The sequence below is a fragment of the Microcaecilia unicolor genome, chromosome 9 (genome assembly GCF_901765095.1).
Source record: "Microcaecilia unicolor chromosome 9, aMicUni1.1, whole genome shotgun sequence".
In the NCBI taxonomy this organism is placed as follows: Eukaryota; Metazoa; Chordata; class Amphibia; order Gymnophiona; family Siphonopidae; genus Microcaecilia; species Microcaecilia unicolor.
In genome coordinates, this window is record NC_044039.1 from 147110218 (window position 1) to 147182306 (window position 72089).

At 45.3% G+C, this 72089-nt stretch overlaps 1 protein-coding gene across 1 annotated transcript; it reads right to left on the reverse strand.

Annotated features, from left to right (window-relative positions):
• Nucleotides 1-34900: 34900 nt before the first annotated feature.
• On the reverse strand, nucleotides 34901-60024 carry VPS18 (VPS18 core subunit of CORVET and HOPS complexes). Its single transcript, XM_030214470.1, has 5 exons — nucleotides 59833-60024; nucleotides 50745-50886; nucleotides 46473-46564; nucleotides 43696-45566; nucleotides 34901-37677 (listed from the first exon to the last, which is right to left on the reverse strand). Exons 1-5 carry the CDS (start codon nucleotides 59921-59923, stop codon nucleotides 36949-36951), a joined length of 2925 nt encoding a protein of 974 aa, XP_030070330.1. The 5' UTR covers nucleotides 59924-60024; the 3' UTR covers nucleotides 34901-36948.
• Nucleotides 60025-72089: the final 12065 nt, after the last annotated feature.

The window sequence follows — 72089 nt, forward strand, 5'->3', positions numbered from 1 at the left end:
GGCACCGTCTGGCTTGTAGCCTGTGCATAGCTCTGCTAGTTCTCTGTGTTTGTTTCCAGTGCATGACTAGTTAGCTTAGGCACTGTCTGGCTTGTAGCCTGTGCATAGCTCTGCTAGTTCTCTGTGTTTGTTTCCAGTGCATGACTAGCTAGCTTAGGCACCGTCTGGCTTGTAACCTGTGCATAGCTCTGCTAGTTCTCTGTGTTTGTTTCCAGTGCATGACTAGTTAGCTTAGGCACCGTCTAGCTTGTAGCCTGTGCATAGCTCTGCTAGTTCTCTGCGTTTGTTCCTAGTGTTAGACTAGCCGCCCTTGCTAGCCACTTTCCCAAGACTGTGTTTGTTCCTAGTGTTAGACTAGCCGCCCTTGCTAGCCACTATCCCAAGACTGTGTTTGTTCCTAGTGTTAGACTAGCCACCCTTGCTAGCCACTATCCCAAGACTGTGTTTGTTCCTAGTGTTAGACTAGCCGCCCTTGCTAGCCACTATCCCAAGACTGTGATTGTTCCTAGTGTAGACTAGCCAGCTTAGGCACCGTCTGGCTTGTAGCCTGTGCATAGCTCTGTGTTTGTTCCTAGTGTTAGACTAGCCGCCCTTGCTAGCCACTATCCCAAGACTGTGATTGTTCCTAGTGTAGACTAGCCAGCTTAGGCACCGTCTGGCTTGTAGCCTGTGCATAGCTCTGCTAGTTCTCTGTGTTGGTTCCTAGTGACAGACTAGCCAGCTTAGGCACCGTCTGGCTTGTAGCCTGTGTAAAGCTTTGCTAGTGTTCTGCGTTTGTTTCCAGTGCATGACTTGTTAGCTTGGGCACAGCTTAGTTAGCTGGTGTATAGCCTTCCAAGTCTCCTGAGTTTGCTCTGTGTATGTTCCTGTGTATGACTGGTTTGCCTGGGTATAGCGTTCCTATTAGCCTGGGTACAGTTTACTAGTCATTGTGTTGAATCCTGCCGACTGCCAGAACCCGGACAGTCCCTGCTTGTCTGCCTTGCCTTCACCTAGGTGCCAGGGGGCACTCCTGGATCTTCATTCCTGCTGTTCCTGTAAGTCCTACCGGCTGCCAGAACCTTAGGGCTCAACCCTCGGGGAAAGGCAGTCAAGTGTAGGTGAAGCCTAGGTCCAGGGTGTTCCAGTTCCGCGGGTTCCGCTCCAGTGTGTTCCAGTCCAGCGGGTTTCACTCCTGTATGTTCCAGTCCAGTGGGGCCACTCCAGTGTGTCCAGTCCAGCGGGCCCCACTCCAGTGCGCACCCATCCGGTGCGTTCCAGTTCCGAGTGTTCCGGTGTAGCACTCCAGTCCGGAGTTCCGGTCCAGTCTTGTTTCCTCTCTACCTGGAAGGTGATTTTGCCTGCCACTGCCGCTCCACGGTAGTGGCCTATGGACTCACAAACCCCGCGCTCCCGGGGAAGAAGCCTGAAGGTATGCCAAGGTCCTCGAAAGCGCGGCAAGCGCGAGAGACGCGACAGGATGCAAAGGCCATGAGTTCGGCGAGATCATCAGTCCAGGTGGGCTTCATGCCCATAAGTTCGTGCCCTACGGACAATCCGAGGGGAACTTCTGATTTTTTTTTTTATTCCAAGGACAGCCTAGTTTCTTTTTTGGCTCCCTATTTAAGGCTGTGGGAGTACCGAGAGGAACTTCTGTCGAATCCAGCCTTTAAGGCTACTCCTGAAGCAGCAGCAGAAAGAAAGCGTGTCTACTGGAGTCTGGTCCACTATAACCCAGTTTCTGACATGGATTCGGCTATCACGCTCTGCGAGTACCGCCTCAGACTTCTGGAAAACCCAGCTCTGCGGGATACTCCGGAGGCTGAGATCAAAAGAGGACGCCGGGGACTTCCTCCGCTCGAGCCACCTCAGCCGAGCAGTCGGTCGTCCTATGGTGGGTTAGCTCTTCTCTACGACCCCAGTCCACCTGTGTCGAGTCCAGTTCGAGGAGGGAGTCCAGTGGAACCTCCAGCTAAGCCGCTGAGTTCGGGCCGAGGGACGGTCCTGACCATGTCTGTGAAGACGGGCCGAGTGAGGCGTCGGACCAAGCCCCTGACCCCAGTTCAAGTAGCGCTGCCTCCTAAGCCACTGAGTCCAGTCCAGGGGATGCTTCATACTGAACCTCCAATTCCAGTCCAAGTAACGAGGAAGCTTAAGTCTCCGAGGCCAGTCCGAGGAAGGCATTCGATGGAGCCTCGGATTCCTATGCAAGTGGCGCTCCAGGTCGAGCCTCCAGTCCTCGTTCAAGTGGCACGCCCTTTGAAGTCTCCGAGGCCAGTCCGAGGGGAGCTTTCGATGGAGCCTCGGATTCCTATGCAAGTGGCGCTCCAGGTCGAGCCTCCAGTCCTCGTCCAAGTGGCACGCCCTTTGAAGTCTCCGAGTCCAGTCCGAGGGAAGCTTTCGATGGAGCCTCAGATTCCTGTTCGAGCGGCGCTCCAGGGCGAGCTTCTGGTCCTTGTTCAAGTGGCACGCCCTCTGAAATCTCTGAGGCCAGTGCGAGGGGTGCTTCTGACGGAGTCTCCGAGACCTGTGCAAATGGCACTCCGGGTCGAGTCTCCGGTTCTTGTCCAAGTGACCCGTCTAGTCAAGCTCCGAAGGCCAGTTCGAGGGGCACTTCAGAGCGAGCCTCCGATCCCTGTCCAAAGGGTGTGTTCTGCCAAGCCTCAGTTAAAGTTCCGTCCCTGCCAGGAGGCAGAGGGCGTCGCGAGTTGCAAGTCCAGTCAAGAGGCTGAGTCTGGATCGAGTTGCAAGTCCAGTCAAGATGCTGAGTCTGGATCGAGTTGCAGTTCCAGTCAAGATGCTGAGTCTGGATCGAGTTGCAAGTCCAGTCAAGATGCTGAGTCTGGATCGAATTGTAGTTCCAGTCAAGATGCTGAGTCTGGATCGAGTTGCAAGTCCAGCCAAGATGCTGAGTCTGGACCGAGTTGCAGTTCCAGTCAAGATGCTGAGTCTGGATCGAGTTGCAAGTCCAGTCAAGATGCTGAGTCTGGATCGAGTTGTAGTTCCAGTCAAGATGCTGAGTCTGGATCGAGTTGCAAGTCCAGCCAAGATGCTGAGTCTGCACCGAGTGCAGAGGCCAGCCGAGATATTGAGTCTGCTTTTGAAGATGAGATGACGTTCCAAGGGCACCGTGATAAACTTTGTTCTGATCCTGCCCTGGGGAATATTCCTGAAGCTAAGGCGAGAGAGACGTCCCAGTCCGGGCAGAGGGGTGCGTCCAGCCTTGCAGCTGAATCTCTTCCTAGTTCCAGTTCCGACCAAAATGTTGAGGTCGTCCTAAGTTCCAGTGTCCGTCAGGAGGCTGACCTTCTGCTGAGTTCCCGTTTCAGTCAGGCTCCTGAATCCAGTTCCAGTCAAGGGGTTGAGGCCAGTCCGGGTTCCTATCCCGGCTCCGTGTTGGATGCCAACCCGGGTGCTAGTTCCAGATCCAGTTCTGTTCAGACGTCTAGCTCCTGTCAAGATGGGAATGCCACTTCGAGCCTCAGCCCAGCTTCTGATGTCAGCTGGGGTAGTGACTCCAGCCCTGTTCATGTCATTTCATGGATTTGCCAAGAGGTTCAGGACATTGTGGGTTCCCTCAGGGGAGGGTTACTTTTGAATTGTGTTCCTCTTGATGCATCCATGTTCCTGAGGTTGCCCCGTGGTGACTCAAAGGAGCTTCCTGGTCACAAGTTCTACTTTTGTCTGCCAGTTTTGAACTTCATTGTGACTTCCAGCCCAGTGATCTATGTCTGGCTTTTGAGACCTATCAGGAAGTTTCACCATAGTTACCCCTGGATACCTGACCGTCTCCGGGAGACCGAGAGGGGGGTCTTGAGGAGGGGATACTGTCCCGTCTGTGGCCGTGACAACCCTCAGACTTACCCTGTTTCTGGGAGTCAGTGTCTGTGCTGGCTTCTGCTTTTCTCCGTGTCTGTCTTAGGTTCTCTCTGGCTCTGTGTGCTGATTGCCCTACTGAACCTCACCTGTGTGGGCTTTGCCTCTTCCAAGATGGCTGCCGCCTCCTCCTCTTTGCCAGTATCCAAGATGGCTCCCGCTGTTCCTTCCTATGGGCTGACTGCTCTGAGTGTCAAGCCTCTGTTTGGTTGCAAGGTGATTGCTGCAGCTGTGGCTCTGGTGTTGATGGGCTTTATTAGTCACTTGGAGACTACAGTCCTGGCCTTTGCATCTCATCTAAAGGTCCTGGTGTATAGAGTGCTCTGTACACAGTTTCAGTGTTTGCTCTGTGTGAGTTTCTATGTTTGTTAGACTAGCTAGCTTAGGCACCGTCTGGCTTGTAGCCTGTGTATAGCTTTGCTAGTGTTCTATGTTTGTTTAGACTAGCTAGCTTAGGCACCGTCTGGCTTGTAGCCTGTGTATAGCTTTGCTAGTGTTCTATGTTTGTTTAGACTAGCTAGCTTAGGCACCGTCTGGCTTGTAGCCTGTGCATAGCTCTGCTAGTTCTCTGTGTTTGTTTCCAGTGCATGACTAGTTAGCTTAGGCACCGTCTGGCTTGTAGCCTGTGCATAGCTCTGCTAGTTCTCTGTGTTTGTTTCCAGTGCATGACTAGTTAGCTTAGGCACCGTCTGGCTTGTAGCCTGTGCATAGCTCTGCTAGTTCTCTGTGTTTGTTTCCAGTGCATGACTAGTTAGCTTAGGCACCATCTGGCTTGTAGCCTGTGCATAGCTCTGCTAGTTCTCTGTGTTTGTTTCCAGTGCATGACTAGTTAGCTTAGGCACCGTCTGGCTTGTAGCCTGTGCATAGCTCTGCTAGTTCTCTGCGTTTGTTCCTAGTGTTAGACTAGCCGCCCTTGCTAGCCACTTTCCCAAGACTGTGTTTGTTCCTAGTGTTAGACTAGCCGCCCTTGCTAGCCACTATCCCAAGACTGTGTTTGTTCCTAGTGTTAGACTAGCCACCCTTGCTAGCCACTATCCCAAGACTGTGTTTGTTCCTAGTGTTAGACTAGCCGCCCTTGCTAGCCACTATCCCAAGACTGTGATTGTTCCTAGTGTAGACTAGCCAGCTTAGGCACCGTCTGGCTTGTAGCCTGTGCATAGCTCTGCTAGTTCTCTGTGTTTGTTCCTAGTGCAGACTAGCCAGCTTAGGCACCGTCTGGCTTGTAGCCTGTGCATAGCTCTGCTAGTTCTCTGTGTTTGTTCCTGGTGCAGACTAGCCAGCTTAGGCACCGTCTGGCTTGTAGCCTGTGCATAGCTCTGCTAGTTCTCTGTGTTGGTTCCTAGTGACAGACTAGCCAGCTTAGGCACCGTCTGGCTTGTAGCCTGTGTAAAGCTTTGCTAGTGTTCTGCGTTTGTTTCCAGTGCATGACTTGTTAGCTTGGGCACAGCTTAGTTGTTAGCTGGTGTATAGCCTTCCAAGTCTCCTGAGTTTGCTCTGTGTATGTTCCTGTGTATGACTGGTTTGCCTGGGTATAGCATTCCTATTAGCCTGGGTACAGTTTACTAGTCATTGTGTTGAATCCTGCCGACTGCCAGAACCCGGACAGTCCCTGCTTGTCTGCCTTGCCTTCGCCTAGGTGCCAGGGGGCACTCCTGGATCTTCATTCCTGCTGTTCCTGTAAGTCCTACCGGCTGCCAGAACCTTAGGGCTCAACCCTCGGGGAAAGGCAGTCAAGTGTAGGTGAAGCCTAGGTCCAGGGTGTTCCAGTTCCGCGGGTTCCGCTCCAGTGTGTTCCAGTCCAGCGGGTTTCACTCCTGTATGTTCCAGTCCAGTGGGGCCACTCCAGTGTGTCCAGTCCAGCGGGCCCCACTCCAGTGCGCACCCGTCCGGTGCGTTCCAGTTCCGAGTGTTCCGGTGTAGCACTCCAGTCCGGAGTTCCGGTCCAGTCTTGTTTCCTCTCTACCTGGAAGGTGATTTTGCCTGCCACTGCCGCTCCACGGTAGTGGCCTATGGACTCACAAACCCCGCGCTCCCGGGGAAGAAGCCTGAAGGTATGCCAAGGTCCTCGAGAGCGCGGCAAGCGCGAGAGACGCGACAACTGAGGCCAGCACTGCTACTCCCATTGAAGTTATTGGGAGTGGGGTAGGTGTGCGGCAGGAGTAGGGGTGTGGGCAGGGCATATCAGGTGGCAAGTGTTTCTCTAGTGCCCATCCATCCAACCTGTTGGCCCACCCAAAAATTGCCTTCTGGCTACGCCACTGTGTCTGCCACTATTTCAAGTCCTGGCTGATAAAAAGTATGTAGCTACAGAGAGAACATTAATTTTGAGTTCTTTCACTACAATTTCAAAGAGACCTAAGATTATTCAGGTCCTTCTCCTTGACCACTGGTTACAGTATTATGATCAGAACAATGACAAGCCAGCAGGGCAGTGACCGGATGTACATGCTTTTTCTCTCTGCCCATTTGCAGTGGACATTTCCTTGGTATTTGGGAAACATGCGATGGAGAGTAAGTGCATCTGAAGAGACTGGGAATGTGTGCTTATTGTGTCCCCATGTGGCCAGCCTGCAGTCACTGCTGCTGCTCTGACTAAAAGAGAGGAAAGGAAGACATAGGAAGTTGGACCTTTTCAGTGTGGTAACAATTCAGGAAAGTTGACAGAGGTAGGTACCACCTTACAGACCAACACATGTATTGTGACATGAGCTTTTGAGGACTAGATGGATGATGCCAAAACCCACAATGGGGTAACACCCTGTAACATGCGGAAAACATGAAGAGGGATCTAGCAATGCCTGAGAAAGGTGGGAAGATTAGCATGTAAAATTTAGTGCTAAAAACAAACACAGGCTCATGCATCTGTTCTGCAAAATCCCAAGGGAATAGTACAGCATAAAGGATGAGCAGGACCTGGGGGGTGACTATATCTGACAGTCTTAAGGTGGTCGAAAAGGTATATAAAGTGATGGCGAAAGCCAGAGGGATGTTTTAATGCATTAGGAGAAAAATGACCAGTAGGAAAATGATTATTGTGTCTTCGTACAAGTCTCTGAGATGTCATTTAGAGTATTGTGTGAAATTCTGGAGACCACACCTTCCAAAGATATAAACAGTATGAGTAGCTACTAAAATTGATGATCTTTGTCATAAAATATATGGTGACGGAGTTAAAGATCTAAATATATTTACCCTAAGGGATCGGCAGAAAGGGAGATATGATAGAGATATTAATACCTTCAAAGTATCGTCTTTTTCGATGGAACTGGGGCTCTGATCATAAGAACAAGATAAAAGAGGGCAGACTCAGGAGGAGAGTAGTGGATGAGTGGAACACAGCCTTCCAGTGGAGGTGAGATGGTGGAAAGAAGGACAGCAACAGAATTTTAAAAAACATGGGACAAGCATCAAGCATCCCTAAGGGAGAGGAAGGGCTTTTAGAGGCTGGGTTGTTGGTCTGGATGGGCAAATTGGATAGCCGTATGGTCTTTTTCTGCCATCATTTTTATGTTTCTCTGATACAGCTTTTCTCAAGAATATGAATTATTTTAGTAGCCAGATGTTTGCATATCTCTCTGTTGATTGCCCAAGAAAACTTTGTAATAAAACAAATAAATAAAGTATTCACCAGATAAAATGAAACCTTTTTTTGACCCTAGAGTAGGGGTTCTCAACCCAGTCCTCAGGACACACTTAACTAGTCAGGTTTTTAGGATATCCACAATGAATATGAATGAGATAAATTTGCATGCACTGCCTCCATTCAATGCAAATCTATTTCATACATATTCATTGTGGGTATCCTGAAAACCTACCTGGTTGGGTGTGTCCCGAGGACTGGATTGAGGACCCCTGCCCTAGAATGATTGCCACAGCTGATAGCACAGGTTCTATCTCTTGCCAGGTTGAAGACATGGTGTAGACAAATGCAAAGAGCATTTGGATTGGTCCCAGACATTGAACACCTGCTATGAATATTTTATCCCTCTTGTGAGGAGTAGAAACATGATCCCATGGAGATCAGCTCTGAAGCTGGGACGGGAGGAAGTATGTTTACAGGTAGACAAAATCCTGGCTCCTTAAACAATAGTGCCTCCTGCTTGAAGTTTTCTGCACCAACTTTTCTTTTAGGCTTGAAGATTCATTTGGCTGAATGCATTTAACACCATGGTGCTAACTGAAGCTTTCAGAAATTGATGAAATCAGTCAGCACAAATAAAACAGAAAAATAGAGCACATTTAACTTTTAGTCAAGGATGGCTTCTTTATTTATAAATATTTCCAAATAATTTCAAACATTATATTTTATACTGAAAAATCATGATGAAATGAAAAAGAGTATTATCTGTGCCTAGGCCTAGACTGTGGAATTCTTGACCTTTGACCATTCTCTCCTGTGCTAAGAAAGTGACATTTCATCTTTTTAGTCATACATTTCCTGATTTATGTTTCCTGTTTGTGTGTTTCATTATTGGCTGTGAATTACTGTATATGTAATCTTGTGAACCACTCTGGACAAATAGAAATTTTGAATTTAGTGGGTTATACAAAATAAGAAATAAATAGGAAATTGAAAATCAAGAAATACAAATATTAATTCATACCATATCTCATTGGTAAGTTTCTAATTGAGGGATGGGGAAGAAGAAGATCAAGGCTAAACTAAATAAATAACATTTCAAAGACCAAAAACAAGACCTAAAGCTTGACATTTTTCAATCCCATTATAGACTATTTCCACTCGATATAGCGCAAAAAAGACAAAACATACTCCCCAAACTTCATAATACATTTTGAAGGATCGGCACCAGTCAAAATGGTCTGCTGACACAAAGGGAATTTGCTGATGGTGTTTCAGAAGTAGATGTGTTGGCACAGCTTCATGGGGGGAGGGGGATGTAGTCATGGAGCTTCAGAGGGTTGGCTGGTAGAACCATAGAAAGGGGTGACCTGGAACTGCACCAGAGTGTACCGCTACAACAGTGCCCAAAAATAACTTCCTCATTTTCAAAGCTAACAATATGCAAATGATATGCACACTATTAGCTTTGAGCATGAGGAAGTAAAGCGGATAGATTGTGCCTGGGCATGCACTCAAGAGCCTAGTCACAATCCTCCCATAGAAGAGGTTTGACAAGTCCGGGTTTTTGTATCCTGGACTTGTCAAACTGGTATGGTGGACCCCCAGACCCCTCACCCCCCGAGACACATCACCCCCCTATTGTAAATACATAAAACCCTGTTGGTCCAGTGGGACCCTTGCCAGGTCCACCCCAAAGGCTTGGTCTAGTGGTGGCATCTCCCCCAACCCAACCACCTTCAAGAAGGAGACGGGACTAGCACTCCCTCCTGTGGGCGCCTCCTCAAAATGGCAGCATCTTTCCCTGCCCAGTGCATCCTGGGATGCATTGGGCTGGGCTTAATCACCATATAAGGGTCTCTAGGACCTGCTTTGCTTTTGAGCTAGGGAAGGCTTCAGAAAGTGATGTACTGATGGAGTTTCAGAGAGAGCTTGCTGATGGAGTTACAGAGTAGCCTAATGGTTAGCGCAGCAGGCTTTGATCCTGGTGACTTGGTTTTCATTCCCACTGCAGCTTCTTGTGACCTTGGGCAAGTCACTTAACCCTCCATTGCCCTAAATACAAAAACTTAGATTGTGAGCCCTCTAGGGACAGAGAAAGTACCTGTAATGTGTACAGCAGTGCATACATTTAGTATGCTATAGTAGTACGCAATTGACCTTTTTGTACAGCTTGATAAGGGGGTAGATTAGTACAGTTTCAGAAAGGAGCTTACTAGCTGAGCTCCAGACTTTTCCATGGTTTTGAAAGCTTATTTGTATCCTTTGAAGGTATCACCATCTACTATAATTTCAGATTTTGTCATTAAAATATCCTATGCCTTGTGTGGAGAAGTACTCCTTTTTGTTTTAAACCTGCCATTTGAAAGCCGTCACATTCCCCTAAGGTTTAGTATTATGAAAGTTACTTCTTCGTGATTTGATAGGTTTCTTTGATATATCACCTTGGTTGTTACTTTTCCAAGCTTATGAGCTCTAGTTTGTGTCTTTTCTCATAAGAAAGTTGTTTATACTGCTAATCATCTGTGTATCTTTTGTAGGTGCATTATGTCCTCTTTAGATGGGCTGACCAGACCTGCACACAGTAATTAGTGCACCATGGGGTTTGTACAATGGTGTAATAGCACTTTCTGTTCTGTTCTTAAATCCTTTAATAATTCCTAACATTCTTTGAGACTTTCTAGCCACGGCTACACATTAGGCTGACATCTTTAGAGATGAGCCACTATGTGCAAGCCAAGACATGATGTCACCATAAAAATTCTTTTAGAATGGGATACGCTAAGATTACTTTTGTTAAATGGCATTCTTCCCACAATGACTATGAAACTGAGTTTTGGCCCTTTAAGCTCCCTTCAGTGTCTACTTAAACTTCCACATTTCCTAATCTTTTACTCTTGACAATATGACTTTCAACATGAGATAATCCATGCTTCTTTGACATGCACGGGTTTCTCTGCATGGGACTTGTCCTGAACTGCATGGTTACTCTTTGAACAGAGCAAAGTCAGTCCAATGTAAACACCCTTCCCCCCAGTGATGCTGGTATATTCAGCTAATGAGCTATTCCTGACTTTAATTCTCAGAGTCTGCTTACTAGGCTAATTAGATCTTGATGAAATGCCTCATTTCTTCTCCTGGGAATAATCACCTGCTTCCTTGAGATCCATCACCAGCTGTTTGCCAGTAGTCATAAACTGTTAACCAGGGTGCACCAACAATACCATCTTTAAACATAAGCCTTGAAACATGCCTTCTGTAACTGGAGTAGTGGTTTATTTATAAGGATAATTGTTAATAGGTGGACCATAAATTGCAGCATTCTTATTAAAGGATATAGAGACACAGACTCTGTTGATATTTTCTCTGTTTTAGGTCAGATTTTCTTGTAAAGAGGGGGCTTTCTTTCTTTTTACTGCAGGCATTATCAGGACAAATGACTGTCATCCTTTCTGGTTCACATTTCCACGAGTTTTCCATTCTCATTATATGTTATGTGTTATGTTTTTAGTTTTGTAAACCACTTCGATGATTTGATTGGTGGAACATTATCAGGCTTATTTTCGAAAGAGAAGGGCGTCCATCTTCTGACACAAATCAGGAGATGGGCATCCTTCTCTCAGGGTCGCCCATATCAGCATAATCGAAAGCCGATTTTGGGCGCCCTCAACTGCTTTCCGTCGCGGGGATGACCAAAGTTCAAGGGGGCGTGTCGGCAACATAGTGAAGGCGGGACTGGAGCATACTTAAGAGATGGGTGTCCTCGGCCGATAATGGAAAAAAGAAGGGCGTCCCTGATGAGCACTTGGCCGACTTTACTTGGTCCATTTTTTCTTGTGACCAAGCCTCAAAAATGTGACCAGATGACCACCGAAGGGAATCGGGGATGACCTCCCCTTACTTCTCCAGTGGTCACCAACCCCCTCCCACCCTAAAAAAAAAACTTTAAAAATTTTTTTTGCCAGCCTCAAATGTCATACCCAGCTCCATGACAGTAGTATGCAGGTCCCTGGAGCAGTTTTAGTGGATGCAGTGCACTTCAGGCAGGCGGACCCAGGCCCATCCCCACCCTACCTGTTACACTTGTGGTGGTAAATGTGAGCCCTTCAAAACCCACCAGAAACCCACTGTACCCACATCTAGGTGCCCCCCTTCACCCCTTAGGGCTATGGTAGTGGTGTACAGTTGTGGGGAGTGGGTTTTTTGGGGGGTTTGGCGTGCTCAGCACACAAGGTAAGGGAGCCATGTACCTGGGAGCAATTTGTGAAGTCCACTGCAGTGCCCCCTAGGGTGACCGGTTGGTGTCCTGGCATGTCAGGGGGACCAGTGCACTACGAATGCTGGCTCCTCCCACGACCAAATGGCTTGCATTTGGTCGTTTCTGAGATGGGCGTCCTCAGTTTCCATTATCGCCGAAAACCGAGGACGACCATCTCTAAGGACGACCTAAGAATGACCATCTCTAAGGTTGACCTAAATGTTGAGATTTGGGCGTCCCCGACCGTATTATCGAAACGAAAGATGGCCGCGAGGACAGCCCCAGGAAAACTTGGGCACCCTGTTCGATTATGCCCCTCCACATCAAATAAACTTGACACTTGATGATCAGTGGGAGATCAATACTAGTTTTGAATTAAATAAATGTAGCTAGACTCTGTGACAGTATTTGTTAATCTTTTTTGTGGCTGGAACCCCATGATCACAGCCAAATAAACCTGTGCGAACCCCAAGAGATGCAGAATAATCATGCACCTATGGTGCAAGCTCACCTGTTGGGTCAATGAGCTCCAGTCACCCACATTATTTTTGGTCCCTAAATAAAACAAACAGCAAATGTTGTAAAAGCGGATATTTGTCGTGGCCCAGATAAGGATAGTTGGAGGGTGCAGAATAAGCCATTGAAAGTGTTCCACTGAAACCTTTCACTCTGCCCATAGACCAGCCTTCAAAGGCCTATTTACCATGGTTGAGGTGTCAAATCTACAGGAGGCAGAAGAGGAGGGGTGCTATGGCAGAATCTTAGCAAGACTTGACCATAAATCAGTGCTGCAATAGAACATAGGTGAAGCATTGTGTTGACTGGATTTGATGTCGACAGCTAGCTGGTTTTGTATGAGAAATTGTGTGTGTGTGCAGTAGAGAAGGATGAAGAAGGCTGACATGCAGCAGTTTTCCTTCTCCACTTGTGCTGAAGAGTGCCAGGAAAGGGAGGGGTGAGAAGAGATGAACAGGGCAAGCTGTGGGTGCTGTATGGGGAGGTGCACACTGAGGAGAGAGCTTAGTGTGTGCCTAGTAGAGATGTGCACGGGGATGGGAACACTGGGAAACCCATGGAAATCCACAGAAACCTGTGGGAATCCATGGGGATGGGGACAAAAAAGTCATGGATCAAAAGTGATTGGGGATGGGAACCAGATTACATCCCCATGCACACCTCAACTTGGAAACTTGACGCCAACACCTCAGCAAAAAATAATAATAATCGAAAGATGAGCTTACCTTGATGAAAACTGTGTTCAGTAATTTTGTCAACAAGGGACACCACTAATAAACAAACTAGAATATTCATCAATTTGTTTTGAGCATTTTGGCAGAGTATAATCTCCACCAAGCTAGTCTCACCTATGTGAATGCAGCATTTCGAGATGAGGACTGGTTAGGCTGCACAGGTCATAATCTCAGTCTTGTACTCTCTCACAGACTCCAGTCATCAAAAACCAAAGTTGATCCGAATGACCTCCCCAATGAGATAAACAAGTTTATAACATTGTACAAGGAAATGTTTACACTCACGACACTAAGTGAACAAAAGTCCACTGTTTACTGAAGAAAATGCTCAAGCAGTGCGTGTCAACTTGATGGAACAGTATTTTACTGACAAATCTATAGGAAGTAAGACCAATGCTAGACAGACTTTTACAGTTTGGATCCCATAAATGGCAAAAATATATCAGCATCAAAGCTGGAGTGAGCTTCAATGGTAAGTCCAGTAGTTGGGAAGTGGAACCAGTGCCAGGCTGACTTTTATGGTCTATGCCCCAAAATTGGCAGGGAGAGCCAGAGATTAAGGGGCTCATAACCAAAAGAAAAAATGTCCAAAAAAAGTATAAGTGGCAGATAGATGTGTTTCTCACATGAAACTGTTAACCCATACAATCAAACATTTATTTTAAAACCGTTTAAGTTCAATATTTGCCAAAAACAAAACGTCTTAGGGGCGTTTTGGGGAGGGGGGGGGGTCAAGAGCATGAGATGGGCAGTCTTATGCATGTTTTGGGGGTTTTTTTTTGCAATAATGGATAGCAAAATGACTTCCTAGGGCTGGAAAGAAAAATGTCATGATTTAGACCTGCTTTAAAAGCATCTAGGTCAAGGCTAAACCCATCTTTGGACCCATTTGTGAATTTGCTGAGTTGGAGAGTGGAGAGGTGGAAATGGTCGTTTGTGTGAAAGAGTGGAGAGATGCTTGGTGCTTTGTTACCTTTATGTGTTTGCCCCAGTCTGAACCTTCTGACCTCGCATTTCCTGCCTTGCCTCCTCTGTGTCTCACCTTCACACATACCCATCCCTTGCTCTGTATCTGGTCCCAGTGGCGTACCAAGGGTGGTGCGGTCCACACTGGGTGCATGCAGAGCTGACAGCCACACGGCTGCTCACAGCACCCCCAGGAAGTAAGAGCAATGCACTGGGAGGAGAGGGGTGTTTGGAGGTGATGTACTGGGGGATGGAGGTGATGCGCTGGGGGAGGGGGTGCTGCACCCAGGGGGAGTGCGCAGTGACGATTTTGTCAACAAGGGACATCGGGTTGCAGTTGACCAAGGAACACCACTGTCTGGTCCCTTTCCCCTGCAAACCTTCATTGTCCCCAAACCTCCACACCTCCTATTCTACCTCTCTACCTGCTTGTCTTCTGTCTATCATTGTTGCTCTATTTGTCCAGTCCCAGTTTGTCACTGTGCTGTATGCTGCTGCTGTGTGTGTGAGGACTGTTTGCTGCTGCTGCTGGTGGTGCTGGGTCTCAATCAGTGCAGTAGGTGGAGTTGTGCACAGTGGTGTTACTGGGATTAGTGGGTTGCAGCTGTGGTGGTGGGACACCTGTATGTCAATCATGGATGCACTGAATGCATTTGTGGCTGATGCTTTGCTGGATGTGGATGAGTATTTGGAGGTGAGGCCCCAGAGACACCCCTATCGGAGAGTATTTAGGCCCAAGACCCACTTCCTGGACCTCACTGATCAGGAATGCCTTTTTATGTACCACTTTGATAGGGCTGCCATACAGCACCTCTGTGACCACCTCCTCCAGCCAAAGACATGCTGGAATAATCCAGTGCCTTAAGGTCACGGTCTCCCTCGCCTTTCTTGCCACTGGCACTTTTCAGTCAGTGCTAGCAATCAATGCAGGCCTCACCTAGCCCACCATCTCCAACTGTCTTGCCCAGTTCCTTGATGCCTTCTTCACCCACACCTCACAGTATATTACCGTCCCTACACTGCCCAGGCCCTCCAGAACAACATGGTTCAGTTCTATGCCACAGATTGCTTCCCCTTGGTCACAGGCGTCATCGAAGGCACACACATCGCACTCAGGACCCCCCCCCCCCCCCCCAAAATGAGGTGGAGGAGGAATACAATAAGAGCCATAAGAACTCACGCATCATTATCAAATGGCCCTTGGGCCAGCTCAAAAATAGATTCAGATGTCTCAACCATTCCAGAAGTGAGCTCCTCTACAGCCCAGAAAAGGTCATTAAGATCTTAATGGCCTGCTGAATGCTGCACAACTTGGCACAACAAAGAAGACAGCCCCTGCCAGAGGACACAGAAGCAGCAGCCAGACCAAGAGGATGATGATGACCATCCCCCCAACCCTCAGAGCTGATCAGGGACTACGCCAGCTGGGGGTCCATGCCAGATAAAGACTTATACAGAGAAACTTTCAGTAAGGTTAAGTTAATATTTATTTGTTCTTACCATATCTTTTATAGCACCTCACCCTCCTCCCTTCCCCCCTCCCACCCCTCCCACACAATCTCCCCTCCCCCCTCCCCCCACACACCCTTAGCCCCTACCCCCCCCCCCCCCACACACACACACACACACTCTCCCTCCAGCACACACCACCACAGCATGGTTAATAGGTCCTTCACAGCCCTACCTCATCTTTCCCCTCCCCTCTGGGCCACCTCTCCCACCCTTCCCCCTAGCTGCTGGGGATGGTCCGGGCCTTGCAGGAGCAAAGATAGTGTCAGAGTCCTGCCACTGCCCTCAGAGCTGTCATTAGATGCAGCTTCCGCTGCTGCCTCTTGAAAATCTGGCCACCTGGTTGGCTCTATGGCTGAGCTGCTGCTGAGCCTAGCACCCAGCAAAGCAGTATGTGATGGTTCTGAGGGACTTGGCCTGAAGGTTGACCCACCGGCCTGGGGTCCAGTGAGTCCCATCTGCAGCCGCTTGGATGGCAGTTGCTTTCCAAAAGCTGAGAGGGTTGCTGTGGAAGTTGAGCTGGGTGGTGTTGTGCCACTGGTGTGGAAAGTGGTGCCACAGGAATGGTGGCCTCACAAGTTCCACTGGGAGAATCAGGTGCCTGCTGGGTGGGTAGTGTGCTGGACAAGGCCTGAGTGTAATCATGAAGATCTTGCTGGATCCCCAGAAGCTGCTGCCATCATTGCAGCTCTCCTGCTACATGGTACACAGCCCCTGCAGGCAGTCCTTTTGGGTTTGGAACCTCTACCACTAAACTTCCACACCCTCACACAGCAGCAATAGCTTCTGGCACCAGTAGTCAGCCAGTTACACATTTTGCCTCATCAGTTTGATGGCCAGCTGCACCACCTGCAGCTTAAGGTCCCCTACAGGCTGGCTGTGGCTCCTCATCTGGCTCCTCAGCCTCTACAGGGGCATCTGGCAATTCCAGCTGGAGGGGTGTCCACCAGTAATTGTTCCTGCTATTCATACCCTGAAGGCGGTTCCTGGCTGGTGTGCTCAGTGTGCTGTCCTGCCACTGTGCCCTTCTGTGACCCCTCTACTGCTGGCTCCCCCTCTTCCTGCTGAGGCTCCTATGCTGGCTGCTGGTTCTGACTGTATCTTTCTACTGAACATTTCAGGATTTGTTTGGAAGAATCTAGTGACTCCTGATGAAGACTAAGCTGAAACTTGGCCAAGTTGGGGCCTTCTTCAATAAAATTGATTTTGGTGAACTGTCATCTGTTCTTCATTCCCTGGATCACCTTTGTTATCTGTGCTATTTGTGTGTTACTGCAGATGTTACTCTCCTGATTCTTTTGCTTGTGCTAAATTTTAACAAAGATATAGGGCACATTTTATGTTTTGTTTGAATTTACAAGATCTTTTAAACGTAGGTTGGGGATGGGAAAGAAAACTGTGAGCTTGGTGAGGGGACAGTACTAATATGATGGGGATGAATGTTGTACCAATATGATGGGGGTGGTGAGGGGATGGTACCAATATGATAGGGACAGGGTGGGGATGTTATAGAATTGACTGGGGATGGGTGGAGTTGGGAACCAGATTATGTCCCCATCCACAACTCTAGTGCTTGTGAGTGCAAGGTCTGACAGAGAGATAGTGGGATATATGCTAGGGAGTTGTGAAAGAGATCTATGGGGGCATGTTTAGGGGGAGGGGATTCTGCAAGAGTTATAGGAGTGTCTGCTGGGGGCAAGAGGAATTTAAGAAAGGCAGGGTGTGTGAATGCACCGAGGGGATGTATGAGAAAGAGCTCTGGGTCTCTTTACAGGGGGGAGAGTTGACAGAGAGGTATGGGATATGTGTGCTCTGGGAGGGGTTTGAGAGAGGGATGAACTGTGAGGAAAGGATCTTATTGGGGGTTGGGGATGAGAGAAAGAAATCTGGGAGAGGGCAGAAAAACTGGGGATTGAACATATTAGGGAGCAAGAGGGGGAGATTCAAGCTAATTGGGAAATGAGACTGCTGGGGGAGGGGGATCAATCCTGCGCTGGGAGACAGCTTAGGTGGTGTCAGTCCTGGAGCTTGGAAGAGCCAAGTGTAATATATCTATACCTATTGACATTTATATCCCACTTTATCCCAAGCAGTCTCGAGTTCAATGTGGCTTACAGTAAATTGTTACATCAAGTGTATAAAGCAATTCATGGTGCAATACCATCAATATGTGGAGTACAGTGTAGTTTTGAAAAACGTATGTATAGATTTCAGAAAATTAACAAGTAAAAGGATAAGGTACAAACAGAATTTATGTTTAGCATCAGGTTAAGTTAGACCTGAGTTTCGTTATCCATTGATAGGAACTTTTTGAAGAGGAAAGGTTTCAGACTTTTGTGAAATTTCAAATAATTTTGTTGACATTTAATTGTAAACAGCAGACAATTCCACCACTCGGTACCCTGGTAGGTAAAATCAGTGGAATGAACTGATTTGTATATTACTTTCTTGCAGTTTGGGAAATGGAATCTTAGGTAGTTCCTTGCTCCATGAGTGACATTGCATAGAGGAAACTTAATTAGAGGTTGCATGTACAATACCATGTAGTATTTGAAAGATAAAAGCACAGAGTTTAAAAAGTGATCCTAGCTTTTATGGGGAGCCGATGTAACTTAATTAACAATAGTGAGGCTCTCTCAAAATGTGATACTCGAAGGACGACTCTAGCTGCAGTATTTTGAGTAGTTTGTAGTCTTTTTAAAAAGCATTCCTTGCAGCCAGTGTAGATGGCATTACAATATGTTTGATCTTCAAGGCCCTTAAAGGAAATGGCCCAGAGTACTTGAAGAACTGGATCTCCGTCTACACACCTCCAAGGTCACTAAGGTGCTCCCAAGGAGTATCCCTAACCACACCCTCTGCCAAGGACATCACATAATGTGATACCTGCAAATGAGCCTTCTCCAGAGTAGCCCTGGCACTCTGGAATGCAGTCCCTGAAAGGCTTCACTTAACACAAGACTATCTCTACTTCAGGAAGCAAGTGAAAGCTTGGCTTTCAACCAAGCCTTTAATGGAAGAAGAAACTGCACACACACACAAGGAATGACACCGGCTGCACATACTATAGCAGAACATGTTTATCCACTTCTACCCTAGCTAAGATAACATTCAAGCACATTTCTGACCTCACTTGCAACTTTCCTTAAATTAGTACCTTATTTTCTTACTCCTCTCACTCTATCATATCTACCTCTATGTTCCATCTTTGCTTACACCCTATATTGTCTATTAAAATGTTTTATTGTACATTGTGTTGACACTGTAATGTAGTTGAATATTTTTACTGCTGTAATTGTCTGCTGCTTATGTTTGACTTATTCTTGCTGTCCACCACCTTGAGTAAATTCATTCATAAAGGGGGTAAATAATCCTAATAAATAAATAGTCAAATTGAGTTACGACTATGGACTGTTCAAGTAGTCTGAAGATATCAGATGAAAAGAAGGATCTTATTCGTTTCAGTTTCCAAAGAGATTTAGAAAATTTAGAGGCCCTGTTACAATGCCACAGTAGAGCTACCAGGAGGCCGGTGATAGTTCCCACCCCCCAGCATGCGCCATTTCAGGCACAACAAAAATATGTTTTATTTTTGTAATGCCAGGGCTTACCTGGCAGTAATCTGGCGGCACTGTGCGCTGACCAGTTGCCACCAGGTTAGCGCAGGAGCCCTTACCATCACCTAAATAGGTGGTGGCAAGGGTCCCGCCATAAATGGCTACACAGCAATCCCTGTGATTAGTGCAGGGTCATTTTTTTTTTTGCCCAATAACCTTTTAACTGCTGCAGTAAAAGGGGGCCTCGGCACACGGCAAATCCACACACTGATGCCACCGCAGGTCCCCTTTTCCCTTAGCTTGGTGAGCATATCTGGGATTCGAATGTGTCAGTCTATTACTACACCTAGTATTTTCAGAGTAGTTTCCAGGGGGTAAGAGGTATTGTCTGTAGTGAAACTATTGTAAGAACTGTGGTCAAGAGGATTAGTTATTACCAAGAATTGGTTGGGGGGGGGGGGGGGTTCTCTATTTAATTTCAATTTAAATTCAGAAGCCCAGGATTCCATTAAGTCAAGACCCAGCTTGATCTTGTGAAGAATTTTGAGAAGGTCATTTTTAAAAGGGACATCAACTGTGACATCATCAGCATAAATGAAAGAGTGGAGCCCTGCTGTCTCCAATCTGCCACCCAAAGGCACCATCATGACATTGAACAGAACCGGAGACAGAGGAGAACCCTGTGGTACACCATAAACAGGAGACCACGGTGGTGAAAGGGAGCCTGACATTTTTACCTGATAAGATTTTAATTTCAAAAAACCTTGGAACCATTATAGTCCAAAGTGGTCTAATAAGTTTAATAGCAGATCATGACCTACTACATCAAAGGCACTAGACATGTAAAGAATGTAGAATTTTACAAAACCATGGTCAGAATTTTCCAATTTTTGCACAGCGTTTTTAATTTTTTGCCACAATTCCCCAAGTAGTACATATAGTTTATATCAAAGGAATTATAAATAGAAGGCTACACTTCTATGCAGAAAATCTAGTTTTGTGGTATCACAAGGCCTCAATAAAAAATTGAAGTCTAGTTCACAGTAACGGTGTATACAGGAGAAAATAATGAAAAGCCCCATTCTATTCTTCCCTCTCCCCCCTCCCCCACCAGAAGAGAAGCAATTCTACAACTAGAGGCTGATTTGGATGTTCTCTAACTGTGCATTAGATGGTCATGCTTATTTGTAGTAGGATCATTTCTCTGCTGCTGATTTTCAACCTCTAATCCCCAATGCTAGAGCTTTTGTCTTCTTACTTCCTACCAAAAGTCAGGTTGCAGGTGTAACATGTTTTGGTGCAGACTCACAAACACCTTGGAACTGCGCGTACGTTCAACTACCCATGCCTACAGCAAGAAACAGAAGACTGGCATAACAACTGTATAAAATGGATTAACAAATGCATACAGGAGCCAAAAAGTAGGCTTATCTTTTGGGAACTGGCCTTTTGATGAAACATCCAACCCACTGTGATAAAGAATTTATTTTGTAGGATCGGTTATACACTTAGCTGTAACCTTAGAGCCCTCGTTCAGCTTTCTGGTTTCCAGGCAACTGTGGTCTTGTTCAAACAGTCCTCTTTGTCTCCACTGTTCCCTGACAATTAAAAAGATAAAAACCCACTACAACTTCTCCCCCTCCTCAGGATAAGGGTACAGAAGGAGGGGGGGACCTTTTCAGAGCTCTTAATCAGGAGAGCTGCAGTGTCAAGGCAGCTGGCAAGGGACGAAATGGAGTAGCATCAGAACTCAAGACTTGACCTTGTTATTGTCCTGTCTGTACCCTGTAATTTATTTTATTGTCATTATTGCTAAATTCTTTCTTTCCACTTTTATCTCAGTGTTTCACAGATCTTATTAACCATCCTTTGAAATAGGACATCATACAGCAATAATCACTATGGGACCCAATTTTCAAAAGCTCGCCATCCGCCAATATTCAGTGGCACTTCAATAGACTGCCTCAGCACTGTCCGATTACTGCTAAGATAGAGCTTGGGAAAAGCTGGCACTTAACTGGTTAGCGATATTATTCAGTCTAGTAGCTAGTTAAATAAGCAGATAGGATAGGCTTTTTGCTGTCCTATCTTTAACTTTATCCACCATGCCAGTGGATTAGCCACAGGTGGGCCTGGGTGGGCCAGGGCCCACCCACTTAGGGCTCAGGCCCACCCAACAGTAGCACATGTTTAGTGGTAGCTGGTAGGGATCCCAAGCTCCGCCTACTGAAGACTTCCCCTTGCTGGTAACAAAAACGCTACTTTCCACGATACTGGCACCTGCACATTCTCTGTTTTTAGCGCATGCTTGCTACAGACTGCCAAAGTGGAAAGAAGTGTTATTCCACCAGCTGAGATTTTGTTTGGTGGTGGGGGAGGGGGAGAACACTTGGTGCCCACCCACTTCTTGCCTAGGCCCACCCAAAATCTGTTGTCTGGCTACGCCCCTGCATCATGCTAACTGGGCACCAGTCTGAATATCAGCCAGTGCCCAGTTAATTTCCAGGAGACCATACTTACCCAGATATTCAATGCTGGAGCCCAAACACGGCCTAACATTGAATATCCATGCTCAATTCAGCCCACAGATGTCAGCAGCTTAAAAACATTGTCCGCCATAGACTGAATATTACCCCATAGATTACTTTGGCAACCCATGCAAAATTACTATGCCAATAAAGTTATGTGAATCTGAATCAATGCAGGTTGGAGTATTACAGAGGGTATTACAGACTGAGCTCTTTCTAGGGCAGTGATGGCGAACCTTTTAGAGACCGAGTGCCCAAACAGCAACCCAAAATCGAATTATTTATCGCAAAGTGCCGGTACTCATTATGGGCGGGGTCACCACATATGACTCCACCCCTATGATAGCCACACCCCTTACACCAGCCATGGCACTTATAAACAGACATCATTGAAAATATTATACTAGTATAGGAGAAAAAAATAACATGATTTTCTTCCATTATAAATCATTTCTGTAAGCTGTTACAGCTCCAGTATACCCAGTGCAAAATAAGACAGCAGATGTAAATTCTCCAATTCGACATATTCCAAACACTAAAATGAAAATAAAATGATTTTTCCTACCTTTGTTGTCTGGTGATTTTGTTTTTCTATCCATATTGGTTCTAGTTGCTGATTCTGCTGCTCTCTATCTGTTCTCTTAACTCCGTTTCCAGGGCTTCCTTTCCATTGATTTCTTTACTTTTCTCCTTTCTTCTTCATTTCTTGCCCTGCATCCATGTCCAGCAACCCTCCTCTCCCCTCCAGCCACAAATGTCCAGCCACCCTCCTCTCCCCCCTGCCCTCCCTCCCAGCACCTGGCAGCACCCAGCACCAGGCCTCCCTCCCACCCAGAACCCACCATCAGGCTTCCCTCCCACCCAGCACCCACCATCAGGCCTCCCTCCCACCCAGCACCCAACACCAGGCCTCCCTCCCTCCCAGCACCAGGAACCCCCCTCCTCCTAAAATTTAAAAAGCGTACCTCCTCGGCTCGGAGTCGGGGTTAAGGCGGCGTGCGTCTGTAGCGGCAGCGAAGCGCGTGTGCTTCGCTCGACGCGCCTTCGGCCTTCTCTGGGCAGGACCAGAGCTTAAGAGACAGGGAAGGCCGAAGGCGCGTCAAGCGAAGCACACGCGCTTCACTGCCGCTACAGACGCACGCCGCCTAAACCCTGACTCCGAGCCGAGGAGGTATGCTTTTAGGAGGAGGGGGGTTCCTGGTGCTGGGAGGGAGGGAGGACGGGCGGGCGGCCTGTTGCTCATTGGGTTGGAGGGAGGGCGGGAGGAAGGCCGAACTGGGAGGGAGAGTGGGCGGACCAGTGATGGCGACGGCGCGTGCCAAGGGAGAGGGCTCTGCGTGCCCTCTCTGGCACGCGTGCCATAGGTTCGCCATCACTGTTCTAGGGTCTGTGCTCTAAGCACCACGGACAGCAATCCTCCTTTGGGGGCAGTTTTCTAGAATTTGTCCTGAATTGTGAGATTTTAACAAGAAGTCTAGGACCATCCCAGCACAGATGCTGGGAGCTGAGATGTTCTTTGGGAGCTTATGGGAATGGCTACAGGCAGTGATTTGCTGCCTTTATACCTTCACAAAAATACAGCTTGAAGAATGGAATGTTAGCTTCCAAAAGCTTGTCAAGAAATGAATTAAGCTAGTCCAATTAAAAGATAATACCTTATATTTTTTAATCATCAATGTAACCTGCACTAGCAGAGTTACTGGAGTGCTGAATTCAATCAGTCTGGGGTTCATGTAATAAAGAGGGTCTCAGTGCAATGAAGATATACTAGTGCTGCTCAGTCAATCCAAGCCCACACAATGATTATACAGCACAGGTACAACCCAAGCTCAAATCGTATGCACCATGAGAAAGAAAGCACCACACCCTGGAGACCAATCACAGTTCTAATTCAGAGAGGAAGCAATTTAGTACCCAGCCACAATCTCTGCGATCATTGTTCCATCACTGCTTCCTCCATGCCTACATATTTAAAAAGCAACCTGGTTGCAGTTTGAATCAGTGATATCTGTGCCCTTTTCCAATCACAGCACATGCTGTTTGGAGTGGAGGACTGACATAATGATGTGAGCTGAGAACCAGGCAAGGCAAGAGTTCCAACTAATGGTTCCTGTCACCTTGGGCAAGCTCCTTTGCTGTCCATTATCCTGGGTATCAATTTAGATTATAAGCCCTCTCACAGGCTGGGAATTAGATACTGCATCTGAATTGTAATTTTTAAACAGAAGTTTGGGAATTAAATCCAATGAGTGTGTGCTTCCTGTAGATTACATGCACACACGCACCTGACTGGAATCAATTACCAAGCTGAAACCTGGGTTTCTGGGGCCTCCATCCCCTTCAACCATAGCACAGGACAAGTCAAGGTCCTGAGAGGCAGGAGCCATACTTATTCAATCCTGCTTTACCAGCACCAAATTCAAGCTAGTACCAACTGCTTCACAACTCACATTTGCCCGTCAGCTATGGGGGGCAAAAGAGGGGTGCAGCTCAGCTCACATCATATTGAATCTCAGTGCTGGCAAAGCAAGAGCAAATGGGCATCACACCTGCTCCTAAATAACTCTTCTGCTAGGGTATGGAGGGATGGCACCTAAATTTGTTCAACATTAGAAGGGAGAAGTATCAGCCTGCCTGTCTGACATTGCTGCCTGGATGTCTCAGCGCCATCTGAAACTAAACATGACCAAGACTGAGCTTCTTATCTTTCCCCCTAAACAAACCTCTCCTCCTCCCCAACGCGTAATTAAACTCTGGAATTCGTTGCCGGAGAACGTGGTGAAGGCAGTTAGCTTAGCAGAGTTTAAAAAGGGGCTAGACGGTTTCCTAAAGGACAAGTCCATAAATCGCTACTAAATGGACTTGAGAAAAATCCACAATTCCAGGAACAACATGTATAGAATGTTTGTACGTTTGGGAAGCTCGCCAGGTGCCCTTGGCCTGGATTGGCCACTGTCGTGGACAGGATGCTGGGCTCGATGGACCTTTGGTCTTTTCCCAGTGTGGCATTACTTATGTACTCTGTCCTCTGCTCTGGATACTCTCACTCCTCCCATTCCCCGTTCTGTAAAGTGTACCAAATCCCAGCCTTGGCTGACCTCTAGAATCCACTACCTCCATTCCTGTGCCCACTCTGCCGAACGCTTTTGGCTGAAATCCTGTGCCCATAGTGACATCATACATTTCAAATTCTTGCTGACTTCCTTCCAATCTGGTCTTTCACTTGCCAAACAGGACTACTACACCCAGTTGACAAATTCTCTTGGCTCAAACCCTCAATGTCTCTTTGCCACACTGAACATCCTCCTCAAAGTGCCTTCACTTCCACCCTAGACTCTGGCTATGTACTTCCATGATAAGGTTCACAAGATTAACTTGAATTCTCAACCAAGTCACCTTCACCTTTCCTTCCCTTAGTCCATTCTCTCAACCCTCCTTCAAATCCTGCCTCCTTTTGTTCCTTTTCTGAAATCACTGAAGAAGAAACTGCACATTTTCTTTCCTCCTCAAAACTAAACTACCTGTTCCTCTGATCCTATTCCCACACATCTACTTAGCACTCTCTCTCCTACTCTCATCCCTTTTATCTGTCATATCCTCTTTCACTTTCCACTGTGACTGTTACTGATGTCTTCAAACATGCCATAGTCATGCCACTCCTCAAAAACCTTCATTGGACCCTACCTGTCCTTCCAACTCTCACCCTATCTCCCTCCTCCCTTTCCTATCCAAGACACGAACATGCTGTTCACCGCCATTGTCTTGACATTCTTTCATCTCAAACTATTCTTGATCCACTTCAATCTGGCTTTCGCCCTTTTCATTCAACTGAAACAGCACTTACTAAAGTCTCCAATGACCTGTTCCTGGCCAGATCCAAAGGTCTCTAGTCTATCCTCATCCTTCTCGATCTATCTGCTGCTTTTGACACTGTTGATCACCACCTACTCCTTGATATGCTGTCCTCTCTTGGACTTAGGGCTCTGTTCTTTCCTGGTTTTCTTCTTCTCTCTCCCATCGTACTTTTAGTGTATACACTGGTGGATCCTCCTCCACTTCTATCCCACTATCAGTTGGTGTACCTCAGGGATCTGTTTTGAGACCTCTTCTTTTCTCCATCTATACTTCTTCCCTTGGTACTTTGATCTCATCTCATGGTTTTTAGTATCACCTTTATGCTGACTCCCAGATCTACCTCTCCACATCAGAAATTTCAGCAGGAATCCAGGCCAAAGTAGCAGCCTGCTTGTCTGACACTGCTGCCTGGATGTCTCACCGCCATCTGAAACTCAACATGATCAAGACTGAGCTTCTTATCTTTCCCCCTAAACCAACCTCTCCTCTTCCCCCATTCGCTCTCTTTGTGGATAACACTCTCTCTTCCCTGTCTCAACAGCTTGTAACCTTGGGGTCATCTTCAACTCCTCTCTCTCCTTCCCTGCACATATTCAACCACTGCTAAAACCTGTTGTTTCTTTCTCTATATCACCAAAATTCATCCTTTCCCTTCTGTGCTCACTACCAAAACCCTTATCCACACTCTTTATCACCTCTCGCTTAGACTTGCTTCTCACAGGTTGCCCACTAAGCCATCTCTCTCCCCTTCAATCTGTTCAAAATTCTGTTGCACAGCTTACATTCCGCATATTAGCCCTCTCCTCAAGTCATTTCATTGGCTCCCTATCCGTTTCCACATACAGTTCAAACTCCTCTTATTTACTTACAAGTGCATTCACTCCGCAGCTCCTCAGTACCTCTCCACTCTTATTTCTCCCTATAATCCTCCCCAGGAACTCCGTTCATTGGGTAAATCTCTCTTATCTGCACCCTTCTCCTCAACTAACTCCAGACTCCGTTCCTTTTATCTTGCTGCACCATATGCCTGGAATAGACTTCCTGAGCCAGTACATCAAGCTCCATCTCTGTCAGTCTTCAAATCTAGGCTAAAAGCCCACCTTTTTTGATGCTGCTTTTAACTCCTAACCCTTACTCACTTGTTCAGTACCCATGTTTTATTATTCCCACCTTAGTAATTCCCTTATCCCTTATTTGTCCTGTTTGTCTGTCCTAATTAGATTGTAAGCTCTGTCGAGCAGGGACTGTCTCTTCATGTCCAGCGCTGCATACATCTTGTAACACTATAGAAATAAGTAGTAGTAACCTTCCCAGCTTCTGAGTGCAGCAAAACCAGGGGTAACAATTATCAATAATGTGCAATCCACAGACCAACAATAGGATTAAACCACCATCCCACTGCATAAATATGTATAATATAGCAGCACGGCAATGCTGAAATACAGCCTCTGAGTATAGTACTATTACCAAGATTTAATCCACTTACAGTACACAAGATATTAAAGAGCTGGTAAGCTACCTACTACTACTACTATTTAGCATTTCTATAGCACTACAAGGCATACGCAGCGCTGCACAAACATAGAAGAAAGACAGTCCCTGCTCAAAGAGCTTACAATCTAATAGACAAAAAATAAATAAAGTAAGCAAATCAAATCAATTAATGTATACAGGAAGGAGGAGAGGAGGGTAGGTGGAGGCGAGTGGTTACAAGTGGTTACGAGTCAAAAGCAATGTTAAAGAGGTGGGCTTTCAGTCTAGATTTAAATGTGGCCAAGGATGGGGCAAGACATAGGGGCTCAGGAAGTTTATTCCAGGCGTAGGGTGCAGCGAGACAGAAGGCGCAAAGTCTGGAGTTGGCAGTAGTGGAGAATGGAACAGATAAGAAGGATTTATCCATGGAGCGGAGTGCACGGGAAGGGGTGTAGGGAAGGACGAGTGTGGAGAGATACTGGGGAGCAGCAGAGTGAGTACATTTATAGGTTAGTAGAAGAAGTTTGAACAGGATGCGAAGATGGATAGGGAGCCAGTGAAGCGACTTGAGGAGAGGGGTAGTATGAGTAAAGCGACCCTGGCAGACGAGACGGGCAGCAGAGTTTTGAACCGATTGGAGAGGGGAGAGGTGACTAAGTGGGAGGCCAGCAAGAAGCAGATTGCAGTAGTATAACCGAGAGGTGACAAGGGTGTGGATGAGAGTTTTGGTAGAGTGCTCGGAAAGAAAGGGGCGGATTTTATGGATGTTGTAAAGAAAGAAACGACAGGTCTTGGCAATCTGCTGGATATGAGCAGAGAAGGAGAGAGAAGAGTCAAAGATGAACCCAAGGTTTCGAGCTGAGGAGACAGGGAGAATGAGAGAGCCATCAACAGAAATAGAAAATGGGGGGAGCGGGGAGGTGGGTTTGGGGGGGAAAATGAGAAGCTCGGTTTTGGTCATATTTAATTTCAGGTGGCGTTGAGACATCCAGACAGCAATGTCAGACAAGCACGCTGAAACTTTGGTTTGGATGCAAGGTGAGATATCAGGGGTAGAAAGGTAGCTTTGGGAGTCATCAGCATAGAGATGGTAGAAAAAGCCATGGGATGAGATTAATGAACCAAGGGAAGAAGTGTAGATAGAAAAGAAGAGGGGACCAAGAACAGAACCCTGAGGTACACCGACAGGCAGAGGGACAGAAGTAGAAGAGGATCCACCAGAGTGAACACTGAAGGTGCGGAGGGAGAGGTAAGAAGAGAACCAGGAAAGGACAGAGCCCTGGAATCCAAGTGAGAACAGGGTATCAAGGAGTATGCTGTGATCGACAATGTCAAAAGCAGCGGAAAGATCAAAAAGAATGAGGATGGAATAGAGACCTCTGGATTTAGCCAGTAATAGGTCATTGGAGACTTTAGTAAGCACAGTTTCGGTTGAGTAGAGAGGGCGAAAACCAGATTGTAGTGGGTCAAGAATAGCATGTGAGGAGAGAAAATCAAGGCAGCGGTGAACAGCATGCTGAAGTAATTTGGAGAGAAAAGGGTCGGTAATTAGAGGGACAAGTAGGGTCGAGTGAAGGCTTAAGGAGAGGTGTGACCACAGCATATTTAAAGGCAGTAGGGACAGTTGCAGTTGAAAGTGAGAGGTTGAGAATGTGACAGATAAAAGGAATAAGAGCAGGTGAGATGGCATTAAGAAGGTGGATGGGAATGGGATCAGAGGAACAGGTGGTACATTTTGAGGAAGAAAGCTAATCTAATAATTACGTTAGGTGTGTAAATGACACTATTCTATAACCTGCATGTTCAACTTTGCATCCTAAGTGTCAAATTGCACATGTAAAGTTTATGGTTTTAGGGGGCTAATGACAAGGCTCAGAGTGGAAGTGGATCACATTCCTGGCTAGGGACTTTCAATGCGATGTCTGAGCAAGATGGAAAGGTTACAAAATGGAGAAAAACTCCAACCAGTTGATAGTTAAAGCTACTTAACCGGCCAGGAAAGGCTCCTGGTCAGTTAAATAGCCTAAAGCCAGTCAAACACTAATATTCAGCACAAGATAACCAGTTATCTTGGCTGAATATTAGTGCTTAGCAGCTAGCTAGGGCACTGGCTATGACACTCAATATTGCCAGTTAGCGCCAATATTCATTGTGCACTTAAGCATTACGGATTATCTTCATGTATTTTTATTAAAGAAGAAATCTTTTATATGGTTTCCATTTGGCAAACATAATTAACTCATTGAATAGAACACTACTGCTTTATGTACAATATGGTTTAACACTATACCAAAACTAAAACAGTACTCTTAAGATTATGTGATACAGTACAGTGGTGTTTATAAAGTGAGATAATGCTCCTAATGGAGTTCATTGACTTAGGTCAATATCGGCACCCAGTTCTCACATGTGGCTCTCAAGCCACCACTAGTATGTGACAGCAGCCACACCTTGACATGGCTACACCATGCGAGTGCCTAGGACGCTTGGTGAGATACAGGAAATTACAGTTCTCTATCAGGTACAAACTGTTTCAGCAGTCTGGCTGGAGAAATCAATTTGTGATTCAGTGGTCATAAAGGCAAGTCAGCAGTGTGTTGTGGGAAATGGATCACATGACAAGACACCGCCACATTCACTGCAGCTCAAGAAATCTCCCATTGTAAGGCTTCTTCATGCCACAGCCATCAAAGACTAAGTCTCTACAGGGGTCTTCTCACCAAAAGAACTAAATTCAACACACACCTTTTTTTCTGTTTTTTTTTTTTTTTTTAAAACAAATATCTGACTCTTTGCAGATGACTGGGTCCTGATGGTCCATAAGAACAATGATCTTCATGTCTTCATTCATAGCTTTTCTGAAGCATCCAGTTCTCTGGCCTCACTCCCAGACTCATTAAACAGAGGTCTTGTTCCAGCACGCATTTCATTCCAGTGCCTAAGCATCAGCCATCATAGCTGAGTATGTATATTTACCTTTTTTTTTTAATCTTTATTAAAACTTTCGCACACTGCCAATATTAACATTACTGTTTGTTCAAGGTGGTTTACATAAAATAATATTCATAAAATAGGGCACAGTACATGCATACCCCCCCCCCCCCCACATATATATATACATAGTACCTACATAGATATGGCACTATCAAAATATGATATAGAGATTGTAGGAAGCAGGTGACAGCTTAGCTCTTCAAGTCTTTAATGGAAAAAGTAAATGACACTGGCTGCACCTACTATAACAGGTCATGTTTTATCTACCCCTACCCTAGCTAAGATAATGTTCAAGCATCTTGCTGACCTCATTTGCAGCTTTCTTTAAAATTAATCCACTTACTTTCTTACTCATGTTACTCTATCTTATCTATCTATATGGCCCATCTTTGCTTAGACTCTAGGCTGCCTATGAAAATGTTTTATTATGTATTATGTTGACAGTGTCTTGTAGCACGTTATGCCATACTTTATATTGTTGTTTGGAATTTTTTACTGCTGTAACTGTCTACTGCTTATGCTTAACTTAGTCTTGCTGTACACCATCTTGAGTGAATTCCTTCAAAAAGGTGGTAAATCCTGATAAAAATGGTCTACACCCCCTGTATATATTTCAAACCAATAAAATCATACAAAAAAAAAACCCTGAGCGCCATGGTTGCAATAATTTTCTAAATTGTTTCACTTCATTTACCATCCTAATTTGCCTAGGCAAACTATTCCACCAAATTGGTACCTTAAGGGAAAACATCCTAGAGCCAATGCGCTCGCCTTTTTCTGCCTAAACAGTTGGAATTTCCAACAATGAAGCCTGACTAGATACTACTACTACTTAACATTTCTAGCGCGCTACTAGGGTTACGCAGCACTGTACAATTTAACAAAGAGAGAGTCTCTGCTCATAAAGCTTACAATCTAATAGACAAGTGAACGGTCGGTCCGATAGGGGCAGTCAAATTGGGGCAGACTGGATTCACTGAACAGTAAGGGTTAGGTGCCAAACGCAGCATTGAAGAGGTGGGCTTTAAGCAAAGACTTGAAGACGGGCAGGGAGGGGGCTTGGCGTAAGGGCTCAGGAAGGTTGTTCCAAGCATAGGGTGAGGCGAGGCAGAATGAGCGGAGCCTGGAGTAGGCGGTGGTGGAGAAGGGTACTGAGAGGAGGGATTTATCCTGTGAACGGAGGTTACGGGCGGGAACGTAAGGGGAGATGAGGGTAGAAAGATAGTGAGGGGCAGCAGACTGAGTGCATTTGTAGGTAAGAAGGAGAAGCTTGAATTGAATGCGGTATCTGATCGGAAGCCAGTGAAGTGACCTGAGGAGAGGGGTGATATGAGTATATCGGTTCTGGCGGAATACGAGACGTGCAGCTGCCACTGTTTAGGTACAGTCATCCTCAATTTGACACACAACTATGTGGGACGATTCTTCTTTAGTACCCTAAAAGTCAATACTAATATTTAAATTTAATTCTCATTACATACCAGTAACCAATGGTGAAATGAGATTTTCCTAAAAGCAGTCTTGCTGCCGAATTTTGTACCACTTGAACATGTTGAACCAACATCTTGGAAAATGCCATTATCAAAGTATTACAATCTATTGTAGACAAAACCATTGATATCACTACAGTTGTCAATACATGCAACATTAGAGCCGTGTTCCCTCTCCAATAACAGCTTCAATGACAGGGAAATTACCTCCCAGTCAGGCCCATGATCCACGCCAAACAACATCCAATGTGCCAGCTGAAAAGCCACAGTATAGTAAGAAAATGAACAGCAACACATAAAGACCAAACTAGCTTATCTAGTTTGCAAGTGAGCAAATGCACATAAGTTCCCACATACACTCAAATGCCAATTTCTCCCCCCATTCTTTTACCTGATCTCTTGCCCTCTTTTCTTACTATTTCATACCCTCCTGAGCATTTCCAAAATAAGTTAGTGATAGCCTACTTGCAGAGCCGGTGGAGGCTATCTTCAGTTTGGTTTCTTGCAAAAAAAAAAAAAAAAGTACTTAAGCTGACACCAAAGCCCCCCCTCTTTGTTAAATTTTAGTTTCCCCATCACTTCCCCTCTCCTTTTGACAATCTGTTTAATGTGTAACATATAGAAAGCCCAAGTACTGCATTCACTACTACTAGTTAGAGCAGTGGATCCCACACCTGTCCTGGGGAACCCCAACCACTTAGTTTTCAGGATATCTGCAATGAAGAATCATGAGTTAGGTTTGCATCCACTGCCTCCATTGCATGCAAATCTAATTCATGAATATTCATTGTAGATATCCTGAAAACCTGACTGAGCAGGGTTTTAGGATATGTTTGCGAATCACTGGTTTTGAGTGATCCACACATAGCCAGCATTGAGGAAATACTACCAAGAATACAGCTTAGAGTCATTGGAATGAATAACTCACTGCCTCTTGTATGAATTTGGTGAGGGCAGAAGAAGGGTCATCCATACAAGTGTTTAAAAATCTTCAGTGGGCTAGCATCAAGCCCAAGGAACCCATGCCAATGGCCTACAACAGGATTTGTATCATCCCTGATAAGATCAGTATACAGCATGCTCAAGCTGGACTGATCAAATCACTCCTACTTCAAACCCTATCCCATCAAGATGCCAGTGTTGCCTCATATCACTTCAAGGATATGCACTTCCTAGGCCCATATGGTGTCAGACACTCTGTATCAGGGCTTGGTCTTCAGAAGCATATGCAAAGCCATGATGATGTCAAATGTTTATGAGCCCTAGCACTAGGATTCAATTTGCCATCTCCAAGTTTACCTCAATGCTTATACTTGGTCATTTTACTACTGTTGTGCTGTTAACACAATTGTATATCTTATGTTAAACTGTACCTGCTCTACATCGCCTTGTATAAAATCTGTTCATAAAGATGGTTAATAAATCCCAATAATGTCATCATTGTCAACAATGGACTAGAATACAATATTCAACTTCCTTAGGAAGTCACACAGGTTAAAATTGTATGCTGGCAAGAAAGTCATATATTTTACTAAGTGTTTTAAAGATTTAACCAGGAATTTTCTCTCTTAAAACATGTTTACTTCAATCTGCACTGTGCTTTTTACCAAAGCAATTTTCAGAACAATGAAAAAATAAATGCGATAGAAGTTAACAGTGAAAGCAAAGCAACCTTCAATCATCTTGCCTGTGGCACAGCATGGCATAGCTGTGCTTCAGTGTCTTCATGGGCCCATGAAATCTCTCACTTTCTCCGTTTCTTATTTATCTTTACAATTTTCTGCAATGTCTGGGGTTTGTAGGAAGACATATATTTGAGATCAAGGAATAAAGAGAGACAGGCAACACACAGGAACATGCTAACTACTGGTATTTTGAGAGGAATCTGATGCAGCGCTCTATGCTAATTCACCCTGTTGTAATCTGTTCAAAACATATCCTAGTAAACACATTTGTAAAGACTGAAAAAAAATGTCAGGTATTTAAAAGTGCAACAGTGCCATCTAGACTCTAAAGACAGAATTACATTGATCTGTAGTGGTTGACCGCTTCAAAAAAGAATAGCACATAGTGACCACAAGCCTCGTTTACTCTGCCCATTATCCTTTCATGTTCTAATATCAATCTATTTGAGCTCTGGTTTTACCTTCATTTTTTTCTCCTCGCCATTTATTCCTCCTCTGCTGTGCACTTCACACTTTTGTTGGGCAGACTGGATGGCTCATGCAGGTCTTTATCTGCCATCATTTACTATGGGCTCTTTTTACTAAGCCAGGGTAGTGATTTGGTGCATCAAATGTGATGAAGCCCCTTCAATTCCTATGGGCTTCGTCACATTGCCTCACGGGAATCAATACCATTGCTTAGTAAAAGGAGCCCTATATGTTAGCTTAAGTTCAAAGCACAGTGCTAAATCAGTTATGACCTATGGTATCACGCACAGGCAGCTCAACAATTTGAATGAGAGAAAAATACATGCTAGTGGAACTAACGTGGCATACCTTGGGACATGCTTACTGGCCAATACTGTTGCAGAAAAGACTAGATTAAACTGAGAGGCGATATAGAACTGGAGGAAATCCCCAGGTAGCTGAAAGAAACTGAACAAGACAAAGGGATGAACGCTCCGGACTTGCGTAGCATCCTCTGCTCTTGGTTAGCAGGGTAAGGGCAATCCTTCATCTCAGAAGACACAATGCTGACCACTTAAGTTTCAAATTTTGTAAATCACTGTAAATTTATTTTAGAAAAATCAATCCAGTAAACAGCAAATTACAATCCATAAATTGTTAACACAGATTAGTCCATTTCTATACAACAACATATAGAAAAACTAGTAAGAAATGCCCATTTCGGAAACAAATGAAACGGGCGCTAGCAAGGTATTCCCCCCCCTCCCGAGTTCCAGACCCCCCTCCGTCCCTCCCTTCCGAGTTCCACACCCCCGTCCCTCACTTCGTTGCAAGTTTCAGCTGCCGTCCGCGTACCTGATGCAAAGGGGAGCGTGTGAAACAGGCGGTAGCAAGGTTTTCGTCAAGGGCAGAACGGCGGGCGTATTTCTGTACTCCTGCCCCTGCGTGGCTTTTGTTGAACTCGTGCCTCCCTCGGGCCGCCCTCAACGTCATGGCGTTTTGACGCGAGGGCAGAGCTACACTGCAGGCCAGCCAAACCGGATATCTCTGGCATCTCAAGTTTCCGGCTTGAGGCTTCATTGGAACGTTGGAGGTGCCTTTTATATAGAGAGATTAAGGCAGAAAGACCATATGGCCTTTCCAGTCTGCCCATCCACCCCATCCTCTCCCCTAGAGATCCTATATACTTGTCCCAAGCTTTCTTGAATTCAGTTTTTGTTTCCACTACTTCAACTGGGAGGCCATTCCATGAATTCACCACCCTTTCCTTGAAGTAGTATTTCCTCAGGTTACTGCTGAGTCTATCCCCTTTCAACTTCATCCTATGCCTCCTCATTCCAGAGCTTCCTTTCAATTGAGACTCAGTTCCTGTGCATTTATGCCACAAAGGTATTTAAATGTCTCTATCATATCTTTCCTCTCCTGTCTTTCTTCCAAAGTATAAATATTGAAATCTTAAGTCTGTCCCCATACACTTTATGATGAAGACCACTGACCATTTTAGTAGCTGTCCTCTGGATCGACTCCAGCCTGTTTTTGAAGGTGCGATCTCCAGATTTGTACAAAATATTTTAAATAAGGCCTCACCAGAGTCTTAAATAGATCATCACCACTTCCTTCTTCCTACTGATCATTCCTCTGGCCAATACGTAGTTCCTGAAGTTTTAGTCCTTCTTAAAACAGGGAGGTATTCTGTACTCTCTAGTTTCTCTCAGCATATGCAAACACAAAAGGTGGCATAGCCTAGCCAAGAGAGTAGCAGACTGAAAATCAGGGAAGCCAGCGCACAAATCCCACTGATGCTCCTTGAGACCTTCAGCAAGTCACTTCTAGCCCTAAACTTGGACATGAGGAAACAAATGCTGACTTCCTAACTTGTGTAAAGGTGTCTTAATGACCCTCGACATGATCATGTTTAATCCCATTTAATGCACATTACTTTATTATTCACATTAATGCATGTTAATCAATCTAGCCATCAGATTGTGAGCCAAGGACAATAATATACTTACTGTACCTCAGCATAACGTCATGAGCTTCCAATGAAAAGGCATGGATTACAATTCAAATAAATTACATACAGCATGGTTCTGTGTTTCGTGTTTCTGGAACAAATTAGTGCAGTAATTGTAAAGTAATTCTTTGTACAAGAATTGCACTGGGCCTGGTATATTGCAGCAGAGGAGGGGAAAATAAAGAAACAAACACGGCTCTGAATCTTCTTAGAATTTGGAAACTAGACAGGGGCAATATTAAACCTGCTTATTCAGTACCAGCCACTGTCTGGAAAGCAGTACTAAATACATGGGTCAGGGGGAGACACAGGTGTTACCCAGCTACCAAGGCTGTGGAGGTGGAGTTGGAGTCAGTAAAAATGTACCAACTTCAAAATAAGAACTGACTTTATAATATATGGCAAATTTACCATTTTATGGATTGAAAGTAGGAGTCAGAGTCGAAGGTTCGATGTACCAACTCCACATCCCTGCTGGGTGCTCCAGAGATTCAGCCTTTTGCTATCTGTATACCACTGCTGAATACTGGTGGCACCCAGGTAACTCCTAGTTCCACCCCTGGACTGCCTCAACACTAACTAGATAGTGTCACAACAGTCAGACAGGATATACAGCGGCACTATCCAGTTACGAGTCACTAAATATCCTGTCAGGACCCAGTCAGCACTAGGTAACTAGATGGGAACTTCTCCTACCTGATTAACTAGTGCTGAATATTGCCCCACAGATTCCAGGCCTGATCCATGTTCCTACAAGGCTGGAAAGGAGTTGAGTATGCTTGGTCAGATGCTATCTGGCATCTGACCAAGCAAACTCAACAAACCACAACAAAAAGGTAGGGTTTATAGCAGCAGAGTACAAGCAGAAGTCACTGGCCTGACCCCAAGAAGCAGGAATTCTATGGAAATGAAGATGCCTTTCATGTTTCTAGAAATATCCAGCAGAGCTAAACATCTGAAGAGTTAAGTTAACCTTCTGGGCACATACTGTTGGAACTCGGAGTCTGCAATGCCAGTATTATGGTGTGCAGTAGACAACATCAATGAAATCACTCGATAGTTTTGCAATTTAATAATTAATGTGTATACACACATAAAGAGATTGCAAGTTCATACAGCACAAACATGGCTATATATCTGTTCCAGTTCTCATTTCTAAAGGTTTTATGGAATACAGAGAAATGATTCCAGATAAAGAGGAAAGACAAAGCTACATTTCCCAGGATCGCCACCTGCAAAAGGATCAGAACAAATCCGATCAATTTCCTCTCAACCAGCTGCTATGAGGAAACATACAGTGGGACCGTCCAGCTCTTCATTTTCTCTTGGTGCGTTGCTAGCTGTGTATAACTATTTCATTTACGAACAAGAGCTGTCTTTGCACCTTCAGCCTTCCTTTCAGCCGCATAAAACCAACAGGTTCATTTCTCATGCATACATTTTTAAGGTGCTCACAACTTGGCATTCTTTTCCCTAGCCGCCCTACTCTACAGCCAGCTCTGTCTCTCCTCCTCATACCTCTGCGGATCAATGAAAGGTTTGTCTATGGAGCGGATCATCAGCTCCCCACAGTACACACATTCCACTGCCACTATGTCATCAATGTCTGCCTTAATCTGCTCACGGGTCTGCTGTCCCTTCCCAAGGCTGATGGTATCTTCATCCTTGAGGCGGTGGCGACTTTTGGGTGGCTGGTTTGTAGCAGCCAGCTTTTTCTGAAGGTCCTCCAGTTTGACCTGCTTGTAGGAAGGCAGGTTGGGAAGGACTGCTTGCAGCAGACAGTCATAGTGGAACATATGGCCACAGAGGAAAAGGTAGAAGGGGCGGTTCAAGAGGGGAAAATCGCAAGCCGCACACTTCTCATGAGGCTCCACCAGTCCATACTTGTTTCTCATCTCTTGCATGTCCTCTCGAATTCTCTTGGCACTTTGTGTAGCTTCCTCCATCTCCTTCTTCAGCTCCTCTATGTGTTTGTTGTAGGCCTCCAGGGAGCTGCAGATGGCCTCTTTAAAGTGATCGATAGTGACAAAGTCTGGAAAGAAAGGCAAGATGTCTTCGATCTTCAGTAAGTTGCAGCTGGATAAGCAGACCATGGCCTTCTTCACATCCTTTTCTTCCTGAACCACATGACGGGCGATTTTCAACCACAGCTTCTTCTGCAGCTCCTCATCCTCCTCAGGTAAATCAGCACAGGACTTGGCCAGATCCACATCCACCTGTAATAATAAAAGAATTAAAAAAAAAAAAAAACAGGCTGACAATCTTCACTATGGCTCCTCCCAAGTACCCAGCTTTTCTTGTTTGTTTGGGGATGGGCAGTGGGGAGGGTGTTAGAAATAGTGCAGTATAAAATAACCACCACCTATGAGCAAAACTCATTTCTTGAAACTGCAGTAAAGCACATATTTTAAGAGAGGCACTCAAACTTTCATTCCACTGGCGACTTCCTCATTCAGTTGAGCATATATTCATCACTTTCAGGTTCCTTTCTTTTGCCATTCAGTGGTAAAGTTTCCATTCTTTTAGACCCCACATACCTCACAAACCACTTTTTGTGTGTTATTCCTGTAATCTATAAAATGGATATCTGAGAGGGAGAGACATCAACGAGTAGCATTTTGCTGCTTTCTCTAACAAAACACACCAACACCATACAAATGCTAAGGAGACAAATTCCCCTTACTAGCAATGTTTTCAGAAGCTTAGCAGAGCAGTGACTGACAATGGGAGGAGGATATTCTGATGACACTGTCCAGAAGGAGGAATTGTCTAGATGGGGAATATAAAACCCCCTGAAAGAGTCTTGGGCACAAGGGGAACACCAGGGCTACATGGTCTGGGACTTAAGGGCTAGGGAAGCCTTAAGCTTATGGAAAGAGAGTTCTGTTTTTGTGCTGGAGCGGAGTTTTTCTTTAACAGATCTCTGAGGCGGGCTTGAGGAATCATGAGTTAAAGAACAGAGCTTAAACAAACTCCAGTGTCAAGATTCCTTTCAGCCACAGCATTTAAACTTACAACTGAAATTTCAGCACTGGCTGCTATCCGGATAAATTTCAGCACCACCCCCACTTGCCTTAGAGCTATCCAAATGATGCCAATATGGTCTGTAGTGATTTTCACTACTGAAAATCTGTGGATGGCATTGGTCAGTGCTATGTTTCTGGTCAGTGGGCCCTGCTGCCTGGATAAGTAGTTTTGAATATCAGCCCAACTATATCTTTTAAAGAGAAGATCAGAAAGTATATCCAAAACTTGAGGTCTTTTTCTCAGTCTTAACCCAAACTCTCTCATTCCTCTCCCCCTCCAGCCCTCACCCAGGCTCTCTCTCTTGCTCATATTACATACTCCTCCCCTCAAGCCTTCACCCAAGTTTCTTTCATTGCTCTATCACTCCCAGGAAATTAGGGAAGTCTTGAAGTTTCATGTCTTGTGGCACTTGAAACCGTGAGACTTCCCGAACTTCCTGCACCATGCAGCTCAAGTTTATAGACAGTTGCATCACAGTGCAGAACCATGAGATGCAGTTTTTGAGGTTGCTCTAAGAAAGAAAGAAAATCACTGTGATTGGGCCTGGCTAAGAGCCAGCCTTGTTTAGAGTATTGTCTGACTGTATAGAGAGAGAAATTAAAAGGACTAAACTTCTGAAGTAATATAGAGTTGATTACTGTCCCTTTGTGTACATGAATAAACTATTTTGACTTTTACATGCAACCCGTACGTGAGTATGCCATATTTGCTTTATGGGATGAGATAAAATCATATAATGTCAATGTATTTGTGACAAAACAGTGGGTTTTTAAGCCTGTAAAACTATTATTTCTTGAAGTGTATTTCTCTAGTTTGGCCAGCAGGTGGTGCATGTATATGTTTAAAGCTGTTACCGAGAAATGACTGTTCCCTCTTTAACAAAGATAAGAGGTAACCTGCAGTGATGTGGCCAGCTATTTTTAAAACGTGTTGCTCTGGGCACTGATTGGCCCAGGAGTTCAATTCATTTGGAATGTACTGGCTTTTTCTCCAGTCTTAGCAAGGGAGAAAAGAGATCTGTTTGCTGAGGCCCTGTAAACAGTTATATTTGAAAACTTGTGAGCAGCTATATGTCCTGATCTTCCTAGGTACTATTTAGATAGTAAACAAAGGTTTAGTTAGTTTTATAATTGATTCATATTCAGTTACCTATATGCTGTTTTGTTCTATCTGTTTTTATGGTTCACTTTTCAAATGTTTATTGTCATGAAAAAAAAATTTTGTAGTTGATTGTCTCTGCTTGTCTGGACTGAGAATCCTGGTGGCTTCTATGTTGGGTCTGTGAGTGCTTTCTAGGAACTGTGGGACCACTGGGATATAGCCCCTGTAACCTTAACTTGAGAGCGGGAGACTCGCCCAGAGGCAGTTAGGACCCAGTTGGTGGAAGAAGGGTGCTAGTGTACAGCACAAGCGGCAGGTGAAGGCGAACCTGAGCTGTGCTGGGGACAGATTCTCTAAGTGGCCACAGGGTAGCCCCAGGCAGGTGGCTAGGCGTTCCATGACAGTATTCTTTTGTCTATATTGTTATATTATGTATGTTATTTTTGTAATTCATTCTGGGCATAATCGTTGGAGATAGATGTATTTGTATGAGGTCCTACAGCCAGCTGCTAGCCACGCTGCCACAGGAGGCTTTGTGAGAAAGACTGGGTTAAGGCTGGGGAGAGGGGGGGGGGTGTTATGACAGAGACTAGGTTAAAGGCTGGAGTGGGCTTTATGAGAGAGACTGGCTTAAGATTGGAGGGGGTTATGAGAAAGATACTTGGTAAAGGATTGGGGGGGGGGGGGCAGGAGTGAGAGAAAGAACACGAGACTGGGTTACGAGAGAGAGACTTGTGGAGACCCAGGTCTCTTTGATTCAAGGTGGTACAGTCACACATCTGACAACCTACCTTGGGAAAGGAGACTGCTGGTTTCTGCCAGCAATTTTTACAGGCACCTTAAGGACTGATTTACTGAAGTTTCTTTGCCAGCTACTGCTGATCTGGCATGGGATTCTCACCCCCCCCCCCCTTCCAAAAAAAATTTCTCTATACACAACTTTGGAATGGTGAAGGAGAAGCAAGAGAGGTCTTAGCTTTAACATACATACAAATAGATTGTCTGTCCGATTTTGCTATTTTTGTATAAAGGTGAAGATTTTTATGTTTTACATTGGTTGATCTTCATAGACTTTGATTGGGAGGGGGTTCACTTCCAGAACTTTTTTTTTTTTAATTATGCCTTTCCAATGGTAGCTCAAGGTGAGTTATAGTCAGGTTCAGTAGAATTTCCAATTTCCCTGTCCCCAGAGAGCTCACAATTTAAGTTTGCACCTGAGGCAATGGAACCTTAAGTAACTTGTCCATGGCCACAAGGAGCAGCAGTGGGATTTGAACCCTGGCCTCTCTGGCTCTCAGGCTACTACTCTATCCGTTTAGGCCACTCCTTGAAAATAGCATTCATTATCGCAACAGTTTAGGACCAACCACTTTAGGCAGAAGAGAACTGTCCATAATTTATGGGAATGAGACTGAGACTTGATATACCGCCTTTCTGTGGTTTTTGCAACTACATTCAAAGCGGTTTACATAGTATATTCAGGTACTTATTTGTACCTGGAGCAATGGAGGGTTAAGTGACTTGCCCAGAGTCACAAACAGCTGCAGTGGGAATCTAACCCAGTTCCCCAGGATCAAAGTCCTCTGCACTAACCACTAGGCTACTCCTCCACTTGACAGCTTGTCAAGAAAACAAGCAGAAATTCTAAGACATGGGGGGGGGGGGGGGGGGGGGCTGGCAATACTCCCCTACGAATTTATGCGTTTTAAAAGTCAAAACATTAAGGAACAGGCAGTGGGTCTAGGAACATGCTTGGTACATGCACAGAAGAGTTTCACAGTAAATGCAGCTCTTGTGCGCATGCACCAGGCAAGCCTGATCATGCAGTACACATCAGGTGCCGCTTTTGTGCCCTTAAATAGAAGCTTTTCACCTGCATTTTTACTTGAAAGACTTATATTTAAGCACAGAAAACAGGTGCCAATCTGCGCTTTCACTTTTTGATTTGCCTGAACTCATGCATATTTCTCTCTCAATACTGGCACTTACAAGCTTGCACGGGCATTCTTCTGCTTCCAAAAGAAACCAACTGGCAGATTTTAAACTGGAAATCAAAAGAAATCCTCATTTCAAACAGCGAAGATATATGCAGCAGGTATTCTCCAAGGACAGCAGGCCTTATATAGTCTCACAAGTGGGTAACACAGGCCACGTTGCCCGGTTCGCAGCTTTGTGAAGCGCGAATCACGCTCCACCATGCATGCGCAAGTGTCTCCCCACCTGCTGAGCACACAGTCACCTCAGTTGAATATAACAGCAAAAGAGGAAAAATAATAAAGGGAAACAACTCCAAGGGGAGGTGGGAGGGATTGTGGGACTATAAGGCCTACTGTCCTCAGAGAATGCCTGCTACAGGTAAGTATCTTCACTTTCACTGAGGACAAGCAGGCCTATCGATTCTCCTAAGTGGGGAATCCCTAGCATCCAGGCTCACCAAAAACAACAAACATCGGTCAGTTGGGCCTCGCAACAGTGAAACTATACAATCTGAATGAGTGCGAGCCCGGAACAAAATAAAATGGGCCTAGGAAGGTGGTGTTGGATTCTAAACCCCAAACAGATTCTGCAACACTGTCTGCCCGAACCGACTGTCAAGTCGGGTATCCTGCTCAAGGCAGTAGTTTGATGTGAATGTGTGGACTAAAGACCACATTGAAGCCTTGCAAATTTCTTCAATGAAGGCTGACCTTAAGTGGGCTACCGATGCAGCCGTGGCTCTGACACTGTGAGCCTCTAAAGCCAGCCCAGCCTGGGCATGTGAAGGAAATGCAACCTGCCAGCCAATTACAAATGGTGTGTTTCCCCGATGGCAACCCCCATCCTGTTGGGATCAAAACAAATAAAAAGTTGGGCTGTCTGTGGGGCCTGGACCGCTCCATGTAGTAGGCCAATGCTCTTTTGCAATCCAAGGTGCTTTTGCCAGGATGGGCATTAGGTCAGGGAAAAATGTTGGCAAGACAATCAACTGATTCTGAGGAAACTCAGACACCACTTTCAGCAGTAACATAGGGTGCGCATGTGGAGGACTACTCTATTGTGATAAAACTTATATAAGGTGCATCCACTACTAAGGCCTGAAGCTCACTGACCCTACAAACTGAAGTAACAGCCACCAGGAAAATGACCTTCCAGGTCAAGTACTTCAAATGGCAGGAATTCAGTGGCTCAAAAGCAGCTCTCATCAGCTGGGTGAGGACGACGTTGAGGTCCCATGACACAAACGTCTCATGAAGTGAACTAGGTAGAAGCTGTCCAGAGATGGGCTTACCCTCTACCCTTATGGAATTGGTCTTGAGACCAGACTCCAATAGTGCCTGAAAAAAGGGACGAGGTACCCAAGAAAATATAGGAAGTAAACCCAGCCAAAAGCAAACTTGTGATGACAAAAATTTAAGGAAACTTACAAATTTGGTAAAAAAAACCTCTGAAAATAAAGGAAAAAGTAAAACAAAGTTCCGCAAACAGAAGGACCGCCAAAGAGGGGAAGAAAAACATGCCGGAGGCACAAAAGAAGCTCTTGGACCAAGAAGGGGATATAGTGAAAAAAGTACAGCCTCTCCTCATCACATTAAAAAAAGCAACTGAGGTGACCACGTTCGCACAGCGGGCAGATAGGCACTTGCGTATGCGCGGTACAGCGTGACTTGCGCTCCACAAAGCTCTTTATATGCTCGTCATAAGATCCGGAAAGGGCAACACAGCTTGTGTTACCCACACAGCTTGTGTTACCCACTTCTGAGAACAGATAGGCCTGCTTGTCCTCAGAGAACTTCTGCTGTCAGCTCGAACCTGGCGTTTTTTCAGGTGTAAGAGTAGGGTTTATGTGATGTGCTCTGAGAATTGGGAACACATAGCAAACATCATCATTTGCATATGTTTGACTCATTTAAAATTAAAATTTGCGGTCATCTCTGCCACACACATTTCCTGCGCTAAAGCCCACTGAGCATTCCATGCAGATTTACACTATTCCCACGCTAATTGGCCTTACCGCCAGCAGTAGGTTTTGATAATCAGCTTGTGGAACAGGGAAATACCTACTGTACCTCTAGCTTGTATTCAAACTGTGGGAGCTAAATCTAAATAAATTCATACAGCGTACATACCTGTAGAGCTAGATCCACTGCCTCCTCATACAGTTCCATGACCTTGTACACGTGGACACAGGCACGGTGATGTCCATGTTCAGCACACAATCGAAGTGCGTATTTCAGGTCATAATGAATCCTAACAGGGTTGGTTCCAGCTTGCTCTAAGTATGGTAGCAGCGAATCTGGACGACATTGTGCATAGAGAGATAGTAAATAGTTATGAATGGCTTGTTCTTTTTCCTGTAGCTCATAAACACAGAACTCCATGTATCGGATAGCTTCGTTTATCTGCTCAGTGCCACCGATCTGACTGTAATTAACCAGAGCAGGTATGAGGTTCCTTGCATCCAACCTTTTGCCCATGGTGATCCAAGCATCTACCAGTTTCTTGGGTATATGTTGCATCAGAATTGGACTGAATTTGTAAAACAGTTTCTCATCTCTGTGCCTGGACAGGACGTTAAGGGCTTCATCATAGTCATCATTCTGGCAGTGATGGGATATCACTCTCTCATAGTCCTGCATGAGTACTGCAAAGTATACCATATGCTCTGTATCACCATGGCTCGCCAGCAGGTCATGAATGGAGGCCCGGTTGTTGAAAAGGCAATCTTTGTTCTTGGGACTGCTCAAGAATTTACGGAACTCTTCACGCATTTCCAGATAAGGGTTACGTTTTGATGTATCGCTCTCTAAAACACCCAGTCGGTTCAAGTAGAGCTCAGTTAACCATGTAATTAACAGAGTGATCTGAGTCTTTTCTGATGGTTTGAGACTAGCTAGCTTCTTCAGCAAGAACTCCATCAGTGCCTCTTCTTGTTTGGCATCAATGAACTTCAGGGCTATCTCCTCAAAGTAATTCTGCGTCAGTGCAAAGCACTTGGCACTCTCCACGTATCTTCGGTTCTGGAAGCAGTGTTCTGCTTCTTTAGCAAGAACCATGTCCAGACATTCGGGACGATCCTTGCAGTATTCTTTGGCCAAATCAAATTTTCCCATATTCATGTACATCTTCCATACATCTCTGGACTCGCGCTGAACATGATATCGGAACACAGCCTTTTCAGTATGAATCCAGATCTGTCCAACAATAGGGTCTTTAACCATTTGTTTCAGAGAGCCAAATTTTTCTAGAAAGACATCTTGAAAGACCACCTGCCCATTCAGGGTGCAGATAGCTTTTACTCTGTCAACCAGTAGCAAGAGGAAGTGGAACTGGGTTAGCACAATGGAGATGGGCTTGTTAAAATGTAAGTCAACATCAGATGGGTATTCCCAGACCTGAACATCACTGAAGAGAGAGTCAGGCCTACTATAGTCCAGTGTTCCATAAAGGACCCCATTACCCATCATCCAAGCAAAGGAGCATGGGAAGGAACGGAGCTTTGGTGTGTAGAAAGCAATCTCGCTATAGCCAAGGTTTACTGGGAATTCCTGGAAACTAGGTAAATGATCTGTATACGCGTTGAATAATAAACCGAAGCCTTGTTGCTCTGTACCCTCAGATATTTTGCCAACAAACTGAAAGAGTCTCTTCCGAGTGGTGGCAACGATGAAGTAACGTCCCTCGATTCCCCGTTCTACCTCCAAACAGCAGACTGGAGCTGGCCCTCCTTCCTCATCGAGGGTGTAAACCAGCCGAAAGTACTGATCAGGGTTGGTACTGAAGAGGCCTCCTTCATTGGTTGAGATCTCAGCTTCATAGATTTGACCTTGCGTTGTTCCCACCAATATGGGACCCGTATTGGTCTCAGTCCCAAGAAATTTATTCCAGCCTATGCTTTCAACTATGTGGCCCTTCCAGCGGGAAAGAGTACGCACTTTCTGAGTATTTCGATTCAGATAGAGGCATTCACTTGTATTCAGTGCAATCAGAAGATGAGACCCTACAAAAGGTAAACAGAAGTCAAAACTGAGAGAGAGAGTGAGCACTCTTCAGAAAGATTTTCCTCCTAGCTCTCATTTAGTTCTCCTAATAAGAATATAATATTTTCAATTCACACAGAGAGAAATCAAATTCTAACTAGCAAAACATCAAAAAGAATGTATTTGCATTCAGTCATTGACTTTTTAATAATCTAGATAATAGATCAGCCATATCCCATGCCCATACGTTGGAGATGAGGCCAGTTACTCTTCAAGAAACTGAATCCAGGTCAAGCGCAAGAATGGATCTGACTGGACTGAAAACTGGCATGCCACTGATCCCCGTTAGTCCATATGAACAAAACTGCAACACCAGCAATCATTTTAGCGAGTCCTCAGGATGCCAACATAAAATGTATGTGCTTTAAAGTCACATGATCTAAGCTGATAGAAATGGAAGACCTGAAGAGAACCAGTTGTTCTAGGGCTAATCTCTCTGTGTCAGGATATCCAGATAAACAAACAGGGGCCCTGGATTCAATCCATAATTTGTACAACCTTGGAAAGTAACCAGCCATTTAGATTTAGTCCTCCATTAGCTAAGTACCGTGCCTAAGTCAGGGCTTTCCAGGTCCAAAATGATCAATCTAAATCATAGGTTCTCAACCCAGTCCTCAGGACACACCTAACCAGGTTTTCAGGATATTCACAATGAATATGCATGCAATACCTCCATTCTATGCAAGGCTCTCTCATACATATTCATTGTGGGTATCCTGAAAACCTGACTAAAGAGTCCCGAGGACTGGACTGAAAACCCCTGATCTAAAGGACTCACAAACCTAACTAAAAATGCAGTGTTACATTTTGTTTTTGATATACCAAAGCAGTTTCATATTCTATCAGTATCACCTTTACTAGCTCACCTGTGGGGTCTAAGAACAATTTATGAACTTTGGCTTCATCTTTGCGTCCCAGCTCTACCTGATTGGGCTGATCTGCCTTCACCAGATCAATCCTACAAAGATAACAGGCCACAAAAAAAAAAAACACTTTAAAACAAATTGTGGAACAATGTTAGAACCAGATGTCAACTCAGAGCAGTAATAGTACTATCAAAGAATACTACTACTAAGAGAGATTTGCATAAGTGGAGGAGCAGCCTCATGGTTAAAGCAACAGGCTGAAAACAGTGGAGCAGGGTTCAAATCCTGCTACCCTTGATGCTCCTTGTGACCTCAGTCAAGTCACTATTTCAGAGAACTCCAACTGTAAGTCCTCTTGGGAAGGACCTACCACTGAGCTCATATTTGGAAAAGGCAATTAAAACTAAAATCCAGGGTCAGCTCAAGGGATAGTGGTTCCCTAAGCCAACTTGATTTGGTGGCCTCTTTCCCCCCTCCCCCTTCATATAGTCTCTCTTTCCCTCTCCTCTGTCTCGCTCCTGCTGCCTCACCTCTCTCACTCCCGCATGGTCCTATAAAGTTTACGTCAGCTGCCAGCGGCAGCATGATAGGCTGCCTTCTGCCAGCCCCTGGGTCTTCCCTCTGCCGCTTCTCACCTACAGGAAATTGCATCAGAAATGGCAGACTGCAGCAGAGGAAAGACCCATGAAAGCCTGTCATGAGGCTGCTGCTACCACAGACAACTGATGTAAACGTTACAAAACTGTGGGGGAGAGAGGTGAGGGAGCAGTGCCAGATCTGTGAGGAGGGGGAAGAGAAAGAAAGGGAGAGACCGACTTGGGGGGGGGGGGCAGAGAAAAGGCCTTAACCTGTAGACCAGGAGAGGTCAGAGGATGGGTATTTTGCACACACAAAAAAAAAAACAAAATCACTGCCCTCGGACACAGCCTCACCTGGTCCATTGGTTAAAGCTGGCCCTGCTAAAATCCAAGTTAATGAAATGATTTTGTTTTTAAGAATACTTATTTGGATTTAGCTCATATCTTTTTCATTATTAGCTCAAGTTGAGTTACAGTCAGGAACATTGGGTATTTCCCTGTCCTCTGAGGCAATGGAGGGTTAAATGATTTCCCCAAGATCATGAGATTTCAACTGGACTTTCCTGAAGTCAGCTCAGTGCTCTAACCACTAGGCTTCTCCTCTACCGAAAGGGGGGGGAGCCTTAAATTGTATATCACTTATTACAGTTTACCCACATTTTTATCATTCCAGTCCAATGGATGTTGGAAAGAAATTACATATAAAGGGTTAAGAATAAGTGGTCTGTCTGCTCAGGTGCAAAAGGACTCAAAAAAAATTAAGGTATTAGTACCAAATTTGGCACGGAAGAAAAAACTGTGAAAAAGAGATATCAAATTTGAAAATGGGCCAGAAGCAGTTTCAGCTTCTACAACATAGAAAACATGGATACATTGAAACAGAGCAGTTAGGTAAACTGCCTCTCCCAGTCAAAGATACACACACTGCTAGCACAACCCTATCACTGCTGGGATAATTCTTAGTGATTCAGATGTCTCATTTTCCTTAGTGTAAATTCTACTGTGAAACAATCATTATAGTTGACATCTACAGGGTAATTCTACAGAGGCACCTATTTTTAAGCTAAGTGCCTACTTTCCTTTACAGAATACTAACAGGTCACATAAGCATGCATACATCTCTAGGAAAACTGACTAAAGTCACCAGAAACAAAAAATAAGGTTTTAATGAATTCTGTTAGAACAATTTAAAATAGAACAGTCCAAACCCCAACCCTTTTTTGTAAATTAAAAAAAAAAGTAACGTTTGAACTTCGGTCATTTTTAGACCAGGGACTTAGCTAGGTGGGGCCACGGAGGCCTGGGCCCCCGCAGATTTAGTCCAGGCCCCTGGTTTTCTATGTTGTAGCCAGCCGAAGCCTTCTTCAGCGCCGGTCTCCGGTGCACCACATTCCCTGATCTGTGCTTTCTTGAATCCTGACGTCCTGCACGTTCCTTTAAGTGAAACTGATCTGTGCTTTCTTGAGTCCTGACTTCCTGCACGTTCCTTTAAGTGAAACTGATCTGTGCTTTCTTGAGTCCTGACTTCCTGCACGTTCCTTTAAGTGAAACTGATCTGTGCTTGAGTCCCAACTTCCTGCACGTTCCTTTAAGTGAAATTGATCTGTGCTTGAGTCCCGACGTCCTGCACATTCCCTTAAGTGAAACTGAGCATGCTCAGTTTCACTTAAAGGAACATGCAGGACATCAGGACTCAAGAAAGCACAGATCAGCAGCGAACGAGGCGAGACAGAGACGACTCAGCAGCGAACGAGGCGCGACGGAGACTGGCGCAGAAGACGACTTCTGCTGGCAGGGGTTGGGGACCCCGCCAGCAAAGGTACCTTGCGGCGGTGGTGGCGAGGGGGGGGGGCGGAAATGGCAGGGGAGGGGCGGCGACTGGGGGAGGCAGCCTAAAATGTGCCCCCCACTTTGGGCTCGGGACCCCCCTCCCACTGAGGTCTGGCTACACCACTGCTTTAGACTGCTGATGGACCAATGGCATGAGAAACTGGCCACTCTCAACATTTTGGATCTGCTACTTTAGTCACCTTTTCCCAGAAACGGTGCTACCACTTACAACCACCACAGAGCTGATGTAAATAGTGAAAAAGTGCATAAATCATAGTATTCTATAATTTACACATATAATTGTGCACCCCACTCAAACTCTGCCCATGTGAATGCCCACCTGCAAAGTGCATGCCACTGAAGTTACAGAATAGCGTCGCCTGTTAATCACATTTTTTTTTTTAAGTCTGCCTGCCCCTAGGAGTAGTTTGGTACAACACAAAGGTCATCAAGATGGACTGTCCCAAGTTTTAGAACAAACACTAGATAGCTTGGATGTTTCTGCTATATTTCAAAGAACTAGCAATGGATGTACAGTGCTTGTGACTTGTGTTTAACCAAGAAAAGGATCATGTCTTGCATGTGTACTTCAACCATTGGAATTTTGAATTTTTTTTTTTTTTTTTTTTGGGGGGGGGGGGGGGGGGGGGAGGTGCGTTCCATTGTTTCCCTATATAGTTAAGAAGACTGCTGTGGAGCAAAGAGTTTTTAGGTTTGCACCAGAAAACTAAGTCTTTGGGTGCTACATTTTTGTTTAAGTTTCCCTTGCAAATGTGTAGTTTGATATCTGAATAATACTTGTATATTCTTTGAGCCCTTCAAATTACTTTTTTGGGATAAAAGAGGTGTTGAGGTGTCCCTGTAGGCATCTAGCATGAATCTAAGGACCAGTTACACATAACAGAGTATCTTACTTTTACTATGTTATTTTTATGATAGCTCTGTCCCTGAGCATGCATGCAAGTTGGGGTCCTCCCCTTTTGTGGGCTAACTACTGGTGATCCAATTGTTTGTTTTTAATTTTCCTACAGTGTGTCTGGTTCAATACTGGATAACCGTGTTATTCATTGTCATGTTTATATAGCCATCTAGGTTTCAGAAACATGCTCCTATTGAATAGCAATGCCATGGAGAGATTAGGGGAGGTCACCCTCTTTATCCCTCAGTGGTTGATGTCTCCCCTCCCCCGAAAAACTGGCAAGGGATACCAGGCTCTGTGACAGCTTTGGGGAAAATAAATGTTTATGTTTCTAGAATGGCCAAAATAAATGTTTATGTGCCAGCATAAAAACCTTGTTTTTCCAAGGTGTCTGGTGTTCCATTCATATTTTAGATACAATTCTAAAATGGATGCTTCTGCTGCACCTAACCGGCACAACACCCATTTCACCATGTATTTTAGTACAGGCTCTACATTGGCAGATCCTGTTCTAAAATACTAGCACAACTTGGGTTATCCTAACTCGGCCATCTCAATTCCAATTTGTACGTCCTTTCTAAAATGCTGTTCCACATGCAATAAGAAGAGAATATTTAAAAACTGCAAGGAAGACAGAGAAAGCTTTTGTCTTACAAAAAAATTAAAAATGTTAAAAATCAAATAAAAAGAGATTATTTTGCTACAGGGCACTGCCTGGTACAAAGATAAGGAAAGCTACATTTCAGACTAGCAACGAACACACATTCTCTTATTTAACTAGGCAATTGCAGCAGCTGAATGCTTCAAGCAAAGCAATGCTGCTGCTGCAGTACCTATCACTAATTATATTTCTGCCATAAATCTTATAACTTCAGAGTGTGTGAAAAGAGTGGGCAGAAAATTCTCCCAAGCACTTGCTGAGGACTGTGACGAATTTGGACTTACCTAAGAAGTGTCTCTTTGCCCAGGCTCATACAAAGCTGGTTACTGCAGACAACCAAGCTGTTAATATTCTCTGGAGGTGTGAAATCAATCCTTTGCTTGTTAAAAATGGGTGTTTCTTTCTCTAGCCGAGCATTCACAAATCCTGAAGGAGAGTAAAAAAGACGTATGATTATAATACAATCTCTCCCACTAATTGTTCCCTTTTCTGACTTTATATTGAAGACTCCTAATTTTAGATTTCAAACTGATACAATACTCCAAAGCAAAAAAGATGCTGCCATTCCAGTCAAGCACGTGCTGTTAACACTCTCCTACCCCTCCTCCTTATATGTCTTGGACACTCCACTCTGCTTCTATTGCTCTTCTAAACTGACGATTCCACAGCTGCACTAATATGGAAAAATTGTCTTACCTGACAATTTTCTTTCCTTTAGTCACAGCAGATGAATCCAGTAACTGGTGGGTTGTATCTGCCTACCAGCGGGAGGAGATTGAAAACACTGAAGTGAAAGCAATGACCCTGGACGTCCAGCTCTTCATCCCTTCAGTATAGGTGCTGGAGACTTGTAATTGGGTCTTTCATATGTGCTGGAGGTATGCAATTGGTGTCCTTGCCATACCTCTTCTCAGTAAATTATATTTGTAACAAGTTACACCTTCCTCCTTTTTCTCTTCTTTATATAATTAATCTGATTGCTTATTACCAGAGGTTCTGATGTTAGATTTTGTAAGTTTGTAACTTGCAACTGATATTGGATGCTGTGCTTGTAAGTAAGAATAAAAGACTTAATTCTCTAATTCCTGTCCAACGTTTCTATAATATTTTGTAATATGTTTAGAGAATAGCAACCAAATGTACAGCCTAGTACACTGTGCTGCCCAGTCAAATCTGTAATGCTTGACGAAAGAATGCCAGGAAGCCCAAGTAGTCGCTCAACAAATATTGTCCAACGAAAGGACACCAGTTTCTGCTCAAGAGGCAGACTGTGCTCAAGTCGAATGAGCAAGCAACACCTCTGGAGGTGCCTAACCTTTCATGACATACGCCAAGACAAATGGCTTCCTTGAGCCACCAGGCAATCATCATCTTGGGCACAGCACAGCCTCGTCTGGGCCCAGACAACAGCACAAAAAGATGATCCCAACAACGGAATTCATTAGACATCTGCAAATACTGGAGAAAAGTGTGCCACAAACATTCAAAAGCCGAAGCTAAGGAAAGTTCTCCAGAAAGTCCACCCTCTGGAAGGAAGAAAAAGTGATTGATTTAAATGAAAGACCACCATGAACTTCAGCAAAAAGGACGGCACTGTCTGCAAGGTCACCCTAGATTCTGAAAATTGAAGAAATGGCTCCCAACATGACAATGCTTGGATCTCAGAGACCCGACGTGCTGAAGTAATAACCACCAAAAAGACTGCCTTCACAGTAAAGTCTTCGTCAGAAGCCAGACACAATGGCTTGAACGGTGCACCCTGCAAGAAGGGCACAGACAACGAAGATGTTACAAGCGTCACAAAAACCTCGCCACATCCGAATGAGCCACCAGAGGGGACCCTGACATCCGACCTCGTAAACAAGCAAAGGTCGTAACCTCTACCCAGAGCAAGTTGTATGCCAAATCCTTCTGCAACTCGTTCTGCAGAAAGGCCAAAATCTGTGAAACAGAATCACTGGCCCCCGATGACACCTGATCCAATGTAGAAGCCGCCTGACTAAAGGCCATGGAGGGAAGACATACAGAAGGACTGACTCCAGCCAGGGCTGCAGCAGAGCACCTAACCCTGCAGACTAACTCTTTTCTTCTGCTGAACAACTTGACCACCTTGACATTCACCCTGATTGCCATCAGCTCTATCTCTGGTGTGCCCCACCATTGGCAGATCAGACGAAACACCTCTGTCACCAGCTCCCATTCTGCAGAATCTAGGAGATGACAGCTGAGAAAATCCGCCTGAACATTGGCCTGTCCTGCAATGTGGGCCGCCAACAAGCAGAGATGATGACTCTACCCACTACAGAAGGATGGTCGCCTCTGTGGCCAATGCCAAGCTCGGAGTACCGCCCTGGCGGTGGATGTAGGCCACAGCTGAGGTGTTGTCCGAGAGGACCCATACCTCCTGACCCTCCAGCACATTCTGAAAAGATCCGAGGGCCTCCACCACCGCCCTCAGTTCCAAGTGACTGATGGGCCACGTCGCCTTCATCTGTGATCAACAGCCCTGCGCAACCCGGTGGAGATAGTGAGCTCCCCACTCCGCAAGGCTGGCATCCGTGACCACCATCACCCATTGCAGAGATGCCAAAAATATTCCCCGCCAGAGGTTGGTGTCGCACAGCCACCAGGACATGCTGTCCCTCACCTGCAGTAACCAAGGCAGGTGGTGGTGATAAACTTGGGACACCGGAGACCATTGGCGCATACGAGCTCTTACCCACGGCACCACCTCCAGAGTGGCCACCATCGACCCCAGCACTTGAACATAATTCCAAGACAGAGGACTTGGCGATTGCAACAGGCCACGAAGCTGAGAAATGAGTTTGAGCCTTCTGCCCTCTGGTAGGAAGACTCACCCCCGTGCTGTGTCAAACTGCACTCTCAAGTACTCCAAGGTCTGGGAGGGAACCAAGTGACTCTTGGGAAAATTGACCAACCAACTCGGAGACTGTAAAAACGTTAAAACTCGAAAGGTGGCCAACTGGCTATCCTGCTTGGACTCTGCCTGGATCAACCAATGGTCAAGGTAAGGGTGGACCGTGACACCTCCCTTCCTGAACGCAGCAGCCACAACCACCACTTTGGAAAACGTGCGTGGAGCTGTGGTGAACCCAAAAGGCAGAGCGCAAAACTGAAAATGATGCCCTAGCACCACAAATCACAGATACCGCTGAAATGGGGGCCATATCGGGATGTACAAATAGGCTTCTTTCAGATCTAGTGCTGTCAGGAACTCTCCTGGCTGCACAAATGCCACCACCAACCACACAGTCTCCATGGGGAAATGTCGAACGCGCAGACGATCGTTCACATTCCTGAGGTCAAGCACTGGCTTGAAGGAGCCTCCTTTCCAGGGAACCACAAAGTAAATTGAATAGCGACTGGAACTACCACCCCGATGTCTAGCAAAGTCTGCAACTTGGCTTCCATGGCTGCCCTTCTGGTGGCTGCACCAAGACTCCAAAAAGAAATCTCCAACGGGCAATACAAATTAGAGTCTGTAGCCAGCCATTTTTGATGAGATCAAGAAACCAATGGTCTGAAGTAATTTTGGCTCACTTTGTAAAAGAGGGTCAGCTGACCCCCAATGTGAACTACCGTAGAGTGGACCTGTGCCCCATCACTGGGAGGAATGTCCAGAAGCTTTGGTTGCGCCAGTGGTCGGTGGACATGGCGTCCAAGCAGTGCCTTACAAGGCTTCCCTTTCGAGGCAAGTTGCTCTTCGGCGAGGACTTTGAGAAGATTGTGAAAGATTTGGGAGATTCTAAATCCCAGTGGCTACTGGAAGATAGGCCTAAGTCTGAAGCCAGGGCAGGTACTTTGAGACCTCAGTTCTGGGAAGCTCGCCAGTATCTGCCTGGTTGGGGTTCCATGACTTTCCAACATCCCACCGTAACTGTATCCCCCACCCTCCCATAAGTTTATAAATTCTGTCACATCCCCTCTCTGTTCCCTTTCTCCAAGCTGAAGAGCCCTAATCTGGATAGCTTTTTTTCATAAGGGTGATGTTCCATCATCCTCATCATTTTATTACTACCCTTCTTTACCAGTTCCTCTATATTCTTTTTGAGATGGGGTGACCAGAACAGCACACAGTATTCAAGGTACAGTCAAAAAAGGCCTATACAGAGGCATGATATTCATGCTTTTATTCACCAATCCTTTTTGAATAATCCCTAACATTTCTATTTGGTTGGGGGGGGGGGGGGTTGTTTTTTTAATTTGCCATGACATGCTATGCTGAAACTATCATCCACAGTGAGGCAAACATATTTTTCTTTGGTAGTGAATCCACTATCTTAGACCCGTAGTTGGGATTATTCTTCCCTATGTACATCAATTTGCACTTGTCCACAGTAAATTTCATCTGCCATGCAGATGCCCTGTTTCCAAGTCTCACAAGAATTGTCTGCAAGTCACCACAATTCTCTGTTTTAACAACTTTAAAAACATTTTATGCCAACTGCAAATTATATCACTTTGATCACTGCTCCTTTCTCCAAATCATCTGGAATATGGTAGACAGCTCAAGTCCTATTATAGACCCTTGGGACAATCCACTACTAACCTTTTCCCATGTTGACAATGAATCATTCATTTAAGAAGTCAGTCTGTATTTCTGGCAGATTGCTGTTAGAGAACACATTTGCTCTTCCTTTAGTTTAAATACATTATTTCAGTCTAGTATGTTATGCAACTATGCCTGGTTTTACACTAATTCCTGAATAAACAGACTTTTTGTTTCACATTCTTCACAGCCCTCTGCACAAAGCTTACAATGCTGTCAATGTTTGCTTTAGACTGGTTGTAGTCCATCTAAAGCAATAATCATCTGAGTAACGCACAAAGAGGCATATTTTCAAAGCACTTAGCCTTCCAAAGTTTCATAGGTTTCTATGGAACTTTGGAAGGCTAAGTGCTTTGAAAACATGCCTCAAAGTGTTTTTCCATGGCTCTAACATGTGCCATTAGCAGTCACAGAGAACCCTATGCAAATGTATTACAACAAGCTCCAGAGCAGCCGTAAAATCCGAGCTATATTGTACGGCTGCTCTGGAGCTGTCGGAGAAGAGGGAAACAGACAGCTGCAAAGGCTGCCCATTTGTGCTCCTTACCTCTCCCCTCCTTTTGCTTGAAATGCTCTTTTACTAGGTATTTTACAGATAAATTCTCATGCAATGCAAAGAAATGTGTCCATGTTAAACAGCTCATAAAAGAGCAACTATGGGTACCCATCTCCTGTCAGTTCCAATTCAAAATGCTGATGCTACTGTATCACTGCTCTGCTATGGTGTCCCAGCCTAAAATCGCCAACTCCCCTGCATAACCTTGTGACTTTAGAGATCACAAGAATTAGACGAACAAACTCACTTTGGAATTTGAAGCACCCTGAATTGAAATCACAAAGCTCCTACATTCGCTTTAAAACTGGAGTCAAAACCTCATTGGCCTCTGGGGAAGGGTATGGAAGGCCAGGATCCAACTAACAGCTCTATTCTTTCTACATGCTCTATCACAATATGTTTTTCTTCCCCAACAGCTTTTGTAACTCACTAGTCCCCCTATAACTGATGCTTCAGCATTTCTAGAGAGAGAAAGCAATCTCCAGTTTTACATCCATTACATTTTTATTGTATTACTGCTTCAGCATATACAATGAAATGCAATATACCACGTCAATAACTAGACTAACACAAAATACACACAGACTCAAATAGAAGACAAAACCTTTGTCTGCATACCCCACCTTAATACAGCCAAGTTTAATGCTTGTAAGGTTCAAGAACAAAATGAGGCCTCTCAAATAGTTTGCTGAGAAATCTTTAACTTAACATATTTCCATTTCAGTGTGATACGTAAAGATTTACACACAGGTAAACTAACAGTTATAAGATATAGGACCTAAACACACCAATACTGACGACACCCATTTCATCTTGGGATCTGATCTGCAGGATCCAGTCAGATCTTAGGTTAGTTCCTTGGTCTTCATGCTTAGTCTTCGAGGGCCATCAACAGGTCAGGTTTTCAGGATATCCCTAATAACTCTGCACAGCAGAGATTTTCATACAATGGTGGTATGTTTCTACCATTGTATGAAAATAGTGGTATTTTCATACAGTGCAAATCTCCCTCATGCATATTTTTTAGGCATACCCTGAAATCCTGAACTACTGGCAGCCCTCGAGGACTGGGAGTGAAGACCAAAAACTTAGTTAACACTGACCTAGAAAAACTCTTGCCCGATGCACAAGCACAGGACTATCAGTAACATAAAATAGCTAAAAATGAATTCAACTCCAAGTGGAGGTGGGAGGGTTGTAAGGATACTTGTCCTGCTGTCCTCTGAGAACACCTGCTATAGACAAGTAACTTTGCTTTCTCTGAGGACAAGAGAGGCTCAGGTGGAGACTTCTCTCATCAGATGGAGAGAGGTCTGAGAGTATGCCATATGACCCCCCTCCTCTGAGAGGTAGTCTAGCTCTTCCTCAATCTCCTATGACCTGTCCGTGACAGACTCAGCAAAATAGTCCTGATGGGACTCCTGTCTCGGTCGACTGTAAGGCTGAGGCTATGCATCAAGGTGCCTGCTCACATCTCAACCTCGAGGGAGCTTCCGCTCCCCGCTGAACCCAACGTTTCTTGAGACAATGGGGGTCAGAGGCCACTCCACAGGTGGTTCATGGGTCTTGATGTTAGAGTGGCTGAGTGCTGCAGCTGGCACAAGTGTCCTCGATACCTGAGCACTCTGGAACTGTAGCAAACCTGCTAACTCCTCCCTCAGCATGGCCTGGAACCAGTCATCAAGGACAGGCATCAGTAAAGCTAGGGCTGATGTTTTTGTGGAGACAGACTGTTGAGTAGTCACTGCCAAATTGGAAGCAGGGCCCCAGCTGCACGGGGGAGGAGGCAATGGCATCAGTATTACAGAGGGGGAGCAGTACTCTTGGCACTGACACTTCTCGGGTGCCAGCGATGCCGATGCTCCGGAGCTCCTGGCCCCACACATCCAAGGGGGTCAATGTTGATGCTTTTTGGCCTTCACCCAATGCTAGATATCGAGGTCCCGACGACATCGAATCCACACACGTCCTTTGTGTTAGGTCTAAAGCACATTAGTCCCAGGGCTTGCTACCAGCACCCAACTTTCAGGGAGGTGGAGACCTCCTCATTGCCAGTGCCCCGACAGCCATCGAGGTCAATGCTTCCAATGCCGATGTCAGTCAATGGACCAGACTTAGAGGATGTGAAAAGTTCCCTCTTGCAGGCCTGACACACTTTGTGTTCTTTTCTGCATTTTATAACTGAGAATTCAGTTAGATGGATCATGGTCAAGCACCCCACACACCAACTGGGTGGCTCAGTTCTAGATATATCACAATTACATTGGATGCATCTCGTGAAGCCATTGGGAGTCTTCTGGGACATGTCAAAAAGAACAGCAGCTAAATCAAAAGCTGGGCGCACTAATACGGAGAAAGGGAATGTGAAAAAGTAAGAAAATAAAGCAAAAATACCCGCAAAGGAAGGCACAAACACACAGTGAAAAAAAAATCACTGGACATCAAAACGCAATCTCCTAGCTCCATAGAAGAAAACTAGACTAAGGGTCCCACACTCGTGTATATGTGGTTGGGCCACTGCCAAAAACCTCTTAAAGTAATACAGCACTGGGCAGCGTCTGCACCAGGACTATGTCATCCAGATGTAAGGATACAACTGTTCTGCTTGTCCTTGTAAAAGCAGGGACTTCACAGAGAAAAACATCCAATTACAATGCTGGGAAAAAGGCTGACAATGTAGTGCTTTGCACTGCTGTATACTTCAGCAACTCCTATACAAGGGAATCAGTAGTATCAGGCTACAAGCCAGAAGTGCTAATGCTGCCTCCTGCTAGCCAACTGACTCCAGTAGCAGACACCAAAACTAGCTTTTATACAGAAAGATGTGTATCCATTACTATACTGTCTGGTAGGCTGAATAAAAGAACTATACAAGTGAATGCATCAATTGCATATAGACAATCCTGCAAAAACACTTAGCTCAGAATACACAAGTCTTGTGATCAATGGCGTTGTTAAACCCATTCTGTATTTAAGCATACAACTGCTTGAACTACGACAAACAGTGTCTGGTAACATTTTCTATAACATTCATTAATCACAATCCAAAATGTGCCCTCCAAGCCAGTACTTCTCAACCCAGTCCTCGGGGCACACCAAGCCAGTCTGGTTTTCAGAATATCCACAATGAATATGATGAGATAGACATACATGCATGCACTTCCCTCTATTGTATGCAAATCTCTCTCATACATATTCATTGTAGAAATCCTGAAAACCTGACCAGTGTTGCCTATCCCTATCTATGAGGCGGTCAAGCTAGTTCTATTTCTGGGGCTCTCTCAAGCACACACACCACTATTCTAAATGTTCAAGACATGTATTAGATTACCCTGTACAATAGCACAGTGAAAAATTAACAAATAAACTATGTATTTATTCAAAAATAATTACCACACGCCTATCCACAAATATAGTCTAGCTCTAGCGATAAAATGGTTAGAAATAAAGTCAATCCAACCCCTTTCTAGAGTGTGGGGGCTAGCTAACCAGAATGTTCTGGAAAACAGATTGTTGAGCAGGGCCAATCTCATGTGTTTAAGGATAAATAGTTGTAAAATATGCTAACAGTCTAATTCAAAAACCTAGGTCATTCCTCCGATATCTCAGAACAAGAGGGCCAATGCTTAGCATCAGATCAACTCAGAAAAGATAAAACATTATTTCTCATTCTTCTCTAATAGAAGGTATTCAAGAGATCAGAATCACATCTTCAAGGCTTTGATCCAAGCATAGGGTCTGAGATGAGAACCAATGGCAGTCCCTTGCTCTTTTGGCTAAAGCTCAGTGCCAGCTGTTAAGAGTTTGGTGACAAAGAAGTTAGGACTAGACAGTGGACCAGGGATACCCCTAGATTGCTACTGTATAGGTGGAGGGGCGTGTCAGAGGAAATCACTGAGAAAACACACTAGCTAAGTAAGCAGAAGCAGATTCCTTTTCAGTCTTCAAAATCTGGCACCTTAGACGGCGGCATACACCCAAACCTATGCTCAAGATTCAGAACCTTCCAACGTATGCATGTAGAATTCAGCAGATGTTAATATATCAGTTAACACCACTGGGGAGCTAGTGATGCCACGTTTTTAAACGTCCGCTAAAACAAAACTGAAACCACAGAAAAGCGCATTTATCACTTTGAAACCTTTTTCAAAAGAATACAGGCCATTTCCTCTTTCATCCCACTCTCAGCCCCAGCACTACTGAGTGAAGTATGTGGGAATGAAGTACAGCAGACTCAAAGCCTCACCCGACAGAGGGATGCCAATGTTTGAACGACTCTGAGGCAACGAGGCCGAGCGCGACAGAGAGTCCTCGTATTCTTCCAGAATGGACGCCATATTCGAACCGAGCACAACTACCCCCTCTCTTCTCCCAACCTCCCTCGCACTCCACAACCCCAGGGCCCAGATCAGAAGCCCTTCCGCCAGTGCATGAAAGAAGCCTCCTACAGGTCAGATGACTATCACATGATCTGAAAACGCCACCACCACCATACACTTCCACAAGAAGGTTAGAGGTTAAATTGAAACAGAAGACGGCATGGCGTCAAAAAGCTGAAGCCAATGAAATTATAGTTTCCCCTTCCCTCTCTCCCGCGCAGCTGCCCGTCATCCTCATACACCCAAAACAAACCTATATAAGCTGCTGCATCACGTTGTTGTGTTCTTTATTGTTAATAGCATTTTTATTTGGTCTAAACTTATTTTCAAACATGCTGGCTTGTACAGCGAGGAAGTGTCGGTTTCATGGTTTGAACGGTAATCATTTCTAAATCATTGTGCCATTTTTTTTGGGGGGGGGGGGGGTTTGGCTCACACCTTTTCATTTGGAGGGGCTGGTTATCTAGGGACTCCCAGTATTCGTGCAGAAATGTTTTCACCTACTAAAGGATCACCTAAACAGATATATTATGAGAATCAGGTGTTCAACAATCGGAGTTGCTAATTATAAATACAAAGTTGTCCTTTTTAACATTAATTAGGTTGAAACCTGGGAGCATTTAACATCTTTCTTTTTCTCTTCTGCAGACATCAAAAGAAAAAGGTGGTCGGTGGCCCAACTGTTTGGGGAGGCTAAAGGGGGCGGGGTTAGGGGTGGGGCTTAAATCCATAATTGTCCTCTCCCATGTCCAGCAACCCTCTTCTCCCCTCCATCCACCATGTCCAGCAACCTTCCTCTCCCCTCCCCTCCATCCACCCATGTCCAGCAACTATGCTCTCCCCTGCCTTCCCCTCTCCCATGTCCAGCAACCCTCATCATCCCTCCATGTCCAGCAACCCTCCTCTCCCCTCCCGTCCCCTCCATCCAACTCTGCTCTCCCCTGCCTTCCCCTCTCCCATGTCCCTTCTCCTCTCCCCTCCATCCACCCATGTCCAGCAACCCTGCCCTCTCCTATCCCCTTCATCCACCATGTGCAGCAACCCTCCTCTCCCCCCACTTCCATTCACCAGGTCGTCGATCATTTCTCCCGTCTGCCCTCAGCTCCCCGATAGACAGCTCTCGTTTCCTTCCTGCCCCGGCCCCCCGCCCTACCTTTAAATATAGTATTTTTCCTGCGGGCAGCGCCGGCATTGAAGTCAGCAGCAGGCTTATCTCGGCTCCAGAATCCAGCCTTTCTTCGCAAGTCGCATGATGGCTCCGCCCTCTTCTGATGTATTTCCTGTTTCCGCGAGGGCGGAGCCATCATGCCAAAAAATGAGCGATAAGCCCACCTTGGGCTTACCTCTGTAAAAGGGCCCCAGAGGGTGTGTGTTGAGTCAGAACTTTCTCCTCTACGGTTTTTGAAATATTGTGTGCCACAAGGAGCCTTGTCATCTCCATTGCTTTTTAATCTGTATGTACGTCCAGTTATTGATATCTCAATATTTATTTATTTTGTTGGGATTTATTAATTATGAAGCGATTCACCCAAAGCGGTGTACAGTAGGTACAGTTTAACATCAAACTTACAATATTGTTAGCAGCATAACAATAGTAAAATGGCCAAGTATAAACATAAATACAATGAAAAACTTGAAAACAGCAAATTGAAGCCTAATAGTAAGACTACCATGAAAAAGGATCAAAAACATACACATTTCACAGCACTGAAATTCAAATTTTTTGGCGTCCTTTTCTGTACCTGACATTTTAGGATATTGTTAACCACAGTGACCTGCTTGTTCAGATATTGCAGTATATCAAGAAATTGCAATAAACAAACATGAACATTTCCAGGAAGACATAACCAGATGGTGCCACCAAAAACTTGGGAAACCACTGCAGCAATATTTGGCTAGTGCTGGGTTGTCTAGTGGGCACAATCACAGCAGTTACAATCTCCAGTTAACATAGGATGGCTGCCGATAAAATACGGAATTCATATTCATTCATTTGCTGATAATATCCAACTGTATCTCCAATTGGGTTTAGCTCGGGAGGCTCAATTGGAGAAACTGCAGGATTGTCTAATTGAAATTAAGAATTGCATGGTGTTGCATAAGTTGCAGTTGAATGCATCAAGGACAGAATGTTTGTGTATATGGGGCCCCTTTTACTAAGCGGCAGTAAGCCGGGTTAGCGCTCACTAAACAGGAAATATCACCGGGCTACCGCAGCAGCCCGGCAGTACTTTCCAACATTAGAGCGCCATCATATCCGGCACTTCAAAAATATATTTATTTTTGTAGCGCCGGAGTGTACCTGACAGTAATCTGGCACTGCCAAGTTTCCACCAGGTTAGCGCGGGATCCCTTACTGTCACCTCAGTGGGTGGCAGTAAGGGCTTCCCCCCCCCCCCCCCCCCCACACACACACACAAAATGGCTGTGTGGCAAGTGGTTTACTTGCCGCACAGCTATTTCCTGCAGGAATGAGAGACTTCCCTTTTATCCACTGTGGTTAAAGGGGGCCTCGGTGCACATAAAAAACACGTGCCGACACCAGCACAGTCCCCCTTTTGCCACAGCTTGATAAAAGGGGCCCATGGAGAGGTAACTGTCAGTATCCTCATCCTTCTGTACTTTGGGGGGGGGGGGGGAACTATTAAAGTAGCAAAAGATCAAGTATGTAGCTTGGGTATTTTGTTGGATGCAGGTTTAACTTTTGATAGCCATATTTCTCAATTGGTTTTGACCTCTTTCCATTACTTGCGCCAATTACATAAAATTCAAAGTTATTTTACAGAGCCTGATTTTTGCCCAATGGCTTTATGCTTATGTAATTTCACACATTGATTATTGCAACATATTGTTTATGGGGTTGCCTAAAAGGAGTGTGAAGCAACTCCAGTGGGTTCAAAATGTAACTGCTAGACTTTTTTTAAATGCAAGCTTTCGAGACCATATTGGGCTAGATTCTATATACAGTGCCTGAAAATTCCACGTGGAAAAAGTACTCCTAGGTGTATTCTTTAAAGTACGCTTAAATTTTATAGAATAGGCTTAAATTTCCATGTGGTATATAGAATACGGCGAGCACCTCTCTACGCGACCAAATTTAGTCGTGGCCATTTATGCCGTGTTTTACTTGGCGTAAATCTTGATGCCTAAATTAGGCATAGAGCGGGTGTATTCCATAACAACGTGCATAGATTTTAGAAACACCCACGCCCTTCCCATGGCCATGCCCCCTTTTCAACTATGCGACTTAGAATTTACGCGCCCCATATTACAGAATATGCTTAGCAAGGTGTGCATGTAAATCTTAATGCCAATTAGTGCTGATAATTGCTTGTTAACATCCAGTTGACAGCACTGATTAGCTAGTTAACCAATTAAGTTACGCAGAATGTTATAGAATACACTTCGATTTCCTGTCGGAAATTAAGGCGCAATATATAGAATCTGGCAGTTTATGCCTAGTTTTTTCTGCATTGCCTTGGCTACAGTGGCGTAGCTAGGTGGGGCGCCAGGGGAGCGGCCACTCCCCCAAACGGAGTTCTGTCGGCACCTATCGTGTTGCATAGGAAATGTGCGCCGGCAGAAGTCCGCTCTCGTGCCGCTTTCGCTCTCCCCGCGCCGTCAACCTGGCTACCTCTGCAAACGCTTCATTTTTAAAATGTTGGTGTTAGCATTCAGGGGTTTTCGTGGTATGGCTCTCAAATATGTTTGTGATAAATTGCCAAGGTATGTTCCTAAGTGATTGCTTCGCTCCCAGAGTGAGAGACATTTTGTTTTGCCCTCAGCTAGAGCTCTTACTAGAATGTGCCCGGGAACGAGCTTACGCTAACTTTTTGATTTGGTTATAGAATAGGTTGCCTTAAGATCTATTGATGATTTATTGGGTTTTCAGAAAACATACCTATTTTTAGAAGATTGTTAAAATTTATGCTGAGGAACTGTGACATTGAATTGCTTTCTTTTAATTTCAAATTAATGTTTTGACCGTATTTATTATTAAGCAGTGTTTTATTTTTTATTATTATGAATGTAACTACTATAACCTGTTCTGGGCATTTTCGAGAGGACGGCCTTAAAAATTGAGTAAATAAATAAATATTATGTATGTATCTTTGTAACCCATTCTGGCTGTTATTGGGAGGATGGACTAAATAATGGAATAAATAAATGCAGGTGTCTAGATATTAGGGGTGCTGATACTGGGTTACACTAGTATTCAAGAATAGAACCAAGGTGCCGCATTACAGAGCGGCAGTAAACCCAATGTGGGCTCTCCGCTCACTCTTTTGGGAGTGCCGCTAGCCCAACGTGGGAGCTGGCGGTAGTCCCACCCCAAGCGTGTGCCATTTCCGGGGGAAAAAAGAAAACCCCCAGAAATGGCTTGTGTGGCAGTAAGCAGGTGGTAATCGGGCATTGCCACACACTACCCGGTTACCGCCAGATTAGCGCAGGAGCCCTTATCGCCACCTCAGTGGGTGGCGGTAAGGGCTCCCCGTCGCATGGCCATGTGTGCTGGGGGCTTTTCTACCTGCTGCAGTAAAAAGAGCCCTGGCAAGCGGGAAAAACGGCCCCCGCCACCAACACAGGGCCCTTTTTCCCACAGCTTGGTAAAAGGCCCCAAAGTTAGGTTCTGTTAGAGAACAGACTCCTGCCTCATGGCCTCGGGGCACCAAGATATACTGTTGCCCCCTTAGAGTTTTACTCTATTAAGGTTGTGCTCCTAAACGTATGCTCATAAATTTAGGAGTGTAATTTATGGTCCTAAATGTATGCTAAATTTACGAGCGAAATAGGCCCTAAATTAGTAGCATAAATTTAAGAGCATAGATTACGCTCGTAATTTAGGAGCGTAAATTTGAGTCTAAATTTAGGAGCATAAGCTTAATAGAATATGGCCCTTACCCCCCTCCCACCCCCTGTTTACAAAGCCACGAAGCAATGCCAACACAGCCCATCTCCAGCCGCTATGGCTTTGTAAACAAGGAGGGTTAATGTTTTTCTGTCAGTCCAGAAATCCCAATTTTTGTTTTTTATTTCACTTACCAGCAGAGGGCATATAGTATACAAGCTGGCTGCTATGCACTGTGTGAAAGAAAAACAGTGATGTAACTTTAAATTAGTCTGCAAAGTATAGCAACTTAGTAAATGAGTGACCCATCCTGTCTGCACGGTAGCACACAGATTCCCAAATGGAGCATGACATCTTGTCCCTCATCCAGCCTCTCAAAGTTGTACCTTTATCTTTATGGATTGTAAACGCTGCTCCATGCAAGTTAATCTGGTGCTTTCTCATAGACCCAGTAGAATCATACCACTGCTGTTTTAGGCTGAAACTGCCACTATGTACATATTATCTAGTTCTCCATTTGCATCATGTTGCCATTATGCATATCCCAGGATTTTTTGAATTGTATTTATTTTATTTTGGTTATACATTCTATTTATAGACTGCATGTCTGGCAAAAAAGTATCTGAGCAGTTTGAAAAAGAAACTCCATACATAGTAGCTATATACTCACACTACACTTTACACTTAAGGACCAAGACTCATGGGCGTAGTTTGACTGTTTCATTTGGGGAGGCAAAGGATGGGGCGAGGCATATTAGCATATTCATTTGCATATATATCTATGAAGGCAAAATACTGAACTGGAAAGTTACCTCAAGAAGTCAGACTCAGCATGAAGCAATACCAGAAAAATTGAAACTTACATGCAAAATATCACAGATGTACATTTCCAAAAGCTGACATATCCCAATTAATAAATTCTGAATAAAATACTTTTTTCTACCTTTGTTGTCTGAGCATTTAGTTTTTCTATTCGCTTTGGTCCCGGTGTCTTCTGTTTTATGCAGTGTCTTCTTTCCATATGATATTTTTTCTCTCACCATGTCCACCATCCTCCTGTGTCCTTATGTGTCCTGTCTACCATCTGTAGCCCTGTCCCTATCCTTTCTCCAGTTTCAACATCTGCCCTCAAAGTGTTCCAATCCAGCCCTTAAATTCAGCAATTTTCCCTCCATCCATATCCAGCATTTCTCCTTACTCCACTCCCCTCCATCCATGTGCACGTACTTCCTCTGTCTTCCCTCCCCTCCATCCATGTGCATCTCCTTCCTGACTTCCCTCCCCTCCATCCATCCATGTCCAGCAACTCTCCATTCTTCCCTGCCCTCTCCTCCATCCACCCATATCCAGTAAATTTGCTCTCTCCCCTGATCCCTCCATCCATCGAGGTCCAGCAACTCTCCATTCTCCCCTGCCCTCTCCTCCATCCACCCATATCCAGCAAATTTGCTCTGTCCCCTGACCCTCTATTCATCTATCCATGCCCAGCAATTGTCCTCTCTCCTCTGCCCTCCCCTCCATCCATCCATGTCCAGCAATTCTCCTCTCCCCTGCCTTCCCCTCCTCTCCACAGCCAGCAGTTCTTCTCTCCCCTGCCCTCCCCTCCTCTCCACGTCCAGCGATCTCTTCTTTCCTCCTGCCCTCCCCTCCTCTCCATGTCCAGCGATCTCTTCTCTCCCCGTCCTCTCCCATCCATGTCCAGCGATTCTCCCTGCCCTCTCTCAGCTCCCGGACAGCCTTCCTCTCTGTTCCTTCCTGCCCCCCCCCCCCCCCGCGCATGTTTAAACCTTTTATTTTCCTCGCAGCGACGGCAGGCACACAACAGAGCGGGTTTGCCTCCAGCCTTTCCCTTCCCTCACACAGTGTCCCGCCCTCGTGGAAACAGGAAATACATCATTGCAAGAAGGCGGGACACTAAGTGAGGGAAGGGAAAGGCTGGAGGCGAGCCCGCTGTGTTGTGTGCTTCACTGCCATCGCTGCGAGGAAAATAAAAGGTTTAAACGCGTGCGCGGGGGGGGGGCAGGAAGGAATGGAGAGGAAGCCTGTCCGGGAGCTGAGGGCGGGAAGAGCTGCCTGCAGTGTTGCGCCAGCCCTGCATTTGGGGGGCAATCCCCCCTCGCCCCCCCCAAATTACGCCCTTGCCAAGACTCCAGTAAATTTAAAACCCCTCAAACGCACAGAACCTCAAGCAACCTTGAAAGACCATCCCTAATTTAACACTAGTGTAAACAAATAGCTTTTAAGAATGGACAGAAACTCAAATATTTACCAGGTTTGTCTCCACCACCTCCTCCAGCAGAGCATTCCATACATCCACCATGAAAACATTTTCTGAGGTTGTTCCCTAGTTTACCCCTTTGGATTTTCATATTGTAACACCTAGTTTTAGAGCTTCCTTTCCACTGAAAAAGATTTGCTCCTTGTGCATTGATACCTGTTAGGTTTTTATTGTCCCTGTCCCATCTCCCCAGCTCCTCTACAGTATACAAAGGATTACAGTATTTAAAAGGATTAACCTAGTAGGAAGGCTGCCCAGGGCAGATGATCAGAAGCAAACGTGGGCGCTAATGGCCCTTAGTGCCAGACTAGTGCCCATGTTTGCCTGCTTGTTTGCCTGCTCCTCAGGATCAGAGCTGGCAAGCCTGTGAAAGAACGAGCTCGCTGGCTCTGACTGCTAATTGCATGCAAATAAAGGTCTTCTGCATTTCTCCCTTATGATCAGCAGGCAGCGTGCCAAACAAGGGCGCTGTTCCCACTGCAAACCCTAAACCAGCTCAGAGTTGGAACAAGGGAGGAATGGGGTAAACCAGCAGGAGCTTTGACAGGTCTGGAGGATTTTCTCATGGAACTATCAAACCTATACCCCCCCCCCTCCACAAACACTAAAAAGACCTTGGTGGTCCAGTGGGACAGCTTGCCCCCACCCCATTGTTGAAGAGAACTTAGAGGGCCAGTGGGACTGCTAACCCTCCTCACCCTCACTGGCAGCCCCCCTGCAGCACTCCCTCCCTCCTCTGTGGGTGCCTTCTCAAAATGGCAGCGCCCTGCCCAGTGTCGCCATTTTGAGGAGGTTCCCTCCTTCCTCCAACTTTGAGGTAGGCCACCGGGGGGGGGGGGTGCCGGTGCCAGTGAGGGTGAGGGTGAGGACGGCAGTCTCTTCAATGTTGGGGGTGGGGGCTAGTAGTCCCACTGGATCACCAGGGTCTTTTTAGTGTTTGGGGGATGGGGGGGACTGGAGATCCGGGCTTAGGTTTGACAGGTCCGGGAGAAAATCGTCTTCTGAGATTTTGATAATTCAGTTCATCAATCATGATTAATCCTACTTCCTCTGAGAAAAAAATCTCTAAAAACACTGTCACTTCAGCACAAGAAAAAAATAATCTTATGTTGCAGTGAGTGAAAATAATTTTAAGCAAATTAATTTTAAGTAGCATGGAATAATATGGTTTTGGTGTAACCTCTGTGTTTAGTGTTCTTATTCTCTGCAGCTGCCTTCTCTCTGCCTCCTATATGGCTTTTCCCCTCCCACTGCTAGTCCGCCACCCTAAGATCCTGATCTGCTACTGCTCCCTCAGGCCCTTCTCCTCCCCTTCCCATCAGGGACATACTTTACATCACTTTCTGCCAACAGACACCCCTATTCCCCCTCTCCACCCCCTTCTCCATCATGCACTGTCCTCTCCATCTGGTTTGTCTCTTCCATTAGGCATTCCTCTTCTGTTTCTCTTTCTCCTCCTCCTCCTCCTCCTTCCATCTCCATCAAGCACACTCTTCCCCCACCTCACTTATCTGGGACAATTTCTCCTACCTTCTGCTCCATCAGGCACCTGCTTACCAACTCTTCCCTCATCAGGGTCCCCAGTTCTCGCTCTCTTTTTCAGGTCTCTCATCAGATGCCTCGCCTTCTCATCAGGTACTCATCCATCCCCTCCATCCCCCCCCCCCCCCCCCCCAATCAGGCACCTCCTTTTCTCTTCTTCTTTATTAGATTCAAATAACTTCATTCACGTGACAAGTTGCCATAGTAATTGTTAGGCATCCTATTCCTTCTCATTCACCCATCCCTCATCAGGAACTCCTACACTCTCTGTTGCCCCTTTCTAGGTTCCCCTACTTAGAAGGCATTTCTCCTCCTTCTCCATGACACTCCCCCTCCCCCCTCCATCCTTCCCTCTTAGACATTCCTATTCTCCATTTCCTGCTTCCTCCATTCGGCACGCCTCCTCCCCTATTTTTCTCCCTCTTTTCCATGAGGCATCCCTTTCCTGATCCTTGAGATCTCATGATCCCCTCACTTCCCAGATTTTGCAACTCTTAATTTAATCAACTTCCGGGGGGGAGGGGGGAGAGAAGGGGAGATAAATATGCTGGACACCTGGAGGGGGAGGATAGTGAGAGAAATAGAAGATGCTGGCTCACTTGGAAGGGAAGGAAATAAGAGATGCTGGCCATCTAGGGAGATGGATGGAGGGGGTTATGGGAAGGGGAAGAGGAGATAATGGTCACCCTGAGGGGGGGTACGGAGGGGGAGGGGAGACACTGGCCACCCAGGGGGAGGATAGGGAAATGCAGATGATTTAGATAGGTAGGTAGGGAGGAGAAGCGGAAATACTGGACATGGGGATAGGACGGGTAAGGGAAGGGGGGGATAGGGCCTTGAAACATCCCATGGAGCTGAAGGTTTGCCTAAGGCATCAGATACCCTTGAACAGGCCCTGTATCTAGTACACTTGATTTAATTCTCTGCAGAGTTAGTAAATCATTACACTTTGTCCAGTCAGGATGAAAGTCTGTCTGTGAACTCATTGCCAGACTACCTGAGCTGTCTTGTGAGATCATTTTATAGACAGGACACTGCTTTTCCCTTCATCATTTTTCTTGTCAGCAACGGGCTAGGCTACTGGAGCTCAGTGAGCTACTCAGGCTGAGCCATATCACTGGTGTGGCGGGTGCAGGCCAAGGACATCACTGTCCTGCATTTTCTTCCCTGGGGTGCAGGCCAAGGATATCACTGTCCTGCATTTTCTTCCCTGTATGCAAATGTGGTCACAATAAGGATTTAAGGATCTCATTTGGGGGTCACAAGCCACAGTTTGAGAACCACTAACTTAAATACTCCTGAGTTAACCTACAGGTGACATCCTGACCCAGAACTAAAAGGGTTCATCTCTGCCTGATCCAGAATGAGAGAAAAATATTACAGTATATGAGGATGTGAGCTCCAGTAGCCTAGCCCGCTGCTGGGGGAAGGAACCGGCCTGGAGCAGAGGTGAAGCAGGAAGGAAAAGCAGTGTCTGAACTTGGAGTCATATGATTTTTTAGAGTGTTAAAGTGGGGTTGCATTGGCAAAAAGTTTGTAAATCGTTCTTTTAAAGAAGAGTAGTTTTCAGAGAGCAAATAACTAATGACATTAATATATGGAACATTTGCTTCACCACACCAGCCAACCCAGGAAGTGGAAGATTTGCCCCAGGATCAAACTCAGGTCCTCCATATGCACTGAGTCACTTGGCCAGCCCACTAAGCTATCTTATGTAATAGGTCATTTCTGGCAGTATGTTGCAAAATAAGACAGGTTATGTGACCTCTCATCAGCCAGTTGTCTTGAATATTGCAATCCAGCTTGCTGCTATATATATGCCACATATGTCAACTAAATAAACTTTCAGAAGTTGGTACATAATTTTTAACATGTTGTTTTAAAAATCTTTTTATTTTACATTTATAACTATTCCAAACACTACATTTCAAGACATCATCTTGAATGAAGAAAAACATTTATGGTAAATAAATAGACCAAAAAAAAAAAAAAGATAATACCAAGAAACATTGGGTGGCAGAGCCAGTGGCGGAAGGCGGGGATGGTGCTGGGCAGACTTATACAGTCAATGCCAGAGCCGGTGGTGGGAGGCGGGGCTGGTGGTTGGGAGGCGGGGATAGTGCTGGGCAGACTTATATGGTCTGTACCCTGAAAAGGACAGGTACAAATCAAGGTAAGGTATACACAAAAAGTAGCACATATGAGTTTATCTTGTTGGGCAGACTGGATGGACCGTGCAGGTCTTTTTCTGCCGTCATCTACTATGTTACCAAGAAACATTTCTCTATGTATAATAATGTGATGTAGTTAAGAGCAAATAAAGAGGAGAGGAAACCAATTAAGAAGGAAGGTAAAAGAAAACTTCAGCAAAAAGCAGAAGATTTTTTTGGCCTGCAACGATGAGCAAAAATGCTTACCCAACTGTACACCCTCAGTTAAAGCCAACTAGATAACACAGACAAATTAGTGCTTTCCAAATCTAGTGGATTCTTCAGGGCAGGAAAGATCCCCAGTCTTTCCTGCCCACTGCTGATGCTGACCTTCTCCTGCTGCATCTTCTTAAAAATGGCTGCTGAGACTTACAAGGGCGGCCTCACAAGACTTGAGTGGAAGTCTTTAGAGGCCGCCGCTAGAAGTCTTGGCAGCCATTTTTAAAGAGCAATGCGACAGCGGGAGGGTGAGCACCGGCAGCAGGCAGGAAAGACTGGGGATCTTTCCTGCCCCAAAGAATCCACTAGACCTGGGTGGCTGCCTTCAGGTATGTGCTGGGACCCTGCAGCTCAGGGGGAGGAGAGGCAAACCTGCTCGCCCTGCCTGAGCAACTGGCTCGGAAAATGCTACAAAAATTAACAACTGGCTCTTGTGAGCCGGTGCGAGCCGGCTCCAGCACACAACTGGGCAAGGTGATTGTGAAACGTTGTCCCCCAGGATCACACACCACTCATGTGCAAGCACCACACATAGGCGGGGTCACATACAGTAAGATCCTGAGGTTGTTGCAATACATTTTATTGAGTTTTCGTAAGAAAGCTTAACAAAACATTAGTGAAATCAGAATGTACAGAACATAGGCGGTCGGTGGCCCAACTTTTTGAGGAGGCTAAAGGGGCGGGGTTAGGGGTGGGGCCAGGGGTGGAGCTTAAATCCATAATTGTCTGATAACACACAGAAAAAACAAATAAAAATAAAAGTCACAATACCTTTTATTAAATTTAGATATTAGATATGTATCATATGTCAAAGAATAAAGTGGTTGCTGAAAGCATATTCTAACCACAATCGCTCAACTGCAAAACACTATGCACGACTTTATGCAAAAACACACTCAGAACCTTACTGTACCATAAATATTACACTGGGCAAAACCTAATACACCAATATACCACCCATACGGAAAATGCAGACCGTCAACAATATGAAACAAGGGATCATATCATCACAATTCTCATGTAGAG

Bases quoted from the DNA above. Each gene is read 5' to 3' on its own strand.
- VPS18 (XM_030214470.1), bottom strand. From the start codon at position 59,923: ATGGCGTCCATTCTGGAAGAATACGAGGACTCTCTGTCGCGCTCGGCC. The intron at 45,567-46,472 runs GTGAGCTAGTAA...TACCTTTTGTAG, and splicing joins ATTGTTCTTAGACCCCACAG to GGTCTCATCTTCTGATTGCA. The intron at 37,678-43,695 runs GTATGTACGCTG...TTATTATTACAG, and splicing joins CAGTGGATCTAGCTCTACAG to GTGGATGTGGATCTGGCCAA.